This window comes from Sesamum indicum, linkage group LG1 (assembly GCF_026168435.1).
Source record: "Sesamum indicum cultivar Baizhima isolate 11 linkage group LG1, ASM2616843v1, whole genome shotgun sequence".
Classification (NCBI taxonomy): Eukaryota; Viridiplantae; Streptophyta; class Magnoliopsida; order Lamiales; family Pedaliaceae; genus Sesamum; species Sesamum indicum.
Window position 1 is genome coordinate 5,243,579 of NC_142657.1, and position 72,089 is coordinate 5,315,667.

General features: G+C 40.1%; 2 protein-coding genes, 2 long non-coding RNA genes and 2 pseudogenes across 5 annotated transcripts in view; 1 reads left to right on the top strand and 5 right to left on the bottom strand.

The window, feature by feature from the left end:
• The window catches only part of LOC148789367 (uncharacterized), a 3,085-nt gene extending 1,244 nt beyond the window's left edge, over positions 1-1,841 (bottom strand). The window contains exons 1-3 of the long non-coding RNA XR_016067702.1: positions 955-1,841; positions 694-748; positions 1-66 (exon numbers count right to left, since the gene is read on the bottom strand). The exon at positions 1-66 is cut by the window's left edge and continues 202 nt beyond it. This is a non-coding gene — a long non-coding RNA (uncharacterized LOC148789367). The remainder of the gene's footprint in view (positions 67-693; positions 749-954) is intronic.
• Positions 1,842-15,680: 13,839 nt separating this feature from the next.
• LOC148789368 (uncharacterized) lies at positions 15,681-16,748 on the top strand. The gene has a single exon (XM_088882644.1). It carries the CDS (start codon positions 15,681-15,683, stop codon positions 16,746-16,748), a length of 1,068 nt encoding a protein of 355 aa, XP_088738770.1.
• A 13,058-nt stretch (positions 16,749-29,806) lies between these two features.
• On the bottom strand, positions 29,807-35,550 carry LOC148789369 (uncharacterized). Its single transcript, XR_016067900.1, has 2 exons — positions 35,444-35,550; positions 29,807-30,130 (listed from the first exon to the last, which is right to left on the bottom strand). It is a non-coding gene; the product is annotated as an uncharacterized LOC148789369 (long non-coding RNA).
• A 2,580-nt stretch (positions 35,551-38,130) lies between these two features.
• Positions 38,131-41,220, bottom strand: LOC110012137 (ARF guanine-nucleotide exchange factor GNOM pseudogene; annotated as a pseudogene).
• A 6,057-nt stretch (positions 41,221-47,277) lies between these two features.
• On the bottom strand, positions 47,278-54,908 carry LOC148789370 (uncharacterized). Its single transcript, XM_088882664.1, has 3 exons — positions 54,706-54,908; positions 48,160-48,454; positions 47,278-47,937 (listed from the first exon to the last, which is right to left on the bottom strand). The coding sequence occupies exons 1-3, from the start codon at positions 54,906-54,908 to the stop codon at positions 47,851-47,853; spliced, it is 585 nt and encodes a 194-aa protein (XP_088738790.1). The 3' UTR covers positions 47,278-47,850.
• A 415-nt stretch (positions 54,909-55,323) lies between these two features.
• Positions 55,324-57,096, bottom strand: LOC105156797 (uncharacterized; annotated as a pseudogene). The gene is made up of 3 exons (XR_016067435.1): positions 56,918-57,096; positions 56,047-56,146; positions 55,324-55,735 (listed from the first exon to the last, which is right to left on the bottom strand). The product of XR_016067435.1 is annotated as an uncharacterized LOC105156797 (transcript).
• Between the last annotated feature and the right edge of the window lie 14,993 nt (positions 57,097-72,089).

Sequence of the window (72,089 nt, forward strand, 5' to 3'; positions counted from 1 at the left end):
GAAATATGTTATTAAAACAGAATCTGCACACTGCTTCCTCTTTATGGATCTTCCCAACCTGTTCTCCTGATATATAAAACACGCATGAAAATTTTAAAAGTAAATTACATCTAGCCATTCGCAACCATGCTCGCTTTTATACTGTATCATATAATATTTTTGTAAATTTACTATTTTAATTTTATAAAATTTACATGATTTTTTTTGTCGATTTTGTTGCTAGAAAAATATCATGCGAAAAGTATCACGTCACATTGTCCTTAAATATCACATGATCACATATGCACTGCATGTGATATTTTTTGAGCAAAAAATCAACCAAAAATGAGTCTTCTATGGCAAAGTGCAAAATTTACAAAGCTGAGATGGTAAGTTAACAAAAAAAAAATTGATAAAAATAAAACGAGTATAGTTCGGATGGTAAAATATAATTTATTCGATTATTAATTATTTCTTAATCATGTAGAAATATTAGTCAAAAAACATCACATATTAAGATAGTTATACATATTTGCCTCGTTTTGGCCATTATAGTAAATTTCCATCATTTATGTACTCCAGTGCAAAATTTTTAAAATAATAGAACAAAATCACGAAGATAGATTTATACAAAACTAACATTACTAACCTCATACTTGTAGGACCAAAATTGTAATTTTTTTTATTTTTATTTTTGCCTGAATAATTATGTACCTTCAACTTTGGTCTGAGGTGCTAGCTTAACTCTCACATTTATTTGTTCTTCCTCCTGCAAAATTTCATGAAATTAAATAATTTTATACTATTGAAATTGAATTACTCTTGGAAAACGAATATCTTTTGACGTGTCTATTCATGAGGCTATGTATGGCCAAATTAAAATTCTCAAGTAAGATTTTGTGATTGTGTGGTTTTCAAGTTATTTAAAAATTAAAAATAAATAAATAAATAAAGATTTCCAATTATAGAACTGACCTTCGATGATATCCCTCGACGTAGAGACCACGGCTCAGAACTTTCTACTTCATTATAGAACAAGTTATATGAGAATAAGAAAAAGCAGAAAGCATAGGCTACACAACTATTTGGGTCACAATGGAACAAGTTAATCGGCCCAAGATTTATGACCCGAGCCAAATATTATTGTTGAAAAATTTGACATTATAGGCCTGGATAAGGCCCAAGATTCAGGGTTTTTTTATTACTAATTATTCTTAGTACTAATTTTTACATAAATATTGCAAATACTAAAATTACGAAATCATTGTAGCAACATAATAAAATTTACAATTTATGGTCTTAATATCATCAATTGTCATATTTTTTTTGTTACTAATATTGTTGGAAAATTTTCGTTTCAAGTAATTGAAAGAACATTTTGAAATATAATAATCGAATTCAAAAATCAAAAGCAATTAAAGCCACGTTGGAACGAATAATATAAAACAATTAGAAATGTCATATACGACAAGAAAATTAAATTCGAAAACTTACAAGGAGAATTGTATCGTAACAATTCTCAATCCAATTATAATCGTTAATTTAACCGAATAACAGAAGTATTGCTTGCCTTCACAAAAATATGCTTTCTCTATCGGTGATTCATCCAGTTCAATGGAATTTCTCCCAAAATAGGACGATTGCAGTTCTTTTGATTTTAGCACCATAACAAAGAACATCTCGATCAAACACTCACAAGCTCGTTACTGAAACTAAGTTCAAATTTATAAAATATTTTTATAAAGAAACCGAGAGAGATCTTCAAGAAATAGAGAGGAATTGTTCCAATTTTGTTTGTGGTTTTTCCGGACATGAGGAATGGCCTTTATATAGGCATGGCCACAGCTCACCTTAAATCAGCCAATAATGGCCTTAATTTTGCCAAATAAAAAAACCAATTTTGATCAAAGAAACAATTCTGTAACAGCAAAGTGATTAGGGGCCATAATGAGGATAAATGGATTCAAATCGAAATTCAATTCTATGGACGTTTGTAACAGCAAGACAGTTGCAAGGGACATAATGAGGTGCTGTGATGTTTTAAATCAAAATTCAATTCTATGAGTTTCACTTAAATTCAACAAATAATACAATAAATTATGCCAATAACTAGAAAAATTACAAAGGAGAGTAAATTTATTGGTAATTTACAAATGCATTTAACAAAGAATAAAAATTTTAAGTTCTTTTGATTTCAAATTTAACATTAGAAACGGCATATTTTCTTATTATAATTAAAAAAAAAATTGATGTTGTAAAACTTTGTAGTTGGCTTTGGCAAATTAAAAAATTGAAAAATTTCCCCCAAAATTATATTAACAAATATTTTCTTTAGCAAAATTTCTAACAACATCAGCAACTAATTTGATGCTAAAATCAGCGGTCAGCTGATCACCGAGTAATTATTTTTCTTATTAGAACTTAAAACTATCAAAATGAGAGAGAGAGAGAGAGAGAGACCGTCTTCTGCCATTGCTTTCTGCATCAACTTTTGTGATCTGATAATTTCATAAATTCTGCTCATTGTCGCAAGCTCTACTTCATGAATGCTTTATTGAGCACTGGATAGAAATGGGAAAGGTGAACAAATTTCAAACTTCCAAGTCAACCCCAATTTGTTTTAACATATTTGTGCCAAGAGGAAAAGTATATGCTTTTTATATATACCAGCGGTCGCCAAACGTGATACTCGCAAGTATATAAAAAATAAATTTCCTTACAAAGACTAATATGCTAAATTTTATTTTTAAAATTTCGGTATCTACATGAATATAAATATTCAGCAATTATAATAATTATAAGTTATAAATTAATTTAAATATAATAATTATTATAACTGTCTAACATTATTCTTAAATTAACTAAAAGATATATTTACATATAATTAAGTACAATAATTATTATAATTATCTTCAATTATTCTTAATTAATTAAAATATATATTTGATTAATATAATTAAATTAATTAAAAAAATTTAGAAAAAAGATTGGGGCGGGGGACATAGAAGGGCGATAGTGTTGTCATCGCCTATTGCGTAGAAGAGCGACAACGCCTCTTTTTTTATCTGGGCGACGGCGATCTTTTTTCACTTTTTTTGTATATAATAATAATTTTTTAATTATTTTAAATTATTTATATATAAATAAATTAAAAAATTTGTTGAATCTAAATTTTTTATTTTTTAAAATCTAATGATTTGATATTAATTAATCGAATCTGACGATCATTATTTAATCAAAAAGATCCATCGGTTACTAAATTAAAAAATAATATACAATAAAAAGGACACGACGGTCATATAAAAAGAAGTTATCGTTGTTAAGTCAATTTAACGAAAATGGACAAATAAGCTACATTTAATAAAAAGGCCAATTTTTTGTTATGCTATAACCTTAGTATTAGTCATGTAAGCATCTCCTTTAATGAACAATTATTAGATAGAACCAATCAAACTAGTACTCGCTCCATCAAACTATATAGAAGAAATATGTAGTTAATCTCGATTATCTGTCCATTATCTGTCCCGATTGTGCAAGCCAGCAAGGAAGAGGCAAACAAAGTGATTATAAATGCATGGAAAACCCTCCGCCATGAGTTGCCTGAGATTCGCCAACAAGTGGATAAAGAGACCTTCACCTGAAGTAAAGAATCCCCCTTCTGCGAAAATGTGATTGCTGAAGAACTTCCTGTTCATGTAGAGCACCAAGACATCTATTATCTTAGAACAATACAAATGATCTACCAAAAGCGCTACTGCACAGGTACTTTGACGATATTAAATGTAATGTAATTCTTACTACACAAAGTGAATCTACCCAGCAGTGTTTCGACAATCTAACACATGGTTTGATGCATTCTTGTGTAGAATTTACTTTTACATCAATTTGCTAGTAGCAAAAATACTGCAAGACGGCTATGAGTTTCTTCAGGATAAAATTCGAAGGCAAAGAAACATTAAGGATGTACATGCATCACTTCACCAATCCAGTTATGAGGGTATCCGCTACCAACTATGATGTACTAACCATCACCCTCACACAAAGATTAAGTGTGCATTCACAGATTTTTGTACATAATTGCGAGACTAATTGATAATATTAAAAAAATTTAAATTTAATTATAAATAAATTTAAGTTGAAATTTGAATATATGAAAACTTGAATGAAATAATGAAATTGAAGCTCATTATAATATTTGAGAGCAAATTATATTAAGTAAGAAATTAAATAGGACGCAATGAGTATTTTAAAAAAGTTTAAACAAAATAAAAATAAATAAATAATAATAGTAATAATAATAATAATAATATATATATGTATAGAGAGAGAAAGAGAATATGGCGGACGGTGTGCCATCACCCCCACCGCCTCATCCCTTGATTTCGTAACAGGAACTCTGCATGCACACACACACACCACAAATTACAAACAAACAATCACGAATGGAAACGGATATGGAAAATTTATAATTTTAATTTATATAATTTTTTATTTAATTAATTCATGTTGATCGATGTAATTTTTAGTCGAAAAATTTTATGAGTTTGACCATTTAAATTAGTGTGTAATTAAATATTACTTTTGACATAAGAATGTTATAATTGTTTAATTAAATTATAAGGTTAGCTAGATTTAATTATTTTTATAGTTAATTTACTCATTTTATTGAGCCTATTTACTAAATACTTAATTATATGCATTGGTGTCTAATTAAATTCTATAATAACGAGAAATTGATAGAAAGTTTGTAGAAATATTCCAAAATTATATTTAAGAAATATCTAAAAATTATATTTGAGAAATATTATGATTATTAAAAAAAAAATAAGATTCTCAGGATAATTGAATTTAGGGATGTTATTAAGAACCAGAGTTATACGGATAAGAGGAGTTTGATTAAATAAACTCTTAGGAGTTAATTGATATTAAATATGTACCTCGGAAGCTTAGTTATTTAAAGAAAATGGAGTGAAGGGTTGGCTATCTATATAATAGAATATTAAAAGATTTGTAAAAAATATACAAATATTATGTAATATTTTATTTAAAATTTATGATATTTATAATGCATTAATTTTTAACATATATATATGTATATATTATAATTTAGTATAGGACGCGAGGATAAAGAAGATGGTTGAATTGATCTTTCTATTAACCGCAACCTTTTGAAATTTTAGGTAAATATGGTTAATTGGATTTATATATATGTATATATATCAACTTGGCTAAGGTGGGACATCAGATACGGTGCGTACTCTGTGCTGATAAATGTATGATATTAATTGAGATGATGAAAGTTGGCAAAAGCATTAAATATGATTCAGTTAGATTAAGCGGGGCCTAAAGAAAATATTTAATAATTAAGAGAATTAAACTTTAATGATGTACGAATCATGTTGCAGATGGTGTTTGCTTTTGATATTGGTTTCACTTGATTATTAGCATTATTAGTTCTTGATTTCATGATATTCTGTGACAAGTATCAATTGATTTGTATTATAGAAATTAAAATTTTATTCTTATAAAAAGAACACTGGTTGATTGTGGTCGTGAAATGGAACTGTGTTTATGTTATACGTGCCTATATGTGAATATATACAGGCTAATTAGCTAATACTTACTGATCTAACAACTCAACAATTTGCCATATATTTTTTTTTTCAGGAGATAGATCATAAGCTAGTTGTCAGCCGTATAAGTGGGTCATCAGTGCCATCTCCGGGAGCTCTAGCTAAATAGATATAGTAATGTTATACCAAAAATTTGATGTAATATCTTAATCACTTGAGGTTCATACAAATATTGATGAGTTATCTTATCGGGATAAATATGAGTTTATCAGGATAATTAAATGTGATTACGGTGGGGGTGCACATTAAGAATAGGATATTTCTTTAAATCCATAGCCAAGAAATCAACTACCAGCTTTGGTAACTTGTTGGCTCAAGCTGAAAAGTATGTGAACATAGAGAAAGCACAACAAATGAAACAACAATAGAGTAACGAACAAAATAAAGACATAGGCATGATGTTAATATGCTCTAGAGCCCAAATATGAGTTGAAAAAGGAGGTTACGTCATTTTCCCCAATCAAGAGAACTACATCTATCCAAATGCAAGCCTGTTAAAGGCCATTGAAGAAAAAGATCTGTTGAGGTGACCTAAGAATGCTAACAACGGACCAAAGCAATTTAAAATCCAACAAGTTATGTTAATTCCATAATGAGTATGATCATGATACAATGATTATTTTACTTATAGAACGAAATATAAAAGTTCATTCAAGCAGGGAAATTGAAAAAAAAATTATTCCATGATCAGAAAAATTGATTCCCCAATGAACAAGATTATTAAGAATTTTCATGTGTTAAAACTAAGTTTATAATAAATATAATCATAACATTTTCAAGAAGAGCTTGATTGCTATTTGCTTCGAAGTTCTATTACTTTCTATTATTATGCCCTAGAGATTAATATAATCTTACTAACAGACTCTCACCTGTGATGTTCTAAAAGGCTCTGGCACGTATATTCACTAGTAGGCTCTAGCATTTAATCTTGTTGATAAACTCTAGCTTGTAATCCTTCTGATGGGTCTGACTTGTAATCCTTTTAACGGGCTTCAGCCTACGATCTTTATGAGGCTTATGATCCTCATGGGATCTAGCTTGTGACCCTACTGACGGGCTTCCGACTCCAACCTCCCCTACTGAATGACTAGCCCATAGCAGGTTATGCCTTGCGCTACTCTATAAGCAGGTCATACCCTGCTCTATTGAGTAATTGACCCATAGTAGGTTGCATCTTACACCACTCCTTAACAGGTCACATCCTGATCCACTAAACAACCACTAGCAGTAGGCATACTCTTATTACTTATTAATAGGTCTCACCTATCCCATTGAATAAGAAACAAATAAGTGGGTTATATATCTCACTATTAGTTTGTAATATCTTTCACTACTGACAGGATACATCATCCTTTACCGAATAAGCAGCCATGCAGTTACTTTCTTGGCTGCAACGTTGCAGGACTAAAATAATTATTACTCAATTGGTTTTAACCTGCATTATTAGGTGTTAGGTACCCACTTCCAATTTCACCTATCTAGATGAAAGACGCTTGAGTGGGCATCTTCTTATCCTCTCTCCACCAGCTGGGCGTTCACAACCAATCAAGGGGCATGTTTGTCTCCTTCATCGCTAGATTTCACCTATAAACCTAATGCAAATGTTTGTTACTATAATGGTGTATGCAGATCCTACTATATCCACGTGGGCAGTAAAATACCCCTATAATACATCTAAAATATATAAAAATTATATAGAAAAAGATTTATATGGAAAATATATAGAAAAATACATTTATTAAAATATACTTATAAAATTATCTATAGAAAAGTTTTATATAGAAAAAAATAATTCTTTAGTCCATTAAATATGCTCAAATTAATTTTAGTCCGATAATTAGCTCATTTTTTTTTAAAAAAAATCATTAAGTTTTAAAATTGATAAAATTTAGTCCTTTGACGGCCAAAATTTTAATTTTTGATCGAAAAATGATATGGCACGCCAAGTGGATTTTTTTTGGGAGTTTTTAGTCCTACATGACTTTAAAAAATGAGTTGGATCACAAGTTGGATAAAACTGTAAAAGTAAAATTATTATTTAAAAAAATAATAATCAAACCCCACCCCATCCCATAGCCCGACTGGCTTCCCCTTCACCCACCCACCAGGCCACGACACTGCCCTAACCCCCGCACCCCCCCCCCCCCCCGACCCTCCGTCTAGGTGACGTCGTTGTCCTGGTTGTTAGGTGACTGCTTTGCCTAGGAGTGAGGAGGGCACAACGGTTTTTTTCTTAAATTAATTTAATCAAAAGAAAATATTATTTGAAAATATTAATATAATTATATATTTACATACGAAATAATATTTATTATTAAATAAATATTTATATATTATTTTAAGATTTATTAAATTTTATATATTATATAATATGTAATGATGGGTGTGATCCGATAAATTATGGTCTAATAATGAATTAAAAGGCCCAACACTTTACCGCTTGACCCCAATTTCGTAAAATGAGAAGCCCACCTCGAAGAGCCCAATGTTTGTTGTCCAAATGTCGAACAAGCAGCCCTATTCTCGCTCACGGTCATTTGTTGATCTATGTGGCATGTATTCATACTTCCCACGTATGCCCCCCATTTTACCAACTTGGAGCATGCGTGGCGGGATGACTTCCCTAAAAAACATAGACTCTGGCACGACAGACTCCCAGCAGACTGGAAGTCCCCCTCTGCCTCGAACTCTCTCACTACCTAAATAGTGATCCCAACAATAGGATCCCTAAAAAAGCAGGATTCGACCAAGCTCTATCCTAACTAATTCTATCCGTCTCCCACATGAATAGGGAGCACTACTAGTTCCATGATTGAGAAGGACACATTTCTATAAATAAGGGATTCACCCTCAGGCAGAAGGACTACCTCACTCTACGCAAACTTGGCTGCCACTCTGTCAAATTTCTATCACATTCATATACTCCATAGCAGATAACGATACTAGTCCCTGCTCATCCTGCCCCCGCGTAGGTAATGGGTACCCTTCAATAGGGGCCCCTCCTATTGGGATGCAAGGGCGCCCTCCAGCAAATCCACCAGAGGTCCCCCAACAGTGGCGGGCTCATTTGGAATGTCTTCAAAAAGGCTTCCAAGACATCACCAGTATGGGAATTCCAGGGAAAGAATTGCAGAGTATCTCCTTCACAGACGTTGTCATGGTAGACAAGCTCCCTACAAATTGTTGTACCCTGCTATCGTTGAGTATGATGGGTCGACTGACCCCTAGAAACATCTTTCATGCTTTGAGAACACAACCCTACTGCACAAGTACACAGAAAGGATCATGTCGAGTCTTTATGACTACCTCCGCCAAGGCTGCGCAGCAATGGTTTAACCAACTGCCCCCTGGAGCGTAGGTAGCTTCCAAGAGTTCAGGTCTCTGTTCCTGCACCAATTCGCTAGTAGCAGAAAACTTCAAAAAATAGAGCTAGCCACTTCGTCGTGCGATAGAAAGATAACGAGTCGTGGAGGGAGTATCTACAAAGGTTCAATGCTGTGGCTTTGGAGGTGCCTTCCACCACGCTAGAAGTGAAGGCCAGCGCCTTCTCGCAAGGCCTCGTGGGAGGAGACTTCTTTATATCCCTAGCCAAGAACCCCATTTCGAAATTCGATGCCCTCTTGGCTCGCACAGCCAAGTATATTAACATGGAAGACGCCTAAGCAGTCAAAAAGGAAAGTTGGGGAGAGAAGAGAAAAGAATTAGGGAGGAGGCCCCCTTCAAGAAGCAACACATTGAATTCAGGGACAAGAAGGCGCCCTTCCACAGGATCCATGCTGTTTGTACCCCTCTCACGGTGCCTATCACTTAGGCCCTCATGGCAGTCGAAGGAAAAGATCTGCTCACCCGCCCCTGATCATGGAGAGAGCAGCCTCAACGTCCCAAGTTCGACAAATTTTGCCATTTCTACAATTATTACGATCATACTACTGAAGAATGTTGGCACTTAAAGAATGAGATAGAAAGACTCATTCAAAATAGGTACCTCCTGGAGTATGTCTGCAGGGAAAGAGCCAAGGAACGGGACCCTATCTCAAGCAAGAAGCAAACAAAGGGAAAGAAGTGAAGGTCTCTTTGCTGGAACCTTTATTCAATGAAGAACAAAAAAACAACTTTGAAGGAAAACCTAAAGCCAACGACCTTCCCAAGATGGGGGTCATATGGATGACAGTAGGAGGACCTCTCGGAGGTTACTCCCACCATGCCATAAAAACACAAGTTAGGGAGGCACACAACACGATCATAAAGGATGTTTGGGATATCAGTACTATGGGGGATGCCTCCCTCAACCAAATTAGGGGGCAGAATGTTCGGGACCCAAGAGTCGTCACAACGATGCTCTAGTCATTACTGCATTATTAGCCAATTATGCGGTAGGGCGCGTCTTCATAGACTTGGGAGCTCCACGGATATATTATTTAGAGAAGCATATGACCAAATGCAGCTAGGGGATACCCCTCTAGAAGCAATGAACATCTCCCTCTATGGATTTGCAGGAGAGGTAGTCCACCCTAGGGGTATGGTCTTCCTCTCTCTGACTTTGGGCACTAGAGCTACTCAAAGAACGTGTCTATTAAAATTCCTGGTGGTGGATATCCCTTCGGCCTATAATGTCATTCTAGAATGCTCTACCCTCAACGCCTTCCAAGCTGTGATATTCACTTACCACATGAAAATCAAATTTTCTATGTCAGGAGGAGTAGAAGAAGTGCAAGGGACCCCCTCCAATATCGTAAATGCAATGTGGAAGCTGTGGGCAAAGGGCAAAAGAGAGCCAGGAACTATTGTCTCAATGGAGTACCCTCCAATAAACAAAATAGGAATGCCCGCTCTTATAAATGTAGCAAGGAAGCCTCCCAACAAACACGAAAAGGGAAATGGTGAAAAAAGCGAAAATTAGAAGACACCTTCCAAGGTATAGCCAATGGAGGAGCTAATGAATATCGAGATCTTACCGGGAGATCAAGAAAAATTCACACGTATTGGTTCTCACATAGAAGGAGCTACACGCGAAGAGAAAATCGAATGCCTGCGCTGAAAAGCAGATATTTTCGCATGCACCCCCAAGATTTGGAAGGGAACAACCTTTGGCCCAGATTGACCAGGTTGATTTGGAGGGACATTTTAGTTATTGTCTCTAAAAAAAAAGGTTTAGATTGACTTGGGGGCGGTGTGAGTGATTGTTCATAAGTGATGGTTTTTTATATTTAAATTTTCGTGAGGAATTTTTTATATTTTTTCATATTACAGGGGGTCAAATGGAATTTAACTTGAAATAAAATCCAATGAAGGAGACAGTTCCCTGACAACCTAAAAGTAAAAAGGATTTTTACCATCAACCCTCGAAGGAGTCCCAACCCGCTAGCAGGACCTTGGGAGCCTTGAAGGGATTAAGACAACCCAAGACGGATTGTGGAGGCCCATCAAGCCCCCCATGTAGAAGCCAAGTTAGCCATAAGGAAGGCCGTGATGACACGTGAATAAACCTTATTGAAATATTTCAAAGGGGAAGTTATCTCCCACAAAGGAAACACAAATATTTAGGGAAGAAGTTCGGATTGTTGTAATTGCCCCTCTCGAGAATAAGGGTAGCTTTTCTGAGCAAGGGGGCCTTATCTAGAGAGATAAGCCTCCATCATCAAGGGTTATAATAGGGACTCTCTCCTTTCGCAAAAAGGTAATATTTTCTTAATATTCATACGCATAGAATCACTATTGAAAAATTTTGTGTCACTAAATTATTACCTTACATCACGCTTTTTTCAGTTTAATTCTTATTTCTATCATCATTTATGGAGTAGTGCTTTGTTGGAGTGCTAATTTTTTTTTTTTTTTTTTGTGGATTCCCTTTTCTAGACTTGAGAAATATTAGACCAAAATATCTCACGTTAATGTACCAAGTGAATATCTTTCCACTGTCACAAATATAATTAAGAAGTTTAATTTACAATTAAAGGTAGAGACTATAGTTTATCAACCATCAACTTTTAATCACTTCTATGATTATAAAACTTAGAATTATTTTGTTAATGTAAATAATTTTTGTTACAGCAATGAATTTCATTCAAATGACAAATCTAAAACTCGAAAACTTTTTAAGACTAAAAATGTGGATTAGACCTTTCTTATATTGTTATTCATTATAAATAATTATTTGCCCATCCTATATTAAATCTGGTGGCTAGCTTTAGTTTTTGTACATTTCATATAACATGCTTGTAAGGTCCTATAGTATGGGATCTGATTCTTCAAGTACAAACGAGGAAATTACAAGCTATAAATCAGTAATGGTTGGTACTCGATGAGAGGAATTTAGAAAAAGACAAATGTATCCTCCAGTGGAGGGGTAGAAGTGACTTAGTGCACTTAGAGGATTTGACCGAGGGTTAATTCCTTGGTGACTAGGTATTTAGTGGCATAGTTAATGCCCATAATACCGGACCTGTAGCGCATAAGGCATAAGGAGACACGTCAGCACGTGGGTATGTTCAGTATAAGAGGAAGAAAACCCCAAAGAAGGAGGTAATTTTTCATTTTTTGAGAGTGCGTGACATTTAATGAGAGTAATTTTTATATTTCTACATCCGATATCTTTTATTATTGTCAAAACTGACTTGAGCGTCGGAGTATCTTCGCCGGGACTTTACCCGGCTAGATAACATTTTCTTTCATTTACAGAATACGAGTGATCTGGAGCGGAAAGCAGATAACAACCCCAGAGTGCGATCTACGATTTCGAGCCTGATCATTTTTGGCGCCGTCTGTGGGAACGTAAGTAGATTATGGAGGGACGCTCTAAGGAGAATATGCCGGAAATGGAGACTCCATTAGATGATCGAGAACTAATCGTGCACTTAACACGTCGAGAGTTGCAACAGATGATGGAAGAAGCCGGAAGAAACGCCATTGTTGCATACGAAAGGAGAACCAGTACTCCACTTGAAAGGGAGCTAGCAGGAAAAAGGTTGTTCCAGGAAAGAGATGATGGGCGAGGTTCCGAGGGGACAAGTAAAAAGGAGGCGAGTAAGAAGTATCACTCCCCTTTGGAGGTTGGGTCCAGCAGTAAAGCTCGAAGTCTTCCAAGGGGACCAGCTATATCACGAGCTGAGATCGATAACGTAAGCAAACAGATAGCTTTGTTGGGAAAGCAAATAGATGAGCTCAAGAAGTGGGGGGAAATGGTAGCACATAATCGCAACTCGCCTTTCTGTAACAAGATACTTGTCGAAACTGTTAATCCGAGTTTTAGAATGCCGGATCTTCCAAAATATGATGGAACACGGGATCCCCAAGAGCATCTGGCTGCCTTCAACATGGTAATGAATCTCTATGGACAGTCAAGTTCCATTATCGTTAAATTGTTTGTTACTACGTTGACAGGAAAAGCTCAAGAGTGGTTCACGAATTTGCTCCCGGGCAGTATAGAGTAGCATGAGCAGTTGGTACAAAAATTCGCATTTCATTTTGCGAGTAAGAGAAAGCAAAAACGATCAGCCACGCATTTATTCACCATTCGGCAGGGAGAGAATGAAAGTTTGAAAAGCTTTATGGGGCGTTTCAATAACGAAACATTAGAAGTGCAGGATCTCAGGATAGATATGATGACTAGTATCCTCATTCATGGGTTGAAAAAAGGGGTTTTTGCATCTGCTTTGGCAAGAGACCCACCGGGTGATGTAGAGCAATTGATGGTTGTGGCACAAAAATACATTGACGAAGAGGAGATGAATGCAATGAAAGATGAGGAATGGAGGGTTACATCGGGGCAGGGAAGAGATGGAGGTTTTGGTAAAGATCGAGATATGCGACCTAAGAGGGAGAAGGAAAGAGAACCACCCTCCAGTCGAAATACATCAAGTATACGCCTTTAAATATGACTAGAGCCAAAGCTCTCATGCTGGTGGAAAAAGATAATGTACTGAGATGGCCGAAGCATACAAGGGTCACTCCAGCAAAAAGATATTCGAACAAATATTGTCGGTTTCATAGAGAGAGAGGACATGATACAGAGGAATGCTACCAGTTGAAAGATGAAATCGAGCGGTTGGTTCGACAAGGGTATTTTCGGAGGTAGAATTTTCATAATTTTGAAGAAAAAAGAGGTGATCGATGAGGTAGGTCGAGGAGCAGGGACAGAAGGTCGAGTTGGGCGACGAAAAGGGCGGATCAGAAAATAGGGGAGAATGCGCCTGTGAAAGGCATCATCCATACTATAGCAGGGGGATCGAAAGGATGGTCGAGAAGAGCTAGAAGGAGGTTTGAGAGAGAAAGTAGGTTGGAACGATGCAAACAAGTGGTGAATGTAGCAATCAACCCCGAGATCGTGTTTGGAGATCGAGATGCAAGAGAGAGAATTGGGACAGATAACGATCCTATGGTAATAAAGATGGACATTGCGAATTTCACAGTCCACAAGGTACTGATAGATAATGGAAGCTCAGCAGATATAATATTCAAAAGACATGTTAAGTAAGATGGGGCTCGACAACATAAAGATGGAACCAGCAGGTACCCCGTTGGTCAGTTTTGGAGGAGGCGAGATTGCCTCACTGGGGACAGTGGACTTACCTGCATCCCTTGGAGAAGAGCCCAAACGTAAAACATTGATGGTAAAATTTTTTGTTGTTGACATGCCTTTTGCTTATAATGTTATTCTAGGGAGACCCGGGCTTAATTCTTTCAGGGCAGTAGTGTCAACCTACCATCTCAAGAGGAAATTCCCTACTTCGCAAGGGATAGGGGAGGTCGTGTGTGACCAAATTGAAGCAAAGAGATGTTGCAACTTGTCCCTGGGAAAGGGTGAGAAGAAAGAAAAGAGGAAACTTCAAGAAGCAAGTAAGGAAGAATGGCAGACATTGAAGACAGGGAGATTAAAACCTGTTGGACACAAAGAGGTTGAGTTGATAGAAGGAGATCCGTCGAAGACAACAAAGATAGGACCCAGCCTAGAACAGTTTGAGGGCGTCATGATCGCGTTCTTGAGAAGTAACGTCGATATGTTCGCGTGGGACCCGTCGGACTTTAGAGGTATAAACCCTGAAGTGATAGTATATAGGTTGAACGTTGACCCTTCGGTTCGACCTGTCCAACAGAAGAAACGAACTTTCGAAGGTGAGAAAAATACCATCATCGAGGGAGAGGTGAATAAGCTGCTGAGAGCAGGTTATGTGTCTAAGGTTCAATACACTGACTGGTTAGCCAATGTGGTATTAGTACCGAAACCAGCTGGCAAATGGAGAATGTGTACTGACTTTACAGATCTCAATAAGGCGTGCGTGAAAGATCCTTACCCATTACCAAGGATTGATGTTTTAGTGGATTCAACGGCAGGATATGAAGTTTTCTCTATGATGGACGCGTATCAAGGATACCATCAGATTTATATGGCAGCAGAAGATCGAATAAAAACCTCTTTTGTGACTGATCGGGGTATTTTTTGTTATAATGTTATGCCTTTTGGATTGAAAAATGCAAGAGCAACTTACCAGAGTTTGGTGAACAAGATGTTTGCCCAGCAAATTGGGAAGACCATGGAGGTGTATGTGGACGACATGCTCGTTAAGAGTCATAAGCCAGATAAACATTTGGAGCATTTGAAGATAACCTTTGCGATCATGAGGGAACATGGGATGAAACTCAATCCCAATAAATGTACGTTCGGCGTTGTAGGAGGAAAATTTCTTGGCTACATGGTCAGTGAGAGGGGAATAGAAGCGAACCCAGAGAAGATAGAGGCCATACTGAATTTGAAGTCACCCACATCTCTCAAAGTGGTCCAGAAACTAACAGGTAGGATTAGCCTCTCTTAATCGTTTTATTTCTAGATCTGTTGATCGCAATTTACATTTCTTTAAGATATTGAGAAAGGTAAAAGGGTTTGCATGGACCGATGAATGCGAGCAAGCCTTCTAGGAATTAAAAAATTATTTGAGGTCGCCGCCTCTTTTGGCGAATCCGAAAGAAGGAGATATATTGTATCTTTATTTAGCTGTTTCGGATAATGCTGTTAGTTCGGTACTTATAAAAGAAGAGAATAAACTTCAGAATCCAGTCTATTATGTGAGTAAAATGTTACAAGGAGCAGAGACTAGATATGTTGAGATCGAAAAGTTAGCATTAGCTGTTGTGGTGACTGCCAGGAAATTGAGACCGTATTTTCAGTCACATAAGATAGTGTTAAGGACGAATCATTCCCTCAGGAATATCCTTTCATGGCCAGAGGTCTCTGGTAGAATGATAAAGTGGGCAATCGAATTGGGGGAGTTTGATATTACTTACCAAAGTAGAACAGTAGAGAAAGCTCAGATCCTAGCTGATTTTATGATAGAGATATCTGGCGTGTCAGAGGATCCAGGGACTTGGATGTTACATGTGGATGGATCTTCCAACGCTAACAATGGAGGAACCGGGATATTGATCGAGGGACCAGGAGGTATTGAAATCGAGGTAGCTGTGCGGTTATCTTTCATTACAACGAATAATGAAGCTGAGTATGAGGCCCTAATCCTAGGACTGGAGTTAGCATTCGAAGCTGGAGCGCAAGTCCTTGAAGTCTTTACAGATTCACAACTGGTCGCTATGCAGATTGAAGGGACGTATGAGACCAAAGAAAAGTCGATGATGGAATACTTAAAGAAATCAAGGGAATGGATGCAGAAATTCTCCAAATGTTCTATTCAACAAATTCCGAGAAGCGAAAATGAAAGGGCTGACGCTTTATCGAAATTTGGGGCTACGTTGGCAGGAATCAAGGATAGGAAAATCACAGTGATGATAAAGGAACGATCAGCGATATCAAAGTGGGCAGAAACAAATGTGGTAAGTTCGAAATGTCCATGGATAGAAGAAATCACAACATACCTTAAAGATGGGACCTTACCTACTGACCTCGCACATGCTCGACGAATAAAGTTTAAGGCTCCTAGATTCGCGTTAATAGGAACGCAATTATACAAAAGGACGGTAGAAGGACCTCTCCTTAAATGTTTGGATGATTCACAGGCTAAATATGTTCTGTGGGAAATTCATGAGGGCAGTTGTGGAAACCACTCGGGAGCCAGGTCGTTAGCTCAGATAGTAGCCCGACAAGGGTATTTTCGGGCGACTTTAATGAAAGATTCTAAGGAATTCGTATGAAGGTGTGAGAAATGTCAGAAATACGCTTCTCAAATTCACACGGATGCAGTGCCTATGACCCCCGTCTCGATTACGTGTCCATTCGACCAATGGGGCATAGATATATTGGGGTCATTCCCTCTTGCTCGAGCTCAAAAGAAGTTTGTTATAGTAGCAGTAGAGTACTTTTCTAAATGGGTCGAGGCAGAAGCGGTCTCAAAAATCACGGAACGGGAAGCCATAAATTTCATATGGAAGAATATAGTGTGCAGGTTTGGAATTCCTAGAGTGTTGATATCGGATAATGGGAGACAATTCCAAGGGAGACAGATAACTGCATGGCTCCAGGAGTTGAAAATACAGCAGAATTTCACGGCTGTGGGACATCCCCAAGCGAACGGTCAAACAGAGGTGACGAACAGGACTATACTGCAGCATTTGAAGGCCAGGTTGAGTTCGAAGAAAGATTGCAGCGACGAGCTCCCTGTAGTACTATGGGCATACAGAACGACCCCTAGGTCTTCAACAGGTGAAACTCCATTTTCTTTAGTTTATGGTTCTGAAGCTGTAATTCCTGCAGAAATAGGAGAAGAATCGCAAAGGATTATGGATTTCGATCCTACGGGCAACAGAGGACAAAGAGCATTTGACCTGGATATATTAGAAGAAAAAAGAGATGCGGCAAGAGTGAAGATGCTGCATCACAAAAGTTTGATGTTGAGAGGTCATAACAAGAATTTGAGACCCAGATCGTTACAGGTAGGAGACTTGGTACTAAGAAAGGTGGAGGTTTCAAGGGATGTAGGGAAGCTCGACCCCAATTGGGAAGGACCATTTAAAGTCATCGAGATCGTGGAAAAAGGAACGTACAAGTTACAAGATATTCAGGGCAAGGAATTACCACGACCTTGGAACATACGAAATCTTAAGAGATTCTATGTTTAGATCGTTGATAGATCGTTGCCTGAGAAAGGCTGGCTAATTGAAAGATATTCGTTATCGATTAAAATTAGCTATAGGAAAGGATAATCTGTGAAAGATTATGAATCTAAGGTCTGAAGAGGACTGATGTAAGCTATAACTTGTGAAAGGTTAAAGAATGGCCTGAAAAAGGCGAATAAAATTTTTAATCTGCGAAAGATTATTTATGTTCTAGGAATTCCAACAAATAGTTCTATTATGTTTTATATAAACAAGCTATATCAAGTGAAATAGATTGAATCTGTGAAAGATCAGTACGATCACAACAGTTAGTTTCAGAGAAAGTTAAACAAATTATAGGATTCCAAAAATAAATAAGTTGGAAGCAAGGTTACATATTCTCAATCTCGTCAAGAAGGACAGAAAACTCATCATCAGCCATTGGAGGAGTATCATCATCATCTGGCAGGGGTCGAAGATTGGCATCGAGGCAGGGGTTGAGGCGAGAAACGTCAAAGTCAGGGGCAAAGCCATTGAGGAAAATAGCTTGGGACTTGCAGCGATCAAAGTCTTGCATCAGGTAATCTGCCGACTTAACTTCAATGGCCGAGTCGAAAGTAGGGTTTTCAGAAAATCTCGGACACCTTTAAGGCGAATTTCACGAACTTGCTGCGCGAATTCCTCTGATTTTAAAAAGGCCTCGCGTCCTTCAATGGCACCTGCAATTTTTCCTGCTGCATGGCCGGCCTCGAAACCTCTCTTTTCCCCAGCAGCAGCGGCTTTAGATGCTTCGGAAGCCATTTGTGTCTCTAGTTCTTTGATGCGGGCCTCCATCGACGACCTCGACCACTCTGCTTCCTTAGCATTAAAAGCAGTAATTTGGGCCCTCAACTCCCGGTTTGCACGATCAGCCATGAGATGGTTTTGACGAAAACCAGCACATTTTAAAGTCAAACCCCAAACGAAGTTAGCCGCCTAAAAAGAAAAAGTGAGCGTCAGAAAAGAGTAAGTAGAAATAAAGGGAGTAAAAGATGAGATACCTGAATGAGAGAATGAGCACAATGCTCCTCCATTCGAATGAATGAGGTATGCAAAAGGGCAGCTTGGTCGCAAGGAAGACAACTTGCATCGTACAGCTCCCAGGAGTCTTGACCTGATTGGGTCTTGAAGACAGAACTTCGGGGGGAGATTTGTCAGTCCGGAATCCACTTATCACCCTCCAAGTGAGCTATGGGATGATCGGGACCTCGGAGGTCTAATCTAGCAGTCCTCCAACATCCATGTCCCTCTCCTCCTCTAACCTAACCTCCTCGGAGGCTAGTCCCTCCTCATTAAATTGAGATCATACTCAAATCAGGTTAGGTCGAAGAGGTGACTTACCGCGAGATTTCCGCTTCCTCGAAGATTCGGCAAGGTCTCCTTCATTCAAAGGACGATCTCGCGACCTCACACTAATTGAAGGAACCGCGGATTGACGCTGGTGAAGGAGGCCCCGTGATTGAGTTTCTTCGCTACCAACCTCGATAGGAACAGGGCCTGGAGGGATATCAGCCTCTGGCGTTGAGGAGGTAGCCAGAGCGGGTTGAGAAGGTGGGGCAAGCGGTGCCGCAACTCGAGCTTGAGCTTGAGCTTGAAACTGGGCCTGAAGGCACTGATTGATGCGAGCTTGGCTCACCATGGTCACTGCAGAGAGAAAAAGGTTTAGTTAAAATGTTGTTATAAAAGAAGAAATCAGATATAGGAAATCGTATCACCTAAAGTACCCTCCACCTGGAGGGGAGCTGGAGTTAAGTGGGCGAGCCAGAGAATCTCTTCTACTAAAATCTTCTTCGGATTATACCATAGGTAGTAATGCTGCTTATTTGATCCCCATCTAAGCCCTCACCTTCGGTAACGGGCTTAGGCTTATCTACCTTCCAGTCAAGAGAGAAGGGCCACTCGCGACCGGGAGGGGGTTTGACAAAGATAAATTTTGTCTTTCAAGGACCAACATTGGAAGCAAGAGGGTCGAGAAACCTACATTCTTTGCGGGTTGTTAGATAGAAAAAACCTGCGTCCCCGGACCGTGCGGAGGTCGTGAATGAGTATAGCGACCAAAAGTTTTCGAAACTAGGTTCAAACCTATGTACTCGCATGATAATGACAAAAAGGATAATATGCCGAATAGAATTAGGAGATAGTTGCATAGGACATAAATTTAGGCGACGCAAGATTAAGGCTACACAAGGGGCTAAGGGAAAGCGCAATCCAGCCTCAAGATGTTGCAGGGAAAAAGAGCAAAAACCGGGTGGAGGCTGATGCATACGGTCGGAGGATCGAGGGATGACTATCTCGTAGTTAGTGGGGATGAAAAGATTATCCTTTATATTTTGAATTTGTAACCTTACAGTACTGACTATTCCCATCCAAGGGTTACGCTGCAACATAGATGGGGAATTCTCAGGGGCAGGAGCCTCATTAGAGTCAGACCTATTTGCTTGATTTTAGGGACGAGATCTACGCCTAGAGGGTACTAAATCTCGGAGGAGAATATCGGAAGGAGTGGATGAAGAACAACAACGGAATTAGACCCTAAATAAGCTTGAGGATCGAGAGTTGAAGGAGAGCAGCTTGAGATCAAATTCTTCAGTGCAGTGACTTCGAGTGATATATGTGGAACTGTGGGGATGTTTTGAAATGGATTTGTATATATATATTGGGGAAGGCGGTTTCAAATTGGTCCGTTGCCCAATCCCCAAGCGACATCTGTCCTGTAGAGGGGCATAAATCGAGGAACGGGATTATGAGCAACACGTGGAAGCTCGTAAACACTCCGAGATCATCAGCTCAACAGTCGGATGGGGCTTTTCGACTTCTGGAGTGATGTCACTCAAGAAGTGGGGGAGTAATGATGAGAGGAATTTAGAAAAAGACAAATGTATCCTCCAGTGGAGGGGTAGAAGTGACTTAGTGCACTTAGAGGATTTGACCGAGGGTTAATTCCTTGGTGACTAGGTATTTAATGGCATAGTTAATGCCCATAATACCGGACCTGTAGCGCATAAGGCACAATCGTGAGAGCATATATGAAGATCGTGGGGAGACACATAAGCACGTGGGTATGTTCAGTATAAGAGGAAGAAAACCCCAAAGAAGGAGGTAATTTTTCATTTTTCGAGAGTGCATGGCATTTAATGAGAGTAATTTTTATATTTCTACATCCGATATCTTTTATTATTGTCAAGACTGACTTGAGCGTCGGAGTATCTTCGCCGGGACTTTACCCGGCTAGATAACATTTTCTTTCATTTACAGAATACGAGTGATCTGGAGCGGAAAGCAGATAACAACCCCGGAGTGCGATCTGCGATTTCGAGCCTGATCACTGAAGGTTTTGATAATTTTGTTGTAGGAGGAAGAATTTCTAATCATATTGCAGCAAGTACATTAGGTATATTAGCGGCTGTATTTTATCTTAGCTTTCGAAAACACCTCTATTTTATTTACTTTTTGCATAAATAACTATCTATATCAATTAATAGTTCAACTTTTTAATTTAATTAAATAAATAAAATAAAATCTAAATTTAAATTACTAATTTTGACTTGATCACTTGAACATTGAACCCCGTGGCATCGAGCCATGGACTTTTTTTTTTGGGTGATAAATTAACACTTCATTAAATCAGGAGATCAAGGTGTTTGGGCCCTTGTCATAGAAAGTGTCCATGGGGAAAAATGGGGAATCTATCCATCCCAATTTACACCATAGCCCCATTCTGTTAAGCCCATGTACCGTTCCATTACAAATTCTAGATATTTTTCTGAAGATCCAATTGGTCCTAAGGCCCATTTCGTAGTCAGTATCAACTCCAACAAATACAGTAACAAACTGACGTAAACAGAGCATCAATAAACCACAAGACTTAAATACGGAATTGTTGAAACAACCGGCGATAAGAGTTCCAACTACACTAAAACCTTAACTACTCCAGTTCACCTCAGAAGCGCCACCACCTCTGGAGTAACCACGATGTAATGAAATTAGATAAATAGAACAATGGAAATTTACAGAACCAGAAGTGGGGGTGGGAAATTAAGAAGAAACACAGAAGAGAAAGGAAGAAAATTGTATTGCATTTCAAAGATAATCGTCCCCTTACAACGTACTGCCTCTTTTACAAAAGTTCGCTGAATAATGACAAAAACTACAAGGACCAAAGCTGAAATAACATTAAAATTCAGCAGAAAAAAGAGACAAGTTGTCAATCATCTGCTTCTCACATTCCGTGAATAGCCGGCCTTGGCTACGATTGGTGTTGCATTCTGCTTGCAAAAGACCCTAAATGGAGACACCTAGCTTCAGTAGCTGTGTCTCACATCTCCGCCGTCCACGTGCGCCTGTCTGCTCAAATCAGGATGATGCAATGGGCTCAAAATCCCCAACTCATTCCTCTTCTTGATTGCGCCCTAATTCCTCCAAAACGACGCGCTGGCTTGGGGTTTTTAATTTATCCCCAATCTCCCCCGTCTTTTTGATCCAACGGCTGATATCTGTCATTTCAATCGGACGCCCCTCATTAGAAGTCGTGCTTTGGCTTAAAAGCGTGACACACGATCACCATTCTTTTCTCCGTTTGTTGGCACCGACCTATTGAAATCCTAGGGTTTATATCCAGCCTACTGAGACCCATATCACTCTTTTTGTATTCCCTGCGATGTCGGCTACGCCTTGTTGGTGGAGTTGGTTGCGGAAAATGGCGAAGAAGAAAGAGGGTTCGATGAATGTTCGGGGAAGCCGAAGCACTCGTCGATGTTAACAGAGATGGGGGCAAAACTAAATCCAATAATGGACAGAGAGCCGCCACGGTGCAGTGGCTCAAGATGTACAACACACGCCTAACGCGCGACACTGTCACAAATTCTGCAGAAAAGAGATGTTAAAAGAGATGAGAAACAGAGAAGAAAACGAGAGAGATGGAATAGTAGGGAACTTCATAAAATTTTTATTAAAAAACTTCAAAATGTTCTTGCCCAGTACATATAGAACCAACGGAATCCTTCATAAATGAAATTACAATTCTAAAAAATTTGTTCCTAGAATTGTAAGAACAAAAGCTTGCACCCCAGCTCTGGTTTTTTCCTCTTGCAGAAACCTTAGCTCCAGCTGCTCAGATTTTGCCACCCACGCCTACACCAACAGCTACCACACGTCCACCCTTCAGGCTCTCAGCCGCCCTCAAAACAACATCACTTTCAGTCTCAATCCCTAATTCATCTGCTTGCCCTAATCTGCCGGAAACGTCGTCGTCTTTGTCATCAATTCCCAATTCCTCTTTTAATTTTGGTTGGCCCTTGATCGTACAACTCTGGTTCTTCTTCTTCATCCAACGGCCTTCAAGAGAAATCGCACTTCTAGTTACAGTCGTGACATTCTCTCCTCTTTTTTTTCCTCCTTGTCCCCAAGGATCAAAGTCTGGATACCGAGCTGCAATGGAGTAATAGTCTTCCCAGGTGGCTTGTTCAGGGGAATAGTGTGACCGGTGGATGAGGACCTGTGGCATTCCAACATTATTCCTGGAAATGAGTCTCCTTGCGGATAAACCTTGTAAACTTCGTCTTCTAGTTCAGGTAGACTTATAGAGGGAATGTACTTTAAACCTATTTTCTTTTTCAAGAGAGAGACATGAAAAACTGGGTGGATCTTTAACTCAGGAGGAAGAGCAAGTTTGTAGGCAACCTTCCCCACTCTTTCAATCACTGAATAGGGACCAAAATATCTGACTAACAACTTCAAATTTTTCCTTAAAGCCACTAAAGCTTGTCTGTAAGGCTGCAGTTTAAGAAAAACCTCATTACCAATGTTAAATTCTCCCCCTGTTCTCTTCTTGTCAGCATACATTTTCATTCTTTGCTGTGCGTGTTGAAGGTTCTCCTTCAGCAACTGAAGAACCTTAGTTCTGTTCTGCATTAGTTCCTCAACATCTGTGTGGTGACTTTACAAGTAAGGCCCAATAGATAGTTGATTAGGAGGGTAGCCATACAAGGCTTCAAAAGGAGTAGCCTTCAATCCTGAGTGAAAGGTGGTATTAAACCATAACTCAGCAAGAGAAATCCACTGTGACAACCTTTTAGGATGCTGATGACACATATATCTAAGGTAGGTATCTAAGCACTGATTTATCCTCTCTGTTTGTCCATCTGTTTGGGGATGATAAGCAGATGACATGTCCAAGGAGACCCCAGTTAAGCTAAATTATTCCTTCCAAAAGTGACTGGTAAAAAGCTTATCCCTATCAGTCACAATATTGACAGGTAAGCCATGCAATTTATAGATGTGATCAAAGAAAATCCTTGCAATGCTAATTGCGGTGTAAGGATGTTTAAGGGCAATCTAATAGGAGTATTTAGTCAATCTATCCACAATTACCAAGATGACTTCCTTACCATCACACTTAGGCAATCCTTCTATGAAGTTCATAGAAATGTAAGACCAAGCTTGCTCAGGTATTGGTAGTGGTTGTAGCAAACCAAGATAGACCTTGTTCTCCCTTTTTGCTCGTTGACAAACTTCACATTCCTTAACGTAAGTGTGCACTTCTTCCTTAACAGTTGGCTATAAGAACAGCAGTTTTAACCTCTGTGAAGTACCTGTAATCCCAAAGTGTCCTCCTAATGCAAAATCATGCATTGTCTTGATAATCCTCTCCCTTAACTCCCCATGGCTGCCAACACATATCTTGTTTCCCTTCTTTAGAATCCCAGAGTGATATTTGTACTCAAGGTGTGACTGATCATCTAAGACCTTAGCTTGTATGATGGGTTGAAACAAGATATCCCCTTCATAACTTAACTGCAACTCTTGCATCCATAGTGGCAGTTGTGTTGAAATTGCATAGTTCTCTCCTTCCACTGAATCATGTTCCACCCTAGAGAGGGCATCAGCTGCTCTATTCTTATTTCCCTTTCTATTTTGGACTTCATAGCTGAATCCCAACAACTTAGTTACCCACCTTTGTTGAAGAAATGAATCCACTCTTTGGTCAAGTATGTGCTTAAGACTCTTTTGATCAGTCCTAATAATGAAATGATGCCCTTGGAGATAATGTTTCTATTTAGTAGTAGCAATAATAGAGCTAGAAACTCCTTTTCATATGTGGATGGCCCAAGATTTTTGGGTGCCAATGCTTGCTTAAGTATGCTATAGGTCTCCTCTCTTACATGAGCACTGCACCAATCCCCCTTCCACTAGCCTGTTTCCACTACAAAAGGCTAAGTAAAGTCAGGTAACGCTAACACAGGAGCAGTGGACATTACATCTTTTAAGTGTCTGAATGCATCTTCAGCTTCATGGTTCCATAGAAATGCATCATTCTTCAATAGTGAGGTTAAAGGCTTACTTATAATACCATACCCCTTTATGATTTTTCTGTAGTAGCCTGTAAAGCCCAAGAAGCCTCTTAATGCCTTGAGTGTGGTTGGAACAGACCATTCCCTCATACATTGCACCTTCTCTGGATCAGCATCCCCCCAATCTTGTCCCACAAACGATCTCAAATACTCTTGAATAACACCTTTGGTGATTGTCCCCCATAGCTAGTTATCCTAGTTATTTATCGTTTCGTGAAACCTCTGCACAGAAGATGAGCAAATATGGAGATTTTGGATCACCCTGTAGGATGTGGACAAAAATAGCTAAAATGGTCACCATTAACTGTAAGCAAGTTAGAAACAATGGTAACCAACAACTGATCAGAGAGACAAACATATGATTAAAACCTAACCTAAGCAAGGTACCACGGTCACCCGCTCCACCCTATCATAGGCTTTGCTCATGTAAGTTTAAAGGCTAGATATCCTCCTTTAGACCGCCATGACGACTGAAGGTAGTTTCGATTTAAAAGTTAACAGAACATTGATGGGTGTCAAAGCCACAAAAAATAATTCCTACTGACACTTTGTAGGAGTAGGAGTAGGGTCGATTCTAGAGGGACTGGTGTTAAGTTGATTTCTTCATAAAAAGAAAAATAATTGGGGGGGGGGGGGGGGGTTGATTGTAAAGGAGGATAATTAAAAACAAAATTAACTAGAAAGCTAATAAAATTAAAAGATGAAAGTGTGAGAAAGAACTTTTCCAGTTAAAGTCAAGTTCATGCTTCATTCCGTGAGGTGATCATCGATGCAAATCTAACACTTTTTCAAATAAATAAATCAGTTATGGTCAATTGTACGACCTAAAGACCTCACATTTTCTTCAGCCAAGATACGACTGCTGGCTAGATCCCTAATTAATAGACAACTCCGATAACATTCACAAGATTTAATCTATTAACAACATTAAAAATTAGAAAGGCCTGATTCTAATTAACAAATTCCTATAAAGATAATTTGTTTAAATTAGATTATGCATTCCCCTTAACATAACTACTTTGACATAATTAAGTATGCTACGGTGCTACTGAGTATTAAACTAAACAAACAATTACACGGATTTGTAAAGTTCAATTAGCTAAGAAAACCTTCTTGATAGTGAACAACCGAATGAATTATTCATAAATCAAATGTTTGTAATAATGGCAAAGAGAATAACATGAATACTTATTTAACAAGCGTAAAAAGTTCAGATTAGGTCTTACAACAATTTACGAATCAAAGCAATCACCTTAACCTTAACCAGAAGATAATGAAATTAGCCGGATATGTTAATAGAAGAACACACTAGAAAGTGCAATTCCATTAACTCTAGGCAATAATTTAAAACTAAAGAGAGAATATGAAATAAAATTTTCTATTGAATTCAAAATGTGTCCACAAATGGAGAGACCCCCTTATTTATACTAAAAGCCTCCTATGAATCTAGACATGCAGGGGGGGGGGGGTTAAGTACATGATTGGTTACTAAAATGTCAACAAATCATCAATCACATATTTAAAGGGATCCTTTCCAAAATTCAGCAAATCATTCCTCTTTTGTTTCTTGCGAAAATCGCATCTTTTCTTTCTTCATCTATGTTGACTAAATTACTGAGCGTGGGCACATTTAGTCAGTCTTGCAAAAATGCCTTGAAATCTTTTCATCCCTTTTTGGTGCCCTCAATTTCCGCTTTTAGCTCTATTTTACCATCATTATCCCATATCATCTGTTTTTAGCTGAATATGTAATAAATTCACATAATTAGAAATATTTTTAGCTCAAAAAGGGAGTTTAAATCACTATAAAATCATGACAATTTTTGTAATTATCAAACATTTTCGTAATGTGCCTACCTTGAATAAAAGCAGAATGGGATTGGGATAAGATAAAGTCAAGCATATGTTTCAATCGATTTGCTACACATTTAGACACTGTTTTCACAGTAACATTACATAAACTAATCAGTCTGAAGCTAAGCAATTGTTTTCTGCGCTTTGCACTTTGGGAGCAATAGAATATAGGTATGATTCATCTTATTTAGCACAACATGACCATTAAAGATGTGAAGGACAACACAAGTTACATCATTACCAACAATAGACCAGAACTTATGAAAGAACACCGGTGGCATGCCATCAAAACCTAGGGATTTGAGAAAAACATACCAAATATGGTTGTCTTAACCTCGATTATAGTGAATGGAGTAGTTAGGACTTGGTTCATCTCCAGAGTGACCTGTGGCTAAGCTAGCGACAACACCTCATTTATCTCAAAGTCTGAAGGTCTGCTAGACGTGAAGATATCCCGAAAGTACCGAAGAAGAATCCCCTGAGTATCTACTTCCCGCTCCCGCTACACCCCTTCATCATCCCTTAACCTCCTAGTTATATTTTGCATCGCTACGTAGAGGCATAAGAGTGAGAAAACCAAGTATTTATGTTCCCATCATGAAACCAATGGTCTTGCTATGTTGCTTCCACTTCAACAAGTCTCCCCTATAGCACTCATCAATCTCAATCCGCACCCACTCCATCTCTGCATGTATCGCTCTACGTAGAGGCATATAGGACTACTATATGCGTGAATCTGGTATCAGGATTACGTTGGCACCATAAAGTATTTCGACAAGCTCTATCTAATTACCCCCATACCGTATTCGGGTGCTTGTCACCTATTACATCAAGTGTACTGAACCCTATAATAACCCAAGTCACATAAATAGCTACATATGAAAGCCTTTCTAAAGTCCTCAATCTTCCGCATCAGTCTCGGAGTCCCAGTCTTTTCCTATTGTAGTAGAATTTAGTTAAAATCACCAATGCATAGCCAAAGGGCATGAGACTGACTACTTAAACAAACTAATTTCTCCCACACTTCTCTCCTACGTGACGCATCCGACTTCCCATAGTAGCCCGTGAATCTCCAGTTTGCTGCTAAGTTTCCATCCAGAGTATTTATGTCAATGTGATGAGTGGAGAAAAATCGTAACTGCACCACCACCTCTTTCTTCCAAAATAGCACCAACCCTCCTGATAAGAACACGAACTGAGATCCCCATTCATGATCACACTCGACAAGTTTTCGAACTATCAGCGCGGACGCCAAACCCCGACAGTTCCATAATAACATACCTATTTTTCCCATATTCATTTTTAAACAAATCCACGATCTTCCAGTATATCATATTGTTCAGTACCGTCCAACAGATTTAACTTCTTCATAGGTTGCTCACCCATCCCTGCCTCTCTCTTTCTCTTCTGAACACCCCCAATCCTCACCTTACCACCTCTCCCCTGATGCCCACTCTCCCGCCGCCCACCCCTCAAATTGCTACCCCAGCCATAAATGCTATATGCACGGCCACTAACTCCTTTCCCACAACCCCATCCATTGTCTACTTGTCCCCCTTCCCCCCATCAGAGGAGTAGATTTGGATTGAAGAGTTCCATCTGTCGAGAGGAGAGCATTTATGAGAGGTTGGAGTTCTTAACCGTCAAGAAATCCACGCTGGTTCTACTCCCTTCTTCAAAACTAAGATTTTCGTTGACTTTGGGACATCGCTTGAACAGGAAGAGGCTCCAACTGTGATAGGAAAGAAGACCCCCCTCCGAAAAAAATACAACCCCTCCAAGCGTGACTCTGTTAATGATTAGGGTGATATGGGACTTGGATTTAAACATTGCATCCCCCCTTGTTAGCTTGTTGCAAGCTGAAAAAACTCAGTGGGTTGTGGGTCCACGAAAGCTACATTATCAGGCCTGGGCTCGCCTCCCGTTTTGGGCTCGGCAATAAGTTTGAGCATAGTAGGGCTATTTGTATTAATCATGTTATTGGGCCAAATTACCAACTTGGACTGGGTAACTTTGGCCCAAGACCCACTCTGAACACTTGTAATGTCAATCCCCCAGCCACCTATCTCAATTGCCCCATCTCTTCTATATGGCCCAATAGGCACATCATGTGTCCCCATGTTAGTTATCAGCCTAGATGAAAACATATTGCCTCCCACGTGCCCACTCGTATTTCTGCTTCCATCCCCCTGAATTCCTGCTACCACCCTCTCTGATTCACCCTCCTCCGCCGACCGTCTATCCTCAGCCTCGTCATTCTCATACCAATCTGCCTAGCAACCTCCACCTGCACCTCTATTACCATCATTCAAGATAGTCGGCCCATGCCCCCTCCACCCCCTAGACTATTTTAATACCCCCACCCCCCCCCCCCCCAACTGACCATCCCCACACCCTCTCCCCCACCCTTGCCAGTTGGTCGAACCCCTTGGTTTCCCAAAGCCAGGCTCCATATTGAGGCTCTCCCCCTCCCTCTCCTCTATCCAATACTTCTAGTCGAGCTCCACAATCTCTCATTCTATGTCCCAAGACACCACAAGCATAACAAAAAGTAGTTAACTTTTCGTAGATAGACGACGCCATAAGCTCATCTCTTCCCGGCAGTCGAAGTTGAAGAACCATCTTTTAAGGTTTTCGAACATCTAAAGATACCGTAACACGCATATTTTACCCCACACCGACTACGGCTGTGTGTGAACAAAATCAATAACGGTACCTAAGCGAGCACCTATCACTTCTGCTACCTCTCTCGTCATCATGCAAAATGGTAAATCGTGGATGTGTACTCGAAATGGGGAATGTAATAGATCAACTTGCAGCGGGTTGTCCTCTATCTTAGCATAGTTCAGAATGATCAGATTCCGATAAAAAATCCACAAGCATTTGTGCAAGTCTTTCTCCCGATCAACCAAATGATTAACGTAAATCAAAAACCTATTATCGGTTAGCAATTTCAATGTTAACCCTCTCACTGGTCACAAAAAATTCATGAGTGTCATGCGAAGCACGTCAAACCGATATAGTCGAGGAGCCAGCAAACGCCCGACTACTAAGAAGCCTTCTACTATCACATCTCCTGTCCATGCCTCCTGAGATAATGCGAAACCCCCTTCCTCCTCCTCCGTCAGTATCAGCGAGCGACCCTAACGTTTAGCCATGACCCAAATCAGAGAGCGAGGTTTGTCACCACTCCGCCACAAGAAACCCATGATGGAATACCTGAGGTCCTGCCCCCAGTCCCTACAACGAAAACCAGCGCAAGCCAATGAACAAAGAAAAAACACTAACAAAAGAAGCAAAAGAAAATAGCGAAAGAGAAAAATTTTGGATACGACTCAGCCGCCTCGGCTACCATAGAGGCAAGAACTAGCCAATAGGCAATCCTTAAAAGTAGCGTAGATCGATAGAGCAAAATTGATGAAAGTGCGTCATTGTACCCTCGCTCCAGTAGCAATACAATCAGGCAACTCTCTAAAAAAAAAATACGACCAACAGACCTAACCTCTAATCTCTCATAAGAGAGAAAAACACACAAACCTTCTCAGATGAGAGAAAAACTTATAGTTGTAGAGACTAAAACATTTAACTTCACTTGAAAATGTTGCCAGGGCACATCAATGTGTAATTTGTCAGAATATCCTTTTGTAGTACTCTATATATATATGGATATATATTACGCATAATTCACTGATCCAAATGACCCTACATGAATAATGCCAAAGTTCATTCTTGAACATCAAAAAGGATTAAGTTATACGGTCGTTGAGCTTGAAAATTCCTAAATAATGTGAGGTAGCTTGATTCTTTGTTTAAGTTCTATTTGTTTGTTTACCATCCCAAATTTAATTGAAGAATTAATTTTTATTATTCTCAAAATATATGGAGAGTGAAATTAATGTAATAATTTGTCAACTTTTTCAGTGGGCTGCAAATTGACTAGCAGAAGTACGGATTGAAGCTAGCCTTTTTCAGGTTTTTTTGAAGCTTTATTGAGTTCTCGATTGCAAAGGATTGTAGTTTTTTCGCTTTTATTCTTTACATGTCTTTGTTAGGGGAATATATTTTTTTTTTCTTTTGGGTACAATTTAGGGGTTTTCATTATTGTATATTATACGTTATTTAATTGGCGTCAAGTTCCATAGATTAACATATCCAATTCATACTTTATGTGGCTATGCAAGTATAGGGATAAATATTTGAATTATTGTTGTAAAAATCCCTATAAATTAATGCTTTAGACTTGCTTCACATGTAGAAAATAGGAAAATCAAAATATCAATGCACGATTTACAAGTTGCATTTGCTGAAACTAAACGTAAAAAAGAAATATATGAAATTCATGAGAATGACATAAGGCAAACAATGAGTAATGGAGAGCGAGAAAGTTATCTTACAAGAAAGCTCTAAAAGGGATTTATGCTTTATTAATAGTATAAATTTATAATTTTTTATAATTTCAATAATGTTGGTAGAAATTAGTATAAATTATACTAATTAATAAACATGTTCTCTATTTTTTAAAACTTTTAATTTTAGTGTAGATACTTTGTGTAGCACCCCCTTCGCTACAAGGGCTATATCTACCCTAAACATCATACTTATGGTAATCCCTGTGTTTATATATAAATTTGTGCATAATCATCTAATCAATTTGCATACGTAATCCCAATACGTCATAACAGGCATAATCAACCCAGAACATCATATATACATATCAAACACCACAAGTAATCCATCACAATTAATCCCCATGCTTACGTTCTCTCTATACAAACAAAATATGATTTATACTCTAACTGACAAAGAGGAGAAAACTGCATACTGGCCCGACCTGCCTGAGTATAGCGCGTAGACCTAGCCTTCAACAGTCAAACACCTCAAAGTCTACTCTTGAAAGAAAATGTCAGCATAGGAATGAGCCTGCCACTTAGTAAGTAAATAACTAGCCCTATCTATATATGTATATCAAACACAGCTCAAATAAGATAAGTAGGTAACATGCATGAAATACAGTCAATTAAATTCCAACATAATCAGCTGTAGTACATCACACAGCTATCTCACAATAAGATAATCAATTAAACTTTCTTTTTCCTAGTTGCTTATCAGAAGGCGATATCATGTTTTTTCCCATCAACTCAATCTCACCGTAATATAAATTTTAAGTTGAATCCCCTTGACAGCCGGCTCATCAATCTCTTTCGCACATAGCTCTTTCAGCCGAACCACCACCACCAACAGACAGCACGTCACCGCCTCCGTCGGGGCGGCGCGGCACCAGTCGCAGGTCGGAAAATCTTGCCGGCGCGTCTCAAGACACGGCCACCACCGTCAGACTTGCCTCATTGAGCTCTGTCCAACCATGGTGCGCGTTGCCTGAAAATTGCACGGACGCGCCGGCATGGCCACCTCGAAAGTTGTTGTTTTCGCCCCCAAAATCACCGGAACTTCTCTCTAAGATTCTGGCGCCGTCCCGGCGAGTCGCCGGCCACCATCCGAACCGCCTTGCTGAGTAGAACAATTCCCCTCAATCAAATTTGTGATTGGACCACGATTTGTGACTGGCTTTTGGATCGACCGGCACGAAATAAATCTCGTCGATTCGCCAGTGATAGGATGACCCACGATCGCGGATGGGTACCATTAGAATCGCGTGCTCATTGCGGTTCTAATGGTACAAGTTTCATGAATTTTCATGAGCTAGGCGCACAAATACGTCCATTTGAAGCTATCGATCGTCGTCCGCCCGCGAACGCACATTCTGCCGTCGTTTTCTCCACCGTCACGCTGACCCACGATCGCGGACCACCACCGTTCTCTTCCTCTTGTCACTGCGTGTCCGACGGCCGTTCGCTGCCGGAGCACCACCACTAGAATTGCCTCTTCATGGCGGAGCTTCCCATCCGCCATCAGAGACTCGACAGCAACTACAACAGCAACGACAGCAACGAGCGCTCCTCCTATTTAGCAAGTTGACTCCAGTGTGATCGAGTTGACCCGGTCAACTCAGCCGGTCAAGCCTTTAGTTTAGGAACAACAATGTACAACTCAGTATCCGACGCAAAATCCTCCAAAAAGAACGTTTGCTGAAGTTGTTGCACCCTCAAAAACCCTACAATCGACCTCCCACAAATATTTTCTTGCAGACTCAGCACCGCCCTCAATCGGTGCAGTCTTGACTGGTGAGAAAGGTCCAACATTGGTGTTCACAGATGCGGAGACTGAAGCTCTTGCAGCTCCCTTCCGATTTGCACTCATTCAAAATTTCTCGCATGGAACACCTTCATTCAGCAGCCTGCACAAACTCATTGCTGGAACTGGCCTTAAAAGTAATTTCTCGGTTAGTATACTTAATAGCAAACATGCCTTAATTTCACTTTCTGGTGAAGCAGATTACTCTCGCCTGTGGCTCCGCCGTATATGATATATTTAGGGGTACCTAATGCGTGTATTCAAGTGGACCCCTACATTCACGCCGTCACAAGAGTCGTCAATTGTTCAAGTTTGGGTTAGTTTTCCGAACTGCCAGCACATCTGTTCCACAAGGATGTCCTATTCACAGTGGCTAGCATGAGTGGAACCCCTCTGCAGTCTGACGATAGTACGCTCAATCAATCCAAGCTCTCTAAGGTACGGACATGTATCGAATTGGACTTTCTCAAGCCACGCCTTGAGGAGTTCAAAATTCAGATTTTTGGAGAGACTATTGTGCAGCGAAATGAATACGAGCAAATCCCACACTACTGCTCTTTGTGCAAACATGTTGGGCATCGGGATTCGGAGTGCTACTTGAAAGGCAATGCACCCAAACCACACCTCCCCGAAAACCGAGCAAACAGGTGGTTGAAGCGATGGAACGAGATATAGCACTAACTAGGCAAACAGGTGAATGCTCAAAGACGGTGGACCGAGCAGAACAATTTCAGATAACAAAAAATGACAGGTACCACACTGAATATAGAACTGACTATGTGGCTAGTGTTGATTCCATTTTTATTTTTGAAAATGCGGCGAGCAAATTAAAGGATCACATGATTGTGCATGAAAATGTTGTCTCTATTGATGTTGCTGACACTACCTGTGATAATGATAAAATGGGGGATGAGAATTTGGAGTATAAAGTGGCTGACGGAAATTGGACACATGTGGAAAATGCTATCATGCTACTCGAACAGAATACAGAGGAGGATCAGAATTCAGAAGAGGGAGAGATTATGGACAGCAATGCCAGGCCTTTGAAAATTTGCGACCCGATCTGCTTGACCAATCGCAACCCAGTTGATACAGAATCCGCAGAGCAGCTGTTACAGGAGCTAGCCACTCCGACCAGACTGCCCAAAAATCAATTCCCTATGAAAGAGCAATCGGATTACCTGTTCAAGAATTCGAAGGAGAAAAACCGAGTGATGAAACAAAGGAGCAACTCTTGTGGTCCAAGAATTCGGACAAGACGAATCAAAAAAAGATGGCAGTAGAAATACAAAACATAATGTCGCTGGAAGAAATTGTTACAATGTAAAGGAATAGTACTTCTCCGTTTATGATTTTGTTGCAGTAATGATTAGCGATGACTATTAGTTTAATTTCAATGAAAAAGGGACGGGGACCCCGAAAAGCTTCCCCCACCTTCGGGTGTTAAAAAAAAAAATACATCAAGGAGTATTCACACCAACAATTATATTCAATTTCCACCACTCCCTCATTTCCATATATTACCATTATTGTAAGAAACTAGTAACGTAAAACAATATATTAACATATTCTCATTTCAAACATCCACAATACATCAAACAACAAACATAATATTTCAACGCATATTCTCATTCCACGTACACAATATCGTCAATCAAATCAAATCATCCATCACTCGTATACATTCAAATAAATCAATGTCAGCATTAACCACACATTCATATAACAGTAAAACCACAAATAAAGGGAATATATATAGATAATATTAATTATTTACCTACCTCGACCTTACAACGCTTTTATCTATCCAATAGGTAGTGGTTCAGTGTTTTCACTTTACCCACGTATCCTATAATGAGTTATACCACATACAGTTAATATATCGAGAATATCGTAATTTGTTTTTAAATATAATATTTAGTATTATTCGTACAATTTCTAATAATTCTTTAATATTCAATTTCTATCGAAATACAAATCTTTATTTTTCCTCTTTATTAAGATACCATTTATTAAATATAATTTTTGGAATATTTCTATGAATTTTCCATCAATTTTTCGCTATTATACAATTTAATAGAACAATAATACATAAAATTGCGTATTTGGTTAATAATTCCGATGAAATTGTATGAATTAGCTATAGTAATATTCAAATCTAATAAATTTAATAATCTAATAGACCAACGATATCATTTTTATATTCAATTTGATATTTAATTTGACATTATTTTAAATAGCCAAATTTGTAAAATATTTCGATTAAATAATACATCGCTCAATATAAATAATATTTAATACATAGACTAATTAAGTAATATAATTATATAAATTAATAAAAATTAAAATGACAGCTCATACCTCTGTTTCTTTCTCTTTCTTTTCGCTGAAATTGTGCGTGTGTTGTGTGTATAGCAAGAACAACAACAAAACAAAAGAAAAGAAAAGGAAAGAGAGGGTGAGGCGGTGGGAGGTGGGCCACAGCCCACTCTCAACTCTTTCTCTACTCTTTTCAATATATATATATATATGTATATATATATATATGTATATATTGTGAGATATATATCTTATTACTAATATATATATGACATTATTATCATTATTATTATTTATTGATATATAATAATATTATTATTTTATTTATTTAATTAGACTTTTCTCAAAATATCCATCACATCCCTCCTAAATTTTCTTAATTAATATAAGTTATCCTCAAATATTATAATGAACTCCAATTTAATCCGTTCAAGTTTTATTATATTCCAATTATGACCTATAATTTATTTATCAATTAACTAAGTTTCATAAAAATTTATCAATTAATCCCCCAATTAGATATTATAATCTTTTGGGGCGTCACACTTCGTTTCATAGGCAAATATCCTATTTGAATTAAATATAAGTGAATTTTACAATAAAACAAAAATGTGTGATGTGAGTCATTAATTTCACGTTTATATCACAAATATCCCATTTTAGTTTGATTTAGTGGTGCTACTTTAAAAAGTAGCAACATATACACATCGAATACATTGGCTTAATTTTTTAAATTTAAAATTATAAATAATTATCAAATTTATTATGAAATAATTTTGTTTTTACCTAAGTAAAACCAAAATAAATAAAATAATTAAAAATAAAATAAACAAGAGATGGAAAAATAATATTTTAAATAAAAAAACTGTGATGAGGGATAAGGGAGGATAACATTAAATATTTAGTAGATTAGTGTTTTTATATTGAATAAAAGAAACTGTTTTTTATGGTGTGCGATGGTTACTAATTTATATAAGTTTAAAGCTATTGAAATTCCTTTCAAATTGATCTTTTAAATTTTTGTATTTTAATCTAAATTTTTTATACTACAAAAGAATGAAGAGAGAGAGAGAGAGGGGGAGGGAGAGAGAGAGAGGGAGGGAGAGAGAGAGAGAGAGAGAGAGATCACCTAACAAATGAAAACTTGAGTATGAAGAAGTAAAGAACTTGTGTGTAAAGAATTTTGATCTCCAATAACTTTATTTTCTTTTTCTGTTTTTCCTTCAAGAAATATAAAATCATAGGGTTTTTTCTTTTTTATAATTTGACAGCTGAAGTCTAAAGTTTATAAAAGTAGGCTTTGCAATATGCACATTTGACAACTTATGTACTTTGGACTTCTACAAATTAAATATTTAGATCTTTTTAACAACCAATTAATTTTATCAAATTATTTTATATACATAATTTTAAAAAATTAAATAATATTTAACGGGTTTGAAATTTTGCCATTTTTTAGTACCACCAAACTCATTCCAATAATTGTCGTGTAATTTTACTCTAAATTCAAAATTATGATTTGCTCAGTAAATTGTGATAAACAATTTGACTCCGTTTGATTCTGGCAGTTTAAGCGGTTTTGAAATTGCTTTTATCACCCCTAATATTTTAGATTTACAATTTGTTTGTAATATAAACCATACTTCCACTAGTCCCTTGGTGTGTGCAAGACTATCCCATACACTCAAGTACTTTGTAGGACAAAGTCTTTTTATGCAATTGAGGCCAAGGTGGTTTAGTGTTTCAAAATATACCTAAGTTCGATTTCTCTCTTATTAGAAACTATTCAACCATGATCCTTTTTGAAAGAATTTCACTGAATGAGAATTCCATTTTCATTTAAATAATCAAGACTCCTACTAAAAATTATCATGTACCTTTTTTTTTTTTTAATCTCCCATAAAAAGCATGTAGAAAAAGCATATTATACTAGAAGAATAAGTATTCGTAGCCCAAAGTTCAATGATTTCTTATTTTAAAAAAATAGTTTATGTTTGGTGATATTTGGGATTTATGATTCTCTTTGCCTTTGTGCACATTAATGGTTCTGCCTACACGAAAAAATCCATACTCACTTGCACTATTATCATAATCATAGAATCTTATTTTCGGATTCAAGACCGTCCACGAGGTTCTTAGACATGTAGAAGTCGAATCGCTTGTTGATGTCATTTGTTTTAAATTGGAAATTGGATTTAAGTGCTTTTTAGAAGAGAGAAAATGGTGGAGGAACTCTAATTTATGATTTTTTTCCTATTTTGTGTGAGGTTATGTATATATTTTCCCCTAAATACGTATCATGTGAAAGGCACATGCCTCTTTAACGACCATTAACGTATTCTGTCAACGATTTGACATTGAAACCAAAACTAAGACAAAACAAATGAGATCAGAAATGAAGGGTGCCTAATATATGAGATCAAAATGAGATTCTCTTAGGTAGTATATATAATTTTTCAAATAATGCAAAAATAATTGTAATTATAACAAACCTCACGAGAACACCTTGTAAATGACCCTTTTGTCCAAACGATTTCAAACTTTTGAATTTTGAATTTTACTATACTTTATAGCATTGTAATAAATTTCCAAACTATTTAAAGAGTACCCGTTTTAAAATTTTTACTCCAAATTCTTCCATTCAAATATAGCCTTAAAGCAATTTCAGAACATGATTCAGTAGTCAACGCCATTTCATAGTCGAGCAGCATGAACTCAAACAAAGAAGCTTCCGCTGTCCTGGGACAAACTACAATATACTCGTCATAAAGGTTAGAAGTTCAAATTCTGTACAATATAAGCACGATGCTACAGTCTCCGCAAAGAACCCACTCAACTTCCTCCTCCGTCATCATTCAAGCCAATGTTGTCGTCTTGTATTCTCAGAAAACAAAATTCAAAGTGGTTCCTATATGGTAAAGCACTCGTAAAAGATACAGACAGGGGAAACTTCAACCTACCAGCTATACTAATCTAATGGGCAAGTTTCACTTTGGAAAGTGGAAGAAGGGTAGGGGCACAATAAACATAAGCTGATGTTGTCTGCCCATCATCTCATCTCAGGTTATCTGCTCGTTTGGCTATTCGTTTTGGGCAGAAGTTTCATTAGAAATAGGACTTGTACCACCATCGGATTGATCAGACTGTAGAGCCTCTGAATCTTGATTAGGGAACACTTCCGATTGTAGAGATGGGAATATCTTATTCACATGCAACCATGTTTGTTCCCACAGGTTATCTCCCCCAAGAGTACTAGTCGGAACGAGGACTCCCTTTGTCTTCATGACGAGCAGGGTGTTCTTGAGAAGTTCAGGGACTAACTCCTGAAGTTTCTCACCCCTTTTAACTTTCAGCTTCATATACTTTTCCGTCCGACCAATCACATTACGCCACAATTTGCAGAAGCTTGTCAATTGCGATAGCTCCTGGAGTAAATGTAAGAACAATTTTGTGAACAATTTCAAGGCAAGAACAAGTGTCCTTTCTATGTTCCGGTATTCTTTTTGAGTTTGAAGGTTCCCTTGCGCAATTTCAGCCAAATCATCGAGCATTGTGAATATAACCATTTCAAAGCACCGAGGCCAGAAGCCAAGAGGAGGTGAATCTCATCTACTCCTGTTAGGCACATCTGAAGTGATAGAAGAGTATGGTTTCTGACTTCTTCTCTCTGGTCCAAACAGACTTTTCTTAATCCCTGGACAAGCCTCAGCCACATCTCCCCTATATCCTGGCACAATTTTGCAGCTTCTGCTTCTGCCATAGCTTCTCTAGCATCTTGGGCCCACCGTACCAAACAAGCAACAGACCCTGCCATAAGATCCACAGCATGGACAGATCTATCAGTCTGTCCGACACGAGATTCTGCAAATTGCCTCGCTGCATCTACACAAAGTACGAAATTAGCTGGAGACAGGTGGGCTCCATCAGCCATTATAAATGAGAGGGCTTCAAATCCTGATTCAGAAGCATCTGGGTGCCTAGCTGTGATAGAGAGTAGAGAAGCAATGGTTCGCCATCCCATTGGAGTCCGAATATGAGTGGCATTTGCTTTCACCAAGCGGCTGACCTCCTGAGTGATCTGCTCACAGTATTGGTCAGCAACTCGTGCATCAAGCTTGAGAACCAGTTGCAATGATCTCAAAAGTTCATCAGCCAAGTTCTCCTTATATGGCAACAGCCGCTGGCATATACGAAGAAGTCAACGGCCTTCTCAACTAAGGCACAAGTCACAACTGTTGATTGAACTATATTAGCTATGTGCTCATAAACACCCTGCCAGAGAAGTCCAATTCTGTCACGGTTGTTCAGTGTAATCGCGATTAGCAATTCCAAGCAGAAAACTGCAGTGTCCTCATCCTCAGGCAATGTATTACCCTTCGGAGGTCGGCCAGCAGCCCATATGAGTGCCCGTGCGAGCTGTAATAATGAATCAGCTCGCAGGAACTTGCTTTCTGTAAAAATGCTGTCAATATGGCACTTCTGAATTGTCTGAAGCGTGCGTTGATGAGCAGCCAGTTGTTGTTTAGTAGGTTGTGACCTTCAGTATCCAGAGATAAGAGCTTGCTGAATCGGCCCATCAGACCAGATGATCGCCTAGGGTTACCAATTGCTTGCATATGAGCAGAAGACAGTGAGTTTGTAAGAGGCTACCCATGTCCAGGATCAGATGACATCTCTGAATCATCAGCTGCATCACTGGCCACCCGAGCAGGTAGAAGGCCAAGCTTGTGCAATCTTAAGATGCAGTCAAGAATATTTCTCCAACCAGTACGAATAAAATCACCGTACCTATTTGCGATAGTGAAAATACTAACAGTTGCCATTCTAGCTTTTGCATCATCACTGAAGGCTAGAACAGGCTCCTCAACAGATTAGGGATTCAACAATGTTGTGAACTTACACAGAGAGACTACAAGTTCATCCAAAACATCTTCAAGATGATGACATGCAGATATCTTTGCAACAGCCAAGAATCCATCAATACATGTTTGGTAAACATCCTCATATTCTGCATGATCAAATACCACAGAGATGGCAGCAATCGTTGGACCAGACATGATAGCGAACATGTCATGGTCAAGGTAGGCTCTGGAATCAGCTACGATGTATGGAGAAGTCTTTTTAGACTTATGCATCAAATCAATCCATCGGCTAGGAGTCATTTCAGCCAAACCAGCACCTTGTTCGGGTGTGGTGCGAATCTCATTCTTGCAGATTGAGTAATACAGTTCAGAGAGGAACTCACGCGGGAGCTCGTTACCTCCATTAATGTGCCGGTTATTCCTAATGAAATCCTCTTCAGTCATCTTCTTCTTCACCTGTACATTATGTTGATCCGTGTTAAGCATTATGAGGGAATAAGACAACAAGAGAGCAGCATCTTTATTGGCTAAAATCTATGGTGATTGCTCATAATATCTCTCTGAGAATGCCTCTAGCATCCTTTGTATCTTCTGAGATTCTCCAGGCAGTCGAAAAGTCTTCAGAAAGAGCCTCAATGCAGTATCAAGGTTCATATCCTGAAAATCAAAAGTTCCAGCAAATTCATGTAGAACCTGAACGCAAAATTCATCATGGTTTCCAAGAAAATCTCCAACAAGATTTTTATTTAGTCCAGCAGTATAGCAGAAAAAACAAGCCACACTCTGCGGATCAAGCTTTTCAGGCAACAGATGTGTTCCTTGAAGAAACTCTAGTCCTTTCTTAGGATCCCGGTTGAAGTGATCAGCTCCAATCATCTACCTTCTCTTGATATACTTCCTTCTCCGAACAAAAGGCACCCAGTGATCAGGATCACCATAATTCTCGCATTTCACCATCCAAAATGGAGTATACTCCGTTCAAAAACAACTGATCCATTGCCCATCCTCTCAGCCATTCCCTGAATCACAGCAATCAGACCATCTAATGCAAGAATGTGCATACTTGACAAAGGACAATTCACTGGAAAAGCGCTCTTTGACAATAAATTGGTAAGTTCTTCAAACACATTACCACAAGTTATATCACAGTCTAAATTTGTGTACATTTCCACCATGAAGGTTTTCTAACTACAAAAATCAACTAGGGCCTCCATTGCAACCTCCTGCTGCTGGTATGAAGCCCCAAATCGACTTTGTGCAAGTCTCAATATCACACAGGAAAAGAAAGCTTCAAGCTGAAGCTGAAGCTCGGTGCACAAATGCTGATATAAGTTGAGGACAATGCTACAGACCATAGAGAGAATCAAGGGACTCATTTACAGCCCAAACTGCATGAGGTTACGGAACAATTCATCCTGTACCAAATTCAACAATCTAGGATGATAGCGAATAGTGGGGCCACCTAATTCAATTGCTGAGTTAATCAAACCTAAGGCAAAGGGCCGTGTACAGGCTGGGAAGATTCTGACAGCTAACTTGAAGGGCAGGCCAACATTTGAAGCAGACGACCAATCTGCACTGATATATCTGCTGATCTCAAGAAAAGATGAATGGATGGATAAGGTGTTTCTTGAGAATTCATACTACTTGCACGGGTACTGGGTGGGGTTAGTTGATCGGTATGAAGAGTATATTGAAAGGTATCACCCAGGCTTGGGAGACGAGAGATGGCCGTTTGTGACTCATTTTGTGGGATGTAAACCGTGTGGGGGTTATGGGGATTATTCGCTTGAGAGGTGTTTACAGAGCATGGAGAAAGCTTTCAATTTCGCTGATAATCAGTTGCTGAGATCATACGGTTTTAGCCATAGAGGGCTATTGAGTCCTAATGTCAAAAGGATCAGAAATGAAACAACTAGGCCTTTGGAAGTTACTCATAACATTAACATAAGAACTTCAATGCACAGAAGCAGTATGTCTGAGAAATAGTATCAACCTCTGCCTCGACATTTGAAACGTAGAGGTTCTTGTAGTTGTTAAGTTGTGAAGGTTGATTTGAAGAAGAAAAGAATAATCTGATTCAACTTAGAAATCTCAAGTTGAGTTGGAGAAGGATAACCCGATTCAAAGTTGAGTTGGAGAAGGATAACCCGATTCAACTTAGAAATCCCAAGTTGAGTTGGAAAAAGGATAAGTCATGGCTATATATATATATACTACTCTTATTAGCATTATAGAATAGAGTAGAGTAGAATAGAGTAGAGTAGAATAGAGTAGAGTAGAATAGAGTAGAGAGAAAAGAAAGAGTTGAGACGAGGGTGAGTGTTGTCTTTCACGTGTGGTGAAGACTTGCATACAAGTGTGTGTGTGTTGTACTCCTCAAATTTCCTCCTCTTTGAGTATTTTCTCCTGGCTTGGTATCGCCCCCAGACGTAGGATTTATATCCAAACTGGGTTAACAAATTCGTGTGTCTTTTATTGCCTTCATATTCCACCTGTTATCCATCTTAACCCGATCCATTTCCTAACAACTGGTATCAAGAGCCTGGTTCAAGGAGTTAAGATGGAGGGAAAGTTTCCAGTCGAACGGTTCAATGATTCCGACTTTGGGTTTTGGCGTATGCAGATGGAGGCCTACCTGTACGGGAAGGACCTATACGAACCACTTGCAGAGAAGTCCGAGAAGACGAGTGATGAAGAATGGAAAGTGCTCGATCGAAATGCGATGAGCGCAATAATCCTGTCGCTCTCTCGGAATGTCGCCTATCATGTGAAGGGAGCGAAGAGCACGAAGGAAGTCCTACAGACTCTTGCCGATATGTACGAGAAACCCTCAGCAATGAACAAGGTCATGCTGATGAAGAAACTATTCAGGTTGCAGATGGAGGAGAGGAAGTCGGTGGCCGATCACCTCAATGACTTCAACCAACTCACGACACAGCTGGCATCTGTGGATATCGTGTTTGACGATGAGGTAAAAGCGTTAATTTTGCTCTCATCTTTACCTGACAGTTGGGATGTGGTTGTTACTTTGGTAAGCACTTCGTCTGGGAAGGAGAAGATGAAGTTCGACAACATCAGGGACATGATGTTGAACAAGGAAACCCGTAGAAAGCAAACGGGTGGATCATCTGGCTCTGCACTACATACAGAGTCCAGAGGGAGACCTGACACACGGGGTAAATACCATGGAAGGTCAAGGTCCAGGGGGAAGAACAAGGGCAAGAAGGAGATGGTGTGCTGGAACTGCGAGAAGTCCGGACACATGAAAAGCGAATGTCGGGCGCCAAAGAAGGAAAAGGAGGGCCGAACAGCAAATGCCGCGACGGAAGAGATCACGGATGCACTCTTGTTGAGTGTGAGCAGTTCTTCCAATGATTGGGTTGTGGATTCAGGGGCCTCATTCCACTCATGCAGCAACAAAGACATCATGGAGCCATACACCTCAGGTGATTTTGGCTTAGTTTATCTTGCAGATAACAAACCCCTCAAGATTGTAGGAAAGGGAGATGCGGATCAAATCAACGAATGGGTCATGCTGGACCCTACATGATGTGGGACACATACCAGGACTGAAGAGGAACTTGATCTCAGTCGGACAGCTGGATAGTGATGGATTCCACACGACGTTTGGAGACGCGAAGTGGAAGATCAGTCGGGGAGCAATGACTTTGGCACGAGGACTAAAGTCGGGAACGCTCTACATGGTGGGAGGATCGAGTTCAAACATCCCCTTTGCAGGAACTGTATCGCAGGCTAACCTGTGGCACAATCGCTTGGGCCACATGAGCGAGAAAGGAATGAACGTGCTGAAGTCGAAAGGATGGTTGCCCGAGTTAAAATCGGTGGAGGTGGGTCATTGTGAAAACTGCGTGTTCGGAAAGCAGAAGCGGGTGAGCTTCTTGACCACAGGAAGAACTCCGAGGAAAGAAAAGTTGGAGCTTGTTCACACCGATTTGTGGGGGCCAGCACCAGTGTCATCTCTTGGTGGATCAACGTACTACATGACATTCGTCGATGACTCCACTAGAAAGGTATGGGTGTATTTCTTAAAAAGAAAATTTGATGCCTTTGATACATTCAGGAGATGGAGGGCACTAGTGGAAAATGAGACAGGTCTACAAGTGAAATGTCTCAGATCGGATAACGGTGGCGAGTACAGCAGTGAAGGTATCAAGAATTACTGCGCCGACCATGGAATCCGAATGCAGAAAACAATCCCGGGGACACCTCAGCAAAATGGCGTTGTTGAGAGGATGAACAGAACACTGAATGAGCGTGCGAGATGCATGCGATTGAAGAGCGGACTACCAAAGATGTTTTGGGCAGATGCAGTCAACACGGCTGCTTTCTTGATCAATCGAGGGCCTTCTGTCCCGTTGAACAACAGGATACCAGAAGAGGTATGGAGTGGTAAGAAAGTGGATCTTTCTTTCTTACGTACGTTTGGTTGTTCAGCCTATATTTTGAACGATGATCGGACTAAGTTGGATGCTAAGTCGATTAAATGTACATTCATTAGGTATGGGACTGACGAATTTGGGTATAGATTCTGGGATGATCAAAATCGGAAAATAATTCGTAGCAGGAATGTTATATTCAATGAGGATGTAATGTACAACGACAGGAAGGTAAGCCCGGACGATGACAAGAAGGAAAGGGAATTTGTTGATCTCGACATTTCAAATTCCGGGATCATGAGACCAGCAGATACGGATTCAGTGGGAGTTCAGACGGATGAAACCGAACAGACGGAGATAGAGCCAGAACCAGTATTGGAGGAACCGATTACTGAAAGCAGCACACCCTTGGCACTGGGTCGAGAACCAAGGCTGAGAAGGGCCCCAGATAGGTACTCCCCCTCTCTTTATTACTTGCTGTTGTCTGATTGTGGAGAACCCGAATGTTACGCAGAGGCAGTCAATGATGTCCACAAGAGCAAGTGGGAGCTTGCGATGAACGACGAGATGAACTCGTTGAAGAAAAACAACACATGGGAATTGTGTCAGCTCCCAAAAGGAAAGAAGGCCCTACAGAACAGATGGGTCTATCGGGTAAAGGAAGAATCAGACGGGAAGAAGCGGTACAAGGCAAGACTCGTAGTAAAGGGATTCCAACAAAGATACGGTATTGACTTTACTGATGTTTTTACACCTGTTGTCAAGTTAACTACTATTCGTCTTGTGTTGAGCATGGTAGCGGCAGAGAACTTGGAGTTACAACAGATGAATGTGAAGACAGCCTTCCTACACGGGGATCTTGAGGAGGAGATATACATGGTACAACCAGAGGGGTATAATGGAGATGATCAGCAGGTGTGTCGCCTGAAGAAAAACCTGTATGGATTGAAACAGGCTCCGCGGCAGTGGTACAGGAAGTTTGACAACTTCATGCTAGAGATAGGTTTCTCTAGATGCAATGCTGATCATTGCTGCTACGTGAAGAGGTTCGATGAGTTTTTTATCATTCTACTCCTGTATGTTGATGACATGTTGATAGCAGGATCAAATGTCAAGGACATCAATAGGCTCAAGGATCAATTATCGAGAAAGTTTGACATGAAAGATCTTGGCGAAACAAGGCAGATATTGGGCATGAAAATCACAAGGGACAAAGGTATTGGTAAATTATGGTTATCTCAATCTGATTATATTGAGAAGGTATTATGCAGATTCAAGATGGAAAATGCAAAACCGGTTGGAACGCCATTGGGAAATCAGTTCAAACTATCCAACAGTGATTCGCCCCAGACTGACTCCGAACGTGCAAAGATGAGAGTCACACCGTATGCCTCAGCAATTGGGAGCCTGATGTATGCTATGATCTGTACTCGACCGGATATAGCACATGCAGTGGGAGTAGTTAGCCGTTTTATGAGCAATCCAGGAGTGATGCACTGGGAAGCTGTGAAATGGATTCTTAGGTACCTAAGGGGTACTAAGGACCGAGCATTGGTGTTTGGTAAGGGCAAGCTTACCTTGTTTGGGTTTGTTGACGTTGATTTTGCAGGGAGTGACTATGACAAAAGGAGGAGCACTACAGGATACGTGTTCACATATGGCGGTACAGCCGTATCCTGGGTCTCAAAGCTGCAGAAGGTTGTCACACTGTCCACGACGGAAGCTGAGTACGTGGCAGTTATTGAGGCAGCTAAGGAGCTCATTTGGCTGCAACACTTCTTGGGTGAATTAGGGAAACCTCAGGCAGATGTGATCCTTCATAGCGATAGCCAGAGTGCGATCCATCTGGCAAAGAATCCCGCGTTCCATTCGCGGTCAAAGCACATCGAGATCAAGTACCATTTCATCCGACAACTTCTAGAGAAGAAGGCACTGCAGCTGGAGAAGATCCAAGCAGAAAAGAATCCTGCGGACATGCTGACCAAGGCGGGTGCGATGGAGAAGTTGAAGCTGTGTACGGCTTCGACTGGCCTTGATGACTAGAGTGGACAAACCCGGCGGTACCAAGAAAGAAGTGGAGAAAAACTAATCAATCTTCAAGTGGGAGATTGTTAAGTTGTGAAGGTTGATTTGAAGAAGAAAAGAATAACCTGATTCAACTTAGAAATCCCAAGTTGAGTTGGAGAAGGATAACCCGATTCAAAGTTGAGTTGGAGAAGGATAACCCGATTCAACTTAGAAATCCCAAGTTGAGTTGGAAAAAGGATAAGTCATGGCTATATATATACTACTCTTATTAGCATTGTAGAATAGAGTAGAGTAGAATAGAGTAGAGTAAAATAGAGTAGAGAGAAAAGAAAGAGTTGAGACGAGGGTGAGTGTTGTCTTTCACGTGTGGTGAAGACTTGCATACAAGTGTGTGTGTGTTGTACTCCTCAAATTTCCTCCTCTTTGAGTGTTTTCTCCTGGCTTGGTATCGCCCCCAAACGTAGGATTTATATCCAAACTGGGTTAACAAATTCGTGTGTCTTTTATCGCCTTCATATTCCACCTGTTATCCATCTTAACCCGATCCATTTTCTAACAGTAGTTTTCTGATTGAACATATATATGTATGATACGTTTGTATAGCACAGTTCTTATATGATTCATATATAGGACTGATCATTCATCAATTTTCTAACCTTACGTAGGTTTCTTGACACCCATTATAACTTAATTCAAGATTTTACCTGACACTTTACATCGAAGAGCTTTTATATGGTTTAACTTTCTGCTCTTTCTCCAAATCTTCGTATTCACTCAGCATATTCCATTACCTCTTTTTAAATGACAGGAGATCTCTAGAGACATGATGCAAGAAAGTACTAATCACTATGGAATGTGTTTAAACTTCTGAATCAAAGGATCCAAAAAGAAGATTTTTTGGACTCATTTTATCAGGACTTATGTGAATTCAGGTGCAGCTTCGGTTATAATGTGCTACTAAGTGATATCATAAACCATTGTACTCATATGTAACAGCGTATCTGGTGTTCCGAACAACAAATATAAGGTTGTAATCTGGGTATAGAACTCTCGTAATATAAACAACGTCTAAGTGAAAGATTTAAGCTAAATATTGTAGCTTCTATGTGTCTCCTCTCAGAGGATACGGTGTATACATGGACTTACCTTGTGTAATTACTCATTTTACTTGAATAACGGGAACCCTCCGACATGCTAGCAAAATTTCATTCATTTGGGCAATTTGGAGCAGTAGTTGGTCGATTTTCTGCAGAAGCACAGACAAAGCTTAGCATGAAAGAACGAAATTAGAGCAGAAAGAGGTGTTCACTGCACATACAAGAAGATTTGTCTTTCTATGCCAACAACTTAATGGAGACGAAGTAGACTAATCTAGTGAACAATATCAAGGAAATTTAGAAGATTTTATACTCAGACAAAGAATCAGCAGTAAAAGTCAATAAATCCCAAGAAAATTTCTAGTCTAAACCTTGTCTTTTTCTCTAATGACAAGCATGAGGCTCTCCTTGCTGCTGCTGCTGCCTCTCTGCGTACGCCTCTGCCACCAAATCAGAACTCGTCTCTGCAAAACGGAAACCAGCACCATGGCAGCAACTCCACCTGCTATCCATGCAAGCAACCAGACACCAACTTTACAAGTAGCATATTTTCTAACTTTATCAGCAACGTGAGAAATCCCAGTTTGTATAACTCCCAAATACAGCCTCTTCCACTTCGTTAAACCATCCGATGGCGGGTGCAAATTGACCGGTTCTGTGATAACTCTGCAATTATCATGATTTTATAGCGATTTAATCTTTCTTTTTAAGCCAAAACATCCCTAATTATGTGATTTTATTGCATATTTAGCAAAAAAGGGATATGAGACAAAGATGACAAAAATCAAGCCAAAATCGAAATTGAAGGCATCAAAAAGAAAAAAAGAAAGATTACAAGGAAATTTCTGCGGAATTGACTAAGCGTGCCCACGCTTAGTGGAGTGGTCAACTCGGGATAAGGATAAGCACGAGCAAGTTCCGCAAAAGATAGAGAAATGAAGTGTTTAGGTTTAGAAAGCATTCTTTAAAGCTTATCTCTTGTGATTTATTTACCTTTTTAGAGTTTATCATGTATTTATCCCCCCCTACGTCTAGATTCGTAGGAGACTTTTATTATAAATAGGGGGGTCTCTTCATTTGAAGAGGTAGATTCGGTTATTGTTTAGAACTCCATAGAATTCTGATTCATCTTTTCTCTTTTATTTTTATTTTACAACCAGAATTAATGGAATTCCACTTTTTAGTATGTTCTTCCATTAATATGTCCGGCTAAATTCCTTATTTTCTGGTTAAGGTATGGTGATTGTTTGATTCCCATTATGTTGTGAGATCTAATCTGCGTTCTACACTTGTCAAACAAATATTCATGCTATTCTCTGTGCTTTAATTACAAATGTCTGATTTATGAATGATTCGGCCGGTTGTTCATTATCAAGAAGGTTTGCTTAGCTAATTGGACTTTATAAATCCGTGTAATTGTTTATTTAGTTCAATGCTTAGTAGCAACGTAACATAATTAATTGTGTCACAGTAATTAGTTATGTTATGGGGAATGCATGATCTAGTTTAAACAAATTATCCTCGTAGGAGTTTGTTGATTAGAATCAGGCCTTTCTAATTCTTAATGTTGTTATTAGATTAAATCTTGTGGACGTTCCCAGGGTTGTCTGTTAATTAGGGATCTAGCCAACGGTCGTACCTTGGCTAACGAAAAGGTAAGGAAAGGTGAGGTTGTTAGGTTGTACCAACGACCATAACTGGTTTATTTGTCCATACATGTGTTATTCTTGCATCAATGATCAACTCACAAGAATCAAGCATAATTCTAGCCTTAACCAGAAAATCTTTCTCTTGTATCTTCACCAGGTATTTTTAATTATTTAGTTTTCGGTCACTTCTTTTTATCAACAACCTTCCCCATTATTTTCTATTTCTCTAAAAGAAATTAACTTAAAACCAATCCCTGTGGATCAACCCTACTCCCACTTTCACAAGTGTAGTAAGAATTACTTTTGGTGATCTCGACACTCGCCAAATTTTGGCGCCGTTGCCGGGGACTGACGTTTTCAAGAAGATTTCTTTTCTTTTTAATTAATTTTTTTTGTTACTTGGTTTAATACTAAAATCTTCTCTCACAGGTGAACTTGAATCTAATCTGAGATTGAGAAGACTGGACGAAAATTTTAAAAGGAAATCAAGCAACCAGTTGAAAAAAAAAAAAAAAAAAGAGGAGCCCACTTCTTCCGAGCCATAGTTAGAACAAGAGATATTGGACACTTGGAGTGAACCATAGCACACAACCCAATTGCAATCATGTGGGCCAATACTCAACAGTTTGGGACTAGATACGACAATCCTCCGGTGAATGAGGTAGGTATATCTTCCCTTTATGATCGTTTTGATAAACTTTTGTCCCTTTTTGAAGGATATGTCGAAGAAAAATACCAACGAGTGAAGGCTTGTGTAATATGCAATTCCATGGTACATCCCACCAATTTGTACCCTATGCTTCAAGAAGAAACCATCGAGCATGCTAATGTTGTTGGAGGACTTCCTGGAACACCACAAAGAGGATATGATCCTCATTTCAACATGTACAATCCAGGAAGGACAGATTACCCCAGTTTTAGCTACATTTCACAATCTCAAAACTGGCCACCACCTCCTCCACCTAGTCCCACGCCTAGCCCATCTCTTGAAGACATGATGAAAGCACTAGTGACCAACACACAACAATTCCAACAACAGACCCAGATGAGCTTCCAACAGTTCCAGCAACAACAACAACAGACCCAGACGAGCATTCAAAACCTAGAATCTCAAATCAGTCAACTAGCGTCATCTGTTAGTAAATTGGAATCCCAAGGTAATTTTCATTCTCAATCTGTTGTTGACCCCAAACAAAATGCTGTTGTTTTTGTCCTTTGCAGTGAAAAAGAGTTACAACCAAACATGGACGAAAATGACACCAAGCATGCGCATGTCCAGCAAGGTGAACCAGATCAAAAGATAGAAATTTCTCAAAAGAAGACGAACAAGCCCAAAACAACCGACAGTGAACTGATCAAGGCGTTGATGGTCAAACCTCCATTACCGGAAGGATTTGCTGAAAAGGAAGAAGGCGAAATGAAGGGAACACTTGAAATTGTTAGCGAAGTGGTGGTAAACATTCCATTGATCGACGCAATCAAAAGAGTACCTCACTATGCAAAGTTCCTCAAGGTCTCTGGTTCGAGAATTTATAAGAACAAAGCATTTCACGACAAAATAAGTTCGAGGAAGAATTCTCTCATGAACCTCAAAGTTTTCCTTGGTCCACACCATCTTTGGGTGCACTGTGACGAAGAAGAAGAGAATTTAAAGTTCCCAACTTATTCAAGTTGAGGCACAACAATGTCTAGCCAAAGACATAAAGAAAGACGCTACATGGGAGGCAACCCATGAATTTCTATCCCTTCTCTTTTTCGTTTCATTTGATTTTAATTATAGTATTTCTATTCAAGTTTTACGATGCGTGCCACGCTTAATGAAGCATCTAAATCTGTTTGGAAGGCCAAATTGGACAGATTTGAAGTTTTCACTAAGCGTGCCCACGCTTAGTCGATCTTTCAAAGCTGTTTTAACTCACTTCACCAAAACAGATTTGGAGTTTCCACTAAGCGTGCCCACGCTTAGTTGCACTTCGTAGGCTGTTATTTCACTTCATTTATCTTCATTTATTTTATTTATTTATTTAAATTTATGATAAAAAAAATCAAAAGTTCAAAAAATCAAAAGAAAGAAGGAAATCAGTCAAAATCTTTCCACTTTTATTCATATATTTTACCAAGATTTTCTTTGACTTCATCTTTATCTTCATTAACTCTCTCTCTCACTTTCTCTCACAGCAACTTCACCTACCACGAAGATCTCTCTCCCTCTCAATTCATATCCACCGGAAGTTGCCGCCACCATCTGCCACCAGCCCAATCACGCATGAACTCTTCGCGGCATGCACTCAGGGACGCTTCCTTAAACTCTCTCTCATTTTAATTTTTAATCCTTGAGTTGCATGTCAATATCCACATTGAGGACAATGTGAATTTTAAGTGTGGGGGTGTGGTTCTTGAGCTTATACATGATAATTTTTGTTGATGTGCTTGGTGGTAGATGAATTTTCTTTGTGCCTAGCGAAAATTTTTGCTTTTTATTTTTCAAGTTGATTTGAAAAGAGAAACTTTTTGACAAGTTTTGGAAAAAAAAAAAAAAACTTTGGCATGATAAAACCCTTTCAATTTTGGACTAATCTTGGCTTATGATGTTGTGTGCAAAAAGAATACATGTTTTATGCTTGAGGATAATTCACAAATTGAAAGCTTAATTTTACCAAAATGACTTAAGTTAAAATCTTTTGATATAGGATTAGTGGACTAAAACATACCTCGTGAGATTTTGAGCTTGATATGTCCATAAAAAAATTTCATTCTTTCTTGAGAGAATAACACTTTTATGGCTTTGTCTTCCTAGAACTTGCCTTGAACCAAATCGAGGCCACACAATGTGTATTTATTTGGATATGATAAAGGCATTAGAAACCACTTTCGGCCTTCTTTAACCACCCAACACTCTTTAACTTTAGAGAACCCCTTTGAGCCTTTTGACCTATTTTGTTGAATAACCTGCCATATACGAACCTATCCCGTCATTTGTTTAAAACCTTGATTTTGATCCCTCTAAGAACTATTAGAGAGCATCAAGGAAAATGGGTTTATTTTCAAAAGAACAAGTTCTCAAGATGGGGGATTAACCTTTGTGATTTATGTGTTTAAAAGATGTATCTCGAAATGAGTGTGGGGGTTCCAAAATTATGTTCTTCTTTACTTTGTGGGAACCAACATCAATTTTCTTGGTCCATGCCTATCACAAAAAAATGGAGAGGAGAAAAAGAAACAAAAGAAAAAAATATAAAAAAAAAATGTATGAACTCTCCAAAAGGAATAAGAAAGGCATGTTCAAGGATTTGTCGAAAGATCTTGAAGGGAGATGAGTAAACTTTGAGAGCTTTGAATTATTGCTCACTCAAATTTTTTTGGTGCTCTAATTAGTTTCTTAGAATTTAACCTCATTATCCTTTTATCCTACCCCAAACCAAAGCCCCATTACAACCAAAATTAAAGACCTTTTGATCCATATATGTGCATGTTTACAAAAGTGGAGGAGATATGGTGTATAGGCAAGTCTATGGTGAAGCATTGTCGCAGTAAGTGTCGAGAGATACACTTGAGCCATATATACACTTGAGAGAATGGAAAGTGGAGAGAAAATAGTCCACTAGTTTTATGCGATTGGTTTTGATAATGGTCATCACGTGAAAACTTGTTTGATACATGTTGAATTATCTCCTTCATAAGTATGTCATTTACTTTGCACATAATTATAAATTGCCTTGAGTAGTTTAAAATTCGGAGGATTTTTTGAATGCATCTTGATTTTGCTTGAGGACAAGCAAATAGCTAAGTGTGGGGGTATTTGATAACTCTGCAATTATCATGATTTCTTAGCGATTTAATCTTTTTTTTTAAGCCAAAACATCCCTAATTATGTGATTTTATTGCATATTCAGCAAAAAAGGGGATATGAGACAAAGATGGCAAAAATCAAGCCAAAATCGAAATTGAAGACATCAAAAAGAAAAAAAGGAAGATTACAAGGAAATTTCTGCAGAATTGACTAAGCGGGCCCATGCTTAGTCGAGTGGTCAACTCGGGATAAGGATAAGCACGAGCAAGTTCCGCAAAAGATAGAGAAATGAAGTGTTTAGGTTTAGAAAGGATTCTTTAAAGCTTATCTCTTGTGATTTATTTACCTTTTTAGAGTTTATCATGTATTTATCCCCCCCATACGTCTAGATTCGTAGGAGACTTTTATTATAAATAGGGGGGTGTCTTCATTTGAAGAGGTAGATTCGATTATTGTTTAGAACTCCATAGAATTCTAATTCATCTTTTCTCTTTTATTTTTATTTTACAACCGGAATTAATGAAATTCCACTTTTTAGTATGTTCTCCCATTAATATGTCCGGCTAAATTCCTTATTTTCTGGTTAAGGTATGGTGATTGTTTGATTCTCATTATGTTGTGAGATCTAATCTGCGTTCTACACTTATCAAACAAATATTCATGCTATTCTCTGTGCTTTAATTACAAATGTCTGATTTATGAATGATTCGGCCGGTTGTTCATTATCAAGAAGGTTTGCTTAGCTAATTGGACTTTATAAATCCGTGTAATTGTTTATTTAGTTCAATGCTTAGTAGCAACGTAACATGATTAATTGTGTCACAGTAATTAGTTATGTTATGGGGAATGCATCATCTAGTTTAAACGAATTATCCTCGTAGGAGTTTGTTGATTAGAATCAGGCCTTTCTAATTCTTAATGCTGTTATTAGATTAAATCTTGTGGACGTTCCCAGGGTTGTCTGTTAATTAGGGATCTAGCCAACGGTCGTACCTTGGCCAACGAAAAGGTAAGGAAAGGTGAGGTTGTTAGGTTATACCAACGACCATAACTGGTTTATTTGTTCATATATGTGTTATTCTTGCATCAATGATCAACTTACAAGAATCAAGCATAATCCTAGCCTTAATCGAAAAATCTCTCTCTTGTATCTTCACCAGGTATTTTTAATTATTTAGTTTTTGATCACTTCTTTTTATCAACAACCTTCCCCATTATTTTCTATTTCTCTAAAAGAAATTAACTTAAAATCAATCTCTGTGGATCCCCTAAGGGACACCCCAATAGCTTGGGGCTCAACATTCTATTGTGGAGATGTTGGGTTCAAACCCCATTGGGAGCGTGTGTGAGTGGGTGTGTGCGTGGGTATTTAAAAAAAAAAAAAAAATCAATTCTTGTGGATCGACCCTACTCCCACTTTCACAAGTGTAGTAGGAATTACTTTTGGTGATCTCGAAACTCCTCATTCTGGTTCTTGCAAGCGCTGATCATTATCCTGTGGAGGAGCAACCGGCAAGTCCTCGTGATTTCCAGGCGGAAAAACCGATGTTTCACTATAGAAGTCATCTTTAATGGTCACTGGATTTTCGTGATCAACGATCAGGTTAGCAGTAACAGTGGAAAACGGTGATTGAACATGCTCCCAGTCAGCCAGTTCTTCCGAAACTTGATCATTTTCCATGTTAACGATTCCTATTCTTAATCAAAGTATATGTAGATATTCATTTTGGTCCTGTATTTTCCATACTATGAGGATATAATTTCGAGTGGTTCTGTAAAAGATCTTGAGCTGAGATATTTTGCTGGAAGTATCTTGAAGATGTTGGCTTTGGCTGCTAGTTCTTGGAAAGCAAGAGCAAAACCATGTCAGTAAATAAAGTGTGGGAGATGATAATGATAGGTGGGACAGTTCTTTTAACATAGATTTCCTTTTCTTTTTTTGCTTTTTTTCAGTTTAATTTATTCAATGTTTATTACATCTTCTGTCTTTTTTGTGCAGAAAAATGTATGATTACTTGCAGCCTGCCTTATTACATATGCTCTCATACTATCCTTACACCTTCACTAGAAAGAAAATGAACCTTCAGGAAGGGTATGTGCGAGAAATTCATTGATCAGTAAGTAGTCCCCTCGACAATGATATCATGATTCTAAATCAGCCCACATTACAAAGTTAACTAAGTAAACCATATCGATTTTTTATAAGTAAACATTTTACGTAAACAGTGAAACTGTTTGTTACATTTTCTTGTCATTCGTTGGTGAAACCTAGAAACCTGTTAATAAATTTAGCAACCGGCGTAGCATCACCAGGTTGATAAGCTACAAGAGAATCCAAATCCATTGCAGAAATGGTCTCATAAAGCGTTTGGGGACGAGCGCAGAACAAATGCTTTCTTTCCGCCAATTCTTCAGCCAGCTCGCTTTGATGATTGTCCATTAAATCCTCATTAACTACAACAACGAGGGGTTTTCTCAGTCTCAACGTCTCAAATATGCTTCCTGAACCTGGAAAACAAAGTAAAACTCAAAAGTGTCAGGTTTATCTTCTTCTCCACCTCTTAGTTATTCAAAGAACCAAAAAACAACTACTTTTGAACTCAAAAGTTGGGGAATGGGCATGATATTTTTTAGCTTATTAAATACAGGAAAACTAAACATATTGAAGGTATACAGCTCGTCCCTCAATGAGTTGATTCCTGTTAAAAGCCACAACATGCAGGCAATGGATTCACTTCTGTGGAAAATTAACTATATAGTAAAATAAGGTGGAAGATAGAAAACAAAACGTAATTTTGGTATTATGAAAACTTAAACACCTGCGTGACTAATAACGAGAGATGTGGACTTCAAAAACTCAGCTATGCTTGACGAAAATGTGAAATAATCCACAGAAAGGGACCCGTCTTCTCTGGTAGACTGAAAAGTCGATGCCATCATATTAGTATTGTAAATGATAGCATGGCAATCAGATATATAAACATGAAGTAAAAATCGATGCAGTAGACTCTATTTGTGTTATTAACCATATCTACACATGGTAGGAGTTTCCTCCAACATTATCACAATTTGTACAAGATAGCAAGTTCGAATAATTTTCTATAGAGATAAGCTAAACTTAGTCTTTAGGCAATAGGAAAACTATAGGGGCTTCGGATAGGAATAACATCATGCATCTTAAGATGAAAAAGCAAACAAAATGACCCACGTAGAGAAACCATAAGATTTCATCCACCCACGGACAAAGAATTTCACTAACTATATGTGCTTACAAGTAGAGAAAGATAGCATGGAGATGAAAGGTATTTTGGACAACTGGCTCTAAAGGATTAAACGTGAGCTTAAAATTTAAGAAATTGAGATGAGGACGTGACAAGTCCTACCAATCCCGATTCAAAGTTAGTAATTTCAAAGTGATACAACAGGATGAATTGGGCTTCAAAGCAAACATGATTTCAAAAGCTTATCTCCAAATATTTTCTCTATTATTTTCATCTTCTTTGCTTATAGATCAAAGTTCCAAGCACCACGGAACGTGCAATCCCTCTTTTCACCTACTCTGCATTCGCTCCTCCAAGTGCATATTGCTGCCAAATTATTTTTATCAAATTGAATTATTTGCTAGAAATTTGACACCATTTTCACACGAACTGATCAGTGGAAACATAAACCATTCGAGCTTCAGATTACCTTTGTGGGGATGTAAGACCCTCGACCCATTTGAATGAGGAGGTGAGTATAGCCCTTCTTGAAAAATGCTTCTCTAACCTCCTGAGTGTCTACAGCTCTAACCAAGGAATCGAAACAGGTTGTCCCAACAGTCACAAAGACTACCTCTTTGACTTCAAACCATCATCAGCCTCACCCATTCTATGTTCTTCAACTTTCAAAGTTCACTATCTTGGAACAATTGACTACGAAAACAAACAAACTTAAAAATAAACACACTGCAAATGAAAACAAAAGTTTCAGTCGGATCAGAGTTCATTAACCATACAATTTTTACTCAATTCAAGAAAAAGCAATCACGGGAGCATCTAGAAAATAAAGCCAAATATAAACAACTGCACAGTCCACTGAACCTCGCACACTAGAGAAACAAGAAAGCAAGATCAAAAATCTTGTACAGCAGTTGTCTACAAAGATCATGATTGATACCACAACACAAAATAATCAACAGAAACCTTTTCTCCTGAAAACATAACTCCATCAACAGAACTCAAATTGAGGTAAAACAAAAATTAGATGCAAAACCCCTTTATTCAATAAACTTGCAATTTCATGATAGTAAACGAAATGTTTGAAAAAATTCAATCTTTGAGTGAAAGTAAATGCTTTTAAAAAGGGCATTAACCGCCACCGCAGGATCTTATATACCCAAGACGAATTCCAACCATCTAAAACTCCAGTAAAACCAGACAAAAAACCCAAGAGAGAGAAAGTGAGAGAATTTGCAGCAGCAACATAAACATACACAAACAAATGTCCCCAAATCCATCACATTCCAAACAATCCCAAACAAATCCACCTCATCAGAACTCAATGCATCAAAAACTATACCAGAAAATGCTATTCAGATCTAAATCAACCACAAGATTCACTCAGAGCATACCTCCAAAAAACCGATGATTGCACACTGAATCCTCCACTTCCCATTCTGAAAATCGATTCCAGCGACAACCCACCAAGCCTACACACAAATTCAAAACTCCCACATCCTCAAAATGCCAAACACTTGTACGAGGTGATTTGGGTGCGGAAAATTAGGAAAATGAGAGACCCCTCACGAATACATAGCTCTTATCAGAACAGAGCTCGTGAGGAATGAAGGGAGGTCACTGTACAGTGGAAACCCCTCACTGATACCATTGAAAACGAGTAGCGTAACCAACTTGATCGAGCTCGAAATAAGCTACCGCGACGGCAGATCGTACCAGGCCACGTACCCTCACTTGACCTAGTGTTGTGGGCCCTGAGAATAAAAACACGAATATGAAGCTTGTCGGGCGGGTCCCTGACTATGACCCTCCGACGCTCAAATTAGCTTGATTGAGATAAAAATGTGCGAACTCAAATAGTAGATCGTAACTAAATAGGCAACAGTTACCTCTGAAAATGACGCATCGGGGTATTTATAGCTCCGTGTGTGTACGGTGGGTTGGTCCACGCGTCATCATCTGGGTGCCTGCATATCCGATCGGACGGTTATCATCGCGTCCGGTCTTCATTTTTCTGGGCGAGTTCAGTCCGACTCGTTTCAGCGGGGCGCGGGTCAAGTGTGGTTAGATTAACGAAATGCACTTCATTAAGGGTATTCTTGTCAAATTCGGGCTTCCCCCCTCATTACTCCCCCACTTCTTTAAAAGTGGAATTTATTGCCTTTTGAAGAAGTTGATCCGTCGCGACCGTTGATCATCTGACAAAGGTCTGCCTCCATGCCATGTGTCGGAATCTTGTCGTCCCTGTCCGGGAGCATTTTTTCTGGGGTGCTCCTATATATATGCCTTGCATTCAAACTTTCTTCCTGTCTGCTGGCACTCCACGCCTACGATCTCAACCGCCTTGTCTCCCAGGTCGCTCCTCCTTCTTAAGGTATGATGTCTTCCTTGAGTTTTAGTTCTAACTCTAGTTTTGAGAGTTCTGGATCTGGGTCGTCAGCGACCTAGCCTAGATCTGGTGCTGCGCGTTCATTTTCACCCCCCCATAGTACACCTACTAGGAAAACACCTAAATCTAAGCTTCCATTAGCTCTACCTGCAAGTAATCTTGATAAGCCCACTACTCTTGAAAAATTTGAAGCTCGTTGGACTGCCGTAGTGAGTCAAGTTAAAACTCCCATCAAGAAAATACGCGAACGCTTCTTCATACCTTTAGAATTCAAAATTAGGATCCCCAAATCCTTCGAACGCATGCATCGCCCTCCTCTAAGATTTTGCGCTTTTTCTATTTCGCATTTCGTTGCTGGGTTGAGGTTACCAATAGCCCTTCCGGTTGTAGCTATTCTTCAGTGGCTGAGGCTTTGCCCCATGCAATTGTCCCCCAATTCCTTTAGTCAGATAATCTTCTTTATCATAATAATGAAGGCTCTTCGCCTTGAGCCTAGTTTCGACAATTTTTGGTTGCTGTATTCCTTTACGACCTCAAAGAGGTCGGCAGATAGAGGCTTCTTTTATCTATCTGCCAAAAAGGAGTGTAGATACTTAGAACTTCTGACATCCGACGTTGGCCCTTGGTGTGAGAAGTTCATTTTTTTGCGACCTCCCTCTGGTCAAATGTGGCTTTTCCGTTGCAATTGGAATAAACATAAACCCCATCCTAGGACCGAAGGAGGGGGGCTGGAAGGCGACCAAATAAATAGCCTTACAGCTTATTTGTATTATCCAAAAATGCTCCTGACCGAAAAGGTTCTGTGGCTCGCTCGTCTTACTCCAAGTAGACGAGTCTTTAGGTGCCGTTCTCACACTTACCCTAACTCATTTGTTTATAAATGTTCATATTTTTTATTTTTCTTTTGGTTACAGCTGAGGTCTTCATGAATGCTCGGATCGCAGCACATCTTCAGTTCTTGGAAAATACGTCTAGTACGAAACCGGTTACCCCTCCTACAGAACCTACAGCGACCTCAACTCGTGCTCGAGGTGCTGAGACAACTGCTATCATTCCGATAGATAGCGAGGAGACCCTTGAAGCGCCCGTTGACATAGGTCAAGACCCTTCAGGAGAAAATGTTGAGCGACCCGAAGATACCAACGTAAAAAAGCGATCTCAACTTGAGGGGCTCCCTACCTGTAAGCACAAAAAGCATAGAAGGCATAAGGGTAGCAGGGGAAGCTCTAAATCTTCTAAGTCTGCCAAATCTAAGAGAGGGGATGAAGCCCGGGATGTCGGTGTGCTAACTGTGGCAGCTGCTGATCGAGCTGACGAGCGCCTTAACTACGATTTTCTTAAGAAGGTGACTGATTGGTGGAAAGATGCTGGCCGAGAACTGAAATGCGACCATCATAAAATGGAAAAGTTGAAGGGGGAGCGCTTCGTTCCCAAGTGGAATATTTCAGGTGAGAGTTCTGTTTTGTATGGGGAGGCTGGTCAAGCCTCTTGGGAGATATACAAGAACATCATCCTTCCCCGCGATCAAGCACCCGTATTGACATTGTCCCATACCCGCAATGAAGAACACTTGGCCCATGCTCTAATGCAGGTATGTACCTCTAGCTTTACGTGCGTAATGCCCTTCTTGCCCATATACCTAATGTAGTTTTCTGCAGGCTGCGACCCTTTCCCACAGTATGGCTTTAAAATGCACAAGTCATCGGAGGAATCATTTGATCGCTAACAGGAAGCTGAAAGATCTCCGGAAGGAGTTTGCTAAAATGGAGTCTAAAGAGACGACCTTGGTCGTAGAAAATGAGGGTCTCAAAGGTCAGCTGTCCGAGCTTCAGGCAGAGATGGAAAGGGTTAGGGGCAAAGCCTTTTCCGACGGTCGCAGGGAGGGTGTGCTCGCTGGTCATGAGGAAGGATCGAAAGAAGGCTACGAGGCTGGACGCCTTGACGGCATTGAAGCGGCTGCTCGCTGAAGCGCGACTGCACGCTGCTTGTGATTTTCTCAAATCTGCCGCTTTCCAAACGACAGTAGAAATGAAAGCTGCAAACTTCTTCAACGACGGCTTCAACACTTGCAAAGCCCAATCAAACACCCTTGGTGCCTTCTCTGAAGGCTTCGATCCAGACCGCTTGGACCCCGCTCTGGATAAGAACCTCCAACCTTACAAGGATGCCCCTGCTCTCCCAGATGAAGGAAGCGAGTTCGATATTCTGCTTAATGACTTGGTGATGTGACGATCTGGAACTCTTCTAACAGAATCCCTTTTGTGCAAATCAATTCATTTTAGATCACTTTAGGATTCTTTTTTGATATGAGCTACAACCGATAGAGTCCTTAGAAGGAATCTTTTTGTAATTTCTAAGCGCACCCGATACTCGTGGATTCTCTTATCCGTCTTTTAATGCAAGACATTTTTTCTCGTGATACCATGCATCTCTTTCAATGTGTATAGTCTTTTAGATCGCATATTCTTTCTCAGGCCCTTAATGCGTAGTGCATCACTCTCAGATTGCACGTTTGAAACAGTTTGTCCTTTTTCTGGTACCTTAATATGCAGTGGGATCTTTTTCAGATCGCACATTGGCCTTTTTCAGGCACCTTAATATGTAGTGCATCTTTTTCAGTGCACATTTAAAAGAGTTGGCCTTTTTCAGGCACCTTAATATGCAGTGCATCTTTTTCAGATCACACATTTAAAAGAATTGGCTTCAAGCACTTTAATATGTAGTGCATCTTTTTCAGATCGCATGTTCAAAAGAGTTAGCTTTTTTCAGGCACCATAATATATAGTGCATCTTTTTCAGATCGCACATCTTAAATAGTTGGCCTTTTTCAGGCACCATAAGATATAGTGTATCTTTTTCAAATCGCACGTTTAAAAGAGTTGGCCTTTTTCAGGCACCATAGTATACAAAAATTTGAGGAGATCTTATCCAAGTTAATTTACAAATAAGCTAGCCTTTTTCAGGCTCAAGAGAAGAGTTGATGGCCTTTCACAGGCTCAAGACAAGAGTTGATGGCCTTTCACAGGTATCCAAAGTTGCTTCACGCATAATACTTCTTCAAGTTCTGTATGTTCCACGGTCGCGGAAGATTCTTCCCCTGCATGTCTTGTAATTTGTAAGTTCCTTTCTATTTGATCTCCACCACTTTGTACTGACCATCCCAAGCAGGATCTAGCTTCTCCATATGTTTCGATGCTTCGACCTTCTTTAGTACCAAGTCTCCTACCTGCAGTTGACGTGGTTTTAGCCGTTGGTCGTGGTTCTTCATCATGATCCCTTTATGATGCAGTATTCTGGCATAGGCTGTGTCCCTCTTCTCTTCAATGACCGTAAGGTCAAACTCCTTCTCATGGTGATTTATTTCTGGATTGTATGCTAAGATCCTCTGCTATTCCTCGCCAATTTCTGCAGGAATAATGGCTTCAGTTCCATAGACTAAGCAGAAGGGGGACTCACTTGTCGCGGTTCTTGGGGTCGTTCGATAGGCCCATAGGACTCCTGGCAACTTTTCGACCCACGTTCCCTTTGCTTCAATTCACCTCTTCAAGTATTGGAGTATGGTTCGATTGGTCACCTCTGTTTGCTCACTTACCTGAGGGTGAGCTACAACAGTGAAGTGTTTCCCGATCTTCAGCTCCTTGCATCATTCCACGATCCGTTTTCCTTGGAACTGAGTTCCATTATCAAAGATCAGCACCCTGGGGACCCTAAACCTACAAATGATGTTTTTCCATATAAACCCGATCATCTCCTTCTCAGAAATCTTTGCGACTGCTTCTGCCTCAACCCATTTAGAGAAAATTTTGAATGCTACAATAATGAATTTTTTCTGACCCTGGGCAGGGGGGAAGGCCCCACTATATCTATCCCCCATTGATCGAATGGACAAACTATCTTAATCGGCTCTATGGGATAAGCTGGTCGATGTATCAGTGACGCATACCTTTGGCAACTGTCGCACTTCTTAACAAGCTCCTTAACGTCTTTCACCATAGAAGGCCAAAAAATACCCTTGCCTCATGACCTTTTGCGCCAGCGACTTTGCTCCAGAATGATTGTTGCAGCTGCTTTCGTGTATTTCTCTCAATACATATTCTGCTCGCTCAAGATCCAAGCACTGCAGCAATGGTCCATCCACAGTTCTCTTGTATAGCTGTCCTGAAATAATGGTGAAACGAGCTGCATGAAATTTTATTCTCTTTGCTCGAACAGGGTCGGAAGGCAAGGTACCATCTTGCAAATATCCCACTATCTCATCCTTCCAAGATTTGGACTCCTTGACTCAGTTCACGTCCACGCTCTTTCCGATCGCAGCTCTCTCTAGCACCAACGCTGTGATTTTGCGATCTCTACTCCCAAACATGGTGGCTCCAAACTTCGATAATGCATCAGCCTTATCATTTTCATTGCGGGGGATCTACTGGATCGTGCAGCTATTGAACCTGCCCATCCATTCTTGCACGATCTCTTTGTATGAGACCATCGTCCTTTCTCGCGTTTCATCAGTTCCCTCTACTTGCATTGCGACCAACTGGGAATCTGTGATTACCTCTAAGTCCTTGTCTCCAGCCTCATGCGCTAGCTCCAGTCCTAAGATCATGGCCTCGTATTCCGCTTCGTTGTTGGTGACTAAAAAGGATAGCCTTGCTGCAACTTGGATCTCGATTCCTTCGGGACCTTGAATCCAAATTCCTGCTCCTCCGTTACTAGTATTCGAAGACCCATCTACATGCAGCATCCACTTTCCCTTACATTCCTTGGTTGGATCCCCCATTAATTCGACCATGAAATCTGCCACTACTTGTGTTTTTTTTCCGACCTTGGCTCCATAGTCTATGTCATATTCCCCCAACTCTATTGCCCATTTCACTAACCTTCCAGAAGCCTCGGGACGCGTCATGACGTGCTTCAATGGATGATTTGTAAGCACAACAATCTTGTGGGACTGAAAGTAAGATCGAAGTTTCCTTGCGGTAACGACCAATGTAAGTGCCAATCTCTCCATCTCGGAGTATCGTTTCTCCGCTCCTTGCAACATCTTGCTAACATAATATATAGGATTCTGGCTTCCTCCTTCCTCTCGAACCAGGACTGAACTCACCGCATTCTCCGACACTGCCATATATAAAAACAGTTCCTCTCCTTCCCTTGGGTTAGCCAACAATGGGGGTTTTACCAAATAATGTTTTAGATCTTGCAAAGCTTTTTCACATTCATCATCCCATTGAAAATTCCTTGTTTTTCTCAACACTTTGAAAAATGGTAAACTTCTATCAGCAGACCGCGAAATAAAGCAATTCAGGAATGCGATCTTACCTGTTAGTTTTAAGACTTCTTTGATTGTGGTCGGGGATCGCAGCTTCTAGATAGCCTCAATCTTTTCCGGGTTGGCCTCGATCCCACGCTCACTGACCATGTATCCCAAAAATTTTCTTCCTCCCACCCCAAAGGTGCATTCGTCTGGATTCAACTTCATCCCAAAAGACCTCATTATGTCAAAGGCTTGCTTCAGGTGCTCGAGGTGGCTATCTGCTTTCTTGCTTTTTACGAGCATATCATCAACATACACTTTCATTGACTTCCCTATCAACTGGTTGAACATCTTGTTTACTAACCGTAGATTCCACCTTCCGTTATGAAAGAAGTTTTATTACTATCTTCTTTTGCTATAAAAATTTGATGGTACCCTTGGTAGGTATCTATCATCGAGAACATTTCATACCCGGCTGTGGAGTCCACTAGGGTGTGTATTCGAGGTAGGGGTAAGGCTCCCTTGGACATGCCTTGAAGTCCATGCACATGCGCCATTTCCCATAAGCTTTTGGGACTATAACCACATTCGAAAGTCACTCGGTGTATTGGATCTCTGATACATATCCAGCCTTCAACAACTTGTTGACCTCCTGCTCAATGATCTGGTTTTTCTCTGCTCCAAATGACCTTTCATTTGTCGGACGGGTCACGCAGCTGGATCGACGTTGAGCCTGTGTATGATCAGCTCAGGGTTGATACCTTTGAAATCAGATGCACTCCAAGCGAACATATCCACGTTCTCCTTTAAGAATTCGATCATTGCTGTTTCTAGCCATCCTATGTGGACTCCTATCTTGGTAGTTTTCGGTTGGTCCCCGATCATGAGCTCGACCGCCTTGTATTCCTCGCTTAGTTTCATGCGCTCTGCTTCATTCAGTCGCGGTTCCATATTTTCATCGCTTTTTTGTTTCTTCCCCTTGGTGCCTTTCACAGACAGGTTGTAGCATCTTCTAGCCCCCTGACGATCGCACACGACCTTGCCCACACAATTATTTGTAGGGAACTTCATTTTCATGTGGTAAGCTGATACGACTACCCTGAAGAGGTTCAAACCTGGCCTTCCTAGTATCACATTGTAGGAAAATGGCGTATCCACCATTAGAAATTTTACCATCACTGTCTGGCACTTTGGCTTGACTCCTAAGGAAACCAGCAGATTTAGGGTCCCCAAAGATGCGACCTTGCTGCCTCCAAAATCCACCAATGGCATGCTCAAAGGCTCTAACTCAACATTGTCTAACCCCATTTTCCTCACCACATCTAAAAATATTATATCCGCTGAGCTTCTATTATCTACTATTACCTTATGTACTGTGAAATTTGCGACATCCATTTTTATGACCATAGGATCATTCTGCTGATCTACCTTGTGGGGCCTATTCTTGCTGCTGAATGATATCTCTTCCTCCTCACACACATTCAGGACAAACTCGTGACCTCGACCCGAGTAATTTGCTCTCTCAGATTACTTTCTCTTCCTTTTGGAATCTCCTGCACTTGGTCCCCCGGCTATCGTATGTATCACTCCTTTCACCGGGACGTTATCTCTGTTAGCGAGCGCATTTGTTTGCGAGTTATTTGGATAGCAATCCCTACTCCTTGACTGGCTCCTTCGCTCATTATGTCTGGCCTTGCTTTCATTTGTAACATAATCCCTGAAGTATCCCTGCCTGACCAACCTTTCGATTTCATCCTTCAATTGGAAACAATCTTCCGTGTCGTGACCTTTCTCCCAATGAAACCTGCAATACTTGTTAGAGAATTTTTTGGAAGGCGTATACCTGGTATGACGAGGCCACTTCAATACATCCGCGTTCTCCACCAACATTAATGCTTTAGAGCGAGTCATTCTTAGTGGAGTGTAATTGTGGAACTTCCGCTTATACAGTGGTTCCTTCTGTTTATCTGGTTTACTACTACCACCCTCTTTAGGCTCCCTCGTTCTTGAAAAACCTCGATCCTGGAGTCTGGTTCTCCATTCCCCGTCTTTCATCGCATTCATTTCCTCTTCATCTATGGTGTCGCGCGATAACGCCGACGCTAATGGTCATTTCTTTAATCCATGAATCAATATGCTTACCATCATGTCTATTCTTAGGTCTTGGACCTCCAGCTTTTCATTGTTAAATCTACCCATAATTTTCTCAAGCGGCTCGCTCTCTCGTTGGCGGATGGTAAATAAATTTAGCTTACCGTTTTTGCTTCCTCTTGCTCTCAAAATGAAAGCTGAATTTTTGCATTAATTGCTTGTAAGTTTCTATGCTTCCACTTGGGAGGCTAGTGAACCGTTCCTGCGCTTTACCTGCAAGAGTAGTTACGAATAATATAGCCATAATTGGACCAGACTGTCCATATAAGTTCATCACCAACTCGAATGCTGCCACGTGCTCCAATGGGTCCTTCATCCCATCATATTTCTGAAGATCCGGCATCTTGAAATCCCGCTCGACCACTTGGGTGAGTATTTTGTTGCTGAATGGGGAACCTCGATTATGTGCAACTATCTCCCCACGCTTCTTGAGCTCCTCGATCTGCTTTCCTAAAAGTCGTATTTGGTTGCTCACATTATCGACCTCGACTTTTGATATAGCTGGCTTTCTTGCCTTACTCTTTCCTCTATTGCTAGATCCCGCCTCTGAGGTCGCAGGTCCTCGGGTCTGCTCTTGATCCCTTCGGCTCCCCACCTCCATTGTTCTTTCGACCTCTTCACGGAACAGTTGCCTCCTTGCTGCTTCCTTTACCATCGGAGTCGCAGTTCGCCTTTCGTATGCAACGATAGCATTCCTTCTAGCTTTCTCCATCATCCTTTTTAACTCTCCTTTTGTTATTTGTATCATACGACTTCCTTGTTCCGCCGCTTCCTCCCTAGTGTACACATTCCTCCTCGAAGATCCTTCCATCTCCAAACTGGCTATCCTCAGGTTCCCACAGATGGTGCTAACTGATCGAGCTCAAAATAAGCGAGCGCGACTGTAGATCATACCCGGCCACGTATCCTCACTTGACCTAGTGTTTGGACCCTGAGTATAAAAACACGAACGTGAAGCTTGTCGGGCGGGTCCCCGACTATGACCCTCCGATGCTCAAGTTGGTTTGATCGTGGTAAAAATATGCGAACTCAAATAGTAGATCGCAAATAAATAGGCAACAGTTACCTCTGAAAATGATGCGTCGGGGTATTTATAGCTCCATGTGTGTACGGTGGGTTGCTCCACGCATCATCATTTGGGTGCCTGCTTATCCGATCGGACGGTTATCATCGCGTCGGGTCTTCATCTTTTTGGCCGGGTTCAGTCCGACCGGTTTCAGCGTCGCAGGTCAAGTGTGGTTAGGCCTTTTTTTTTTTTTCAAAAGTTGCTTGTGCCTAGGCGGGGGGTTTAGCGGATCCCTACCTGTTTATTACCTCATAAAAATTATAGAGTGTACAATTCAAAACAGTAAATGAGGAGTACTTACTCCCTTTACAATCAAAGAAATTCTACTCTATGTGCAAAATCAATGATGATAAAAAATCTATCCAATTCTGACTTGTTGTGTAATGCCCCCGCCAATCTCTTCCCCAACGCCCGACTAAAAATCAATCTCAAAGCATCACTCAAGCTCACCGGCGAAGGTAGGGAATGCCCAATTTATCCAGTCTGATAATGCCTCGTAGTACTCCCATAATGTCTTCCTGATACATAACCCGAGTCAATTGTGGAGACGCGACATCCTTCGCAAGATAATTAGCCGCTCCATTAGCCTATTGAAAAACATGTCGTACATCCGATCCTAATTCCTGTTGGAGCTGCACAATGCGCATGATCAAATGCTGCACCTCCCACATCCCAGATACTCGTGACTGTAAGAGCTGGAGAACTACACTAGCATCCACCTCAACAACTATGGGTGCTAAACTGTGTGCTCGAGCTAGCTTTAGACCACACCAAACAGCAGTATGCTCTGAGACCACACTAGTGGCTGTACCCAAAGCAAACTGGTATGCTAGATGCACCTGTCCAATTTCATCCCGAATAATGCCTGCCGCCGCTGCTGCTGGCCCGGGGTTCCCGAGCGAGGACCCATCCGAACACAACTTAAACCACGCCGGAGTTGGGGTACTCCAACGCACCACTCTAGGTGCCCGAGACACCATCGGCCTGAAGTAGAAACCCATAGCCAACGCCTGGTGCAAGTCCCCTTTCTATTGTATGCTCGCCATGATCCGTGCTGCATATAGTGTGCGAAGATGGCGCTGAACCTCCAATGTGATTCCCGTGGTCATAAAATGTACCCCCTGATATTTTGCAGCATTTCGCTGCGTCCAAGTAGATCATAGAATCAAAAATGATACCAAAGTACAAATGTGCAAATTTGAATGAAATGGGATAGAGTATCGCCAGAAGTGCACCATAAGACGCATGTTCCCCGTTTCACAAAGTTGAAGCCCAAAGATGTTAGCAAAATGCAGCCACACATCTCAAACTACTATCCTTCAACAAACAGATGAGAGATCCTGTCCTCTGCCTCACAACATTGGCATTTTGATGGAAAACTAAATCCCTTTCGCTTCATGCGTTTATCCACAGGATCCAATCCTGGAAAAGCCGCCATAAGAAGACGGACACCGTTGGCCGCAAAGAACGGTTCCATATATCTGTAAAAAGTTGCCGCCGAGGAGATACCACTCGAATGGCCTCCCATGCCGATGTCATGGAAAATGTCCCATTACTCGCCGCAGTCCACACAATTTTGTCCCGTTGTCCCGCTGCAATAGGAATTTGGTAGATAACATGTGCAATCTGTGGCAGGGCTATCTTGAAAATTCTGGGGTCATTCCATTCTCCTTCATGCCAATAATAGCATACCGGCTCCATAGTGTTAGGGGCCCCGCGAACTAGCTAGGCTAGAGGCTTCTCACTGAACCAATTATCATGCTAAAAAGACACTGAGTCCTGGCCCAAAATCCAGAATATTAGAGGTTCTGCCACATCCCTGATGTGACACAGGCGATGCCAAACAGAGGAATAATTGCGATTATATGGCACATGAGTAGGATAACGGGTCCTATAATATCGGTCATGCAAGAACTCCGACCATAAGGATGATTTCAGGCTAAATCCCCACCAAAGCTTCATGGAAAAAGCCCGAACATATTTCGCCAGACTCCGAACACCCAAACCACCTTCTGCTACTAGGCTACACATCTTATCCCATGAAGACCAATGGATATGCCGACGGCTATTATACGAGCCCCAAAAGAAACCATTGAATATGCGGTCAATGGTTATCAATACAGACTTAGGTGGGTGAACTACTTGAAGCAAATGTAAAGGCGTAGCCTGCAGCACACTTCGAATCAAGTCCAGCCTCCCTCCGTGGGATAGATTCGTCATCGCCCACCCCTGTAGCATGTCACGTAACCTGGATATGAGCGAATCAAACAGACATACCTTCCGATTGCCCTTGTACAGAGGGACTCCCAAGTATGTGATTGGGAGATATTTCAACTAGTAACCCATAACGTGTTGTACCTCTTGCAACCGTGGCGACAGCACCTACCGACTCAAAATAAAAGAACTCTTTCCACTATTTATCCGTTGTCCTGACACTCGATCATATGTGTGGAGAAAATCACGGAGCAATGACATGTGTTGCATGCAGATGTTAGTAAAGATCATCATATCATCAGCATATGCTAAGTGGGATACCCGAACCCGACCCGGTGATTGGTAATACATCATTGGGTGCGCTGCGAAAAGCCGATCCAGTCCCCGAGATAAGTAATCAACAGCAAGCACGAATAACGCTGGGGATAGCAGATCCCCCTGCCGCAAGCCACGTGTTGAATGAAAGAATCCTGCATGCTCTCCATTCACTAGGACCGAGAACCAACAGTTAGAGACAGCATTAACCACCAAGTCAATCCAGCGCTGCGGGAAGCCCTTTAGCCGCAAGACTTGAAAGAAGAACTCCCAGTTAACTCGATCATAAGCTTTAGCCATATCAAGCTTAAAAATTACATTCGCCTCCGACTGGTGAGACTCCAATGAGTGAACTAATTCTTGCGCCAAAAGAACATTATCACTCAATAATCATCCCTGGACAAACCCACTCTAGGATGGAGATATTACCTTCGGTAGGACATGCCCAAGTCTGATGGACATCAACTTCGTGCAGATCTTATTCGTAACATTACACAAACTTATAGGTCGGGACTCATTCCAAGAAGTTGGGCTGGCGGTCTTTGGTATAAGAGAATGGTAGTAGCTGTGAAACTCTTCGGCATCGCTGTGCCACGAAAAAACTCAAATATTACACAAAAAACATCCTCTGAGACAAGATCCCAGCAGGTATGATAGAAAATCGCCCCAAATCTATCTGGTCCTACAACACTCTCCAGCTCAGTACAGAAAACAGCCTCCCGAACCTCTGCCATCGTTGGCAGGGCACACAAGAAACCTATATTCATCTGTCAGGCCATCCTCTAGGCAATCCCGATCCATCTCATCAGGAAACACCGGCTCTGCAGATAAGAGTTGTTCAAAGAAAGAAGCCGCCGATCTCTTAATTGCTATTGGATCAGTTAAAACCTCCCCCTCATGTTGTATCTCAAAGATCGTACCGCGAAACCTCCTCTTCTTAACTAAAGAGTAGAAATATCTCATGTTTCGTTCCCTATCTTTAGCCCATTTGATTCCGGCCTTTTATTTCCAGAAGGCCTCCTCTTGAGTCAACACCCGAACCAACAATGCGGAGCACTGATTCCGCTCCACAAGCGTGCGATCACAGGGATCAAGATCATATGCCTCATCAGCCTCCTTGAGATCTCGCTCCGCCTCTGCATCCCTATCAAACACATTCCCAAAGACTGTTTCGTTCCATTCTTTCATACAGTGCTTCAAACGAATTAGTTTTTGCTGAAGGCGAGTCATACCACTCCCGATCGTCGGGTATTGCCAATTCCGACGAACAACCTCAAGAAATCCCGAGTGTGTGATCCACATGTGCTGAAACCGAAAAGATGACGCCTTTTACGTCACAATAGTCTCTGCAACAACCAATAATCCACGATGATCCGATTTGGAGAGCTCTAGATGAGTAACTTGTGTTTTCGGGAAGACATCCATCCAACTATCAGTCACCAGGACCCGATCTAGACGTTGTCGCAACCGACGACCATACCAGGTGTAAGGGCTCCCAATATAACCGGCGTCTGTAAGGGCACAGTCCGTAATAGTGTCATGAAAATCCAACATTGCGATACCATTCGGGGCAGCGCCCCCCGACCGTTCCTCTGCACAGAGGACAGTATTAAAATCCCCTCCCACATCCAAGGCGAAGAGCCGACCGAAATCAATCGAAGGCCATCCCAAAGATCCCATCGCTCTACCACATCGCATTTCGCATATACCACTGTAACAAACAATGGTTTCAGCCACTTATTAGATTCCAAACGGAGGTGCAGAAACTGCTCATGATCTATTAAAACCTGACACCGTACCTCCGGACCCCAGAAAAACCATATCTGATTCACACAATTTACCACCTCGTGAAATCCCAGCCGCCTCGCCATAAACCTTCCCTCAAGGGAAGATCATAGGCTCCATGATAGCCAATAAATCCAGATGATGTTGTTTTCTGACCCGATTCAAGACCCTCTGCGTACGGTCATCCAATTCCCCAAACATTCCAAAATAATCCTTTCATTTATCAAGGGAGAGTAGATCATATAGTACCCTCGTGACAATCCTACGAGGCGGGGAGACTGCCTTTCGCCGATATGGCAAAGCAGAATGGTCTGTAGATGCGTCTCCCATGGACCAACCTTGTTGATGGCGCGCCAACCTCCTAGAGACATCCTCCTCATCCACCTAAAGTACGTCCTCCCCCGTCGGTCCCAAAGCCTCATCATTGGTAACTGCAGCACAGTTAGGCAACTCTTGATTCGTTGTATTAACCA

What these genes read in the sequence shown, in the direction of transcription:
- LOC148789370 (XM_088882664.1), bottom strand. Translation starts at nt 54,908, where the DNA reads ATGGAAAATGATCAAGTTTCGGAAGAACTGGCTGACTGGGAGCATGTT. An exon ending in CAGGATAATGATCAGCGCTT is followed by an intron (nt 48,455 to 54,705) that starts GCAAGAACCAGA and finishes TGATAATTGCAG; the next exon opens with AGTTATCACAGAACCGGTCA. An exon ending in TCATTAGAGAAAAAGACAAG is followed by an intron (nt 47,938 to 48,159) that starts GTTTAGACTAGA and finishes GTGCTTCTGCAG; the next exon opens with AAAATCGACCAACTACTGCT.
- LOC148789368 (XM_088882644.1), top strand. Translation starts at nt 15,681, where the DNA reads ATGTTACAAGGAGCAGAGACTAGATATGTTGAGATCGAAAAGTTAGCA.